Consider the following 72,089-nt stretch of genomic DNA (forward strand, 5'->3'; position numbering starts at 1 on the left):
GGGTCCCCTTTGAAAGAGTGGGTGTGGACATAGTTGGTCCACTAGAACCTCCCACAGCCTCAGGAAATATGTACATCCTAGTAGTAGTGGATCATGCTACTAGGTATCCTGAAGCTATTCCCCTTAGGTCGACTACTGCCCCTGCAGTAGCCAAGGCCCTCATTGGTATCTTTACCAGAATGGGTTTCCCTAAGGAGGTGGTTTCTGACAGAGGTACCAACTTCATGTCAGCTTACCTAAAACACATGTGGAATGAGTGTGGAGTGACTTATAAATTCACTACACCATATCATCCACAAACTAATGGCCTTGTTGAGAGATTCAACAAGACATTAAAGGGCATGATTATGGGGCTCCCAGAAAAACTCAAAAGGAGATGGGATGTCCTCCTGCCATGTCTGCTTTTTGCTTACAGAGAGGAGCCTCAGAAGGGAGTAGGATTCTCACCCTTTGAACTTCTGTTTGGCCACCCTGTAAGGGGACCACTTGCTCTTGTTAAAGAAGGCTGGGAGAGACCTCTTCATGAGCCTAAACAAGACATAGTGGACTATGTACTTGGCCTTCGCTCAAGAATGGCAGAGTACATGGAAAAGGCAAGTAAAAACCTTGAGGCCAGCCAACAACTCCAGAAGTTGTGGTAGAACCAAAAAGGCTGCACTGGTTGAATTTCAACCAGGGCAGAAAGTCTGGGTTCTGGAGCCTGTGGCTCCCAGGGCACTCCAGGACAAATGGAGTGGCCCTTACCCAGTACTAGAAAGGAAGAGTCAGGTCACCTACCTGGTAGACCTGGGCACAAGCAGGAGCCCCAAGAGGGTGATCCATGTAAACCGCTGTTAGAAATGGGGTCTTTGGTTGACAGTCAGGTTACCCCCTGTTCAAGCAAGGACCCTCACTCTAGTTAGGATAAAAGAGAATCACCCTCAGCTAACCCCGGCTTACCCCCTTGGTAGCTTGGCAGAGCAGTAGGCTTAACCTCAGAGTGCTGGGCGTAAAGTATTTGTACCAACACACACAGTAACTTAATGAAAACACTACAAAATGACACAACACCAGTTTAGAAAAATAGGAATTATTTATCTAGACAAAACAAGACCAAAACGACAAAAATCCAACATACACAAGTCAAGTTATGATTTTTTAAAGGTTTAAAATAAAAAGAGTCTTTAGGTAGTTGTAACACCACACTAGCGCTGCTAGCGTGAAAAATGTACCTGGTTTGCGTCAAAAATAACCCCGCACGGGCGGTGTGCGTCGAAAATAACCCTGCACGGTTATATGCGTCGAAAACAACTCGGCACGGCGATGCGCGTCGAAAAAGCCAGCCACGCGACGGTCCGAAAGTCCTGCGGCGCAGGTTGCGATCTCTCAGCCTTCGTCAGCGATGCTGCGCGTCGTTTCTCCTGCTCCGGGCGTCGATTCTCCGGTCGCGTTTCCTGCGGCGTCGTTTCTCAGCTGCGGAGCCGGCGTCGCGTCGTTTTCTCAGCCGCGATCGGATTCGCGTCGATCTTTTCTCCGCACGGTGCTCGGTGCGTGTATTTTTGTCCTTAGGCTGCCAGCCTCTCCTTTCAGGGTCCCAGGAACTGGAAGGGCACCACAGAGCAGAGTAGGGGTCTCTCCAGAGACTCCAGGTGCTGGCAGGAAGAAGTCTTTGCTATCCCTGAGACTTCAACAACAGGAGGCAAGCTCTACATCAAGCCCTTGGAGATTTCTTCTTCAAGATGGAAGGCACACAAAGTCCAGTCTTTGCCCTCTTACTCAGGCAGAAGCAGCACTGCAGGAAAGCTCCACAAAGCACAGTCACAGGCAGGGCAGCACTTGTTCCTCAGCGATCAGCTCTTCTCCAGGCAGAGGTTCCTCTTGATTCCAGAAGTGTTTCTAAAGTTTGTAAGTTTGGGTGCCCTTCTTATACCCATTTTAGTCTTTGAAGTCACCTTTCTTCAAAGGGGACTCACACCTTCTTGTGAAATCCTGCCTTGCCCAGGCAAGGCCTCAGACACACACCAGGGGGCTGGAGACAGCATTGTCAGAGGCAGGCACAGTCCTTTCAGATGAGAGTGACCACTCCACCCCTCCCTCCTAGCAGAGATGGCTAATCAGGAAATGCAGATCACACCCCAGCTCCCTTTGTGTCACTGTCTGGTGTGAGGTGAAAAACAACCCAACTGTCAAACTGACCCAGACAGGGAATCCACAAACAAGGCAAAGTCACAGAATGGTTTAAGCAAGAAAATGCTCACTTTCTAAAAGTGGCATTTCCAAACGCACAATCTCAAAATCAACTTTACTAAAAGATGTATTTTTAAATTGTGAGTTCAGGGATCCCAAACTCCACATGTCCATCTACTCTCTAGGGGAATCTACACTTTAATCATATTTAAAGGTAGCCCCCATATTATCCTATGAGAGAGAGACAGACCTTGCAACAGTGAAAACGAAATTGGCAGTATTTCACTGTCAGGACATATAAACCACATTACTATATGTCCTACCTTATCCATACACTGCACCCTGCCCTTGGGGCTACCTAGGGCCTACCTTAGGGGTGCCTTACATGTAAGGAAGGGGAAGGTTTAGGCCTGGCAAGTGGGTACACTTGCCAAGTCGAATTTACAGTGTAAAAATACACATACAGACACTGCAGTGGCAGGTCTGAGACATGATTACAGAGCTACTTATGTGGGTGGCACAACCAGTGCTGCAGGCCCACTAGTAGCATTTGATTTACAGGCCCTGGCACCTCTAGTGCACCTTACTAGGGACTTACTAGTAAATCAAATATGCCAATCATGGATAAACCACTTACATACAATTTAAACAGGAGAGCATATGCACTTTAGCACTGGTTAGCAGTGGTAAAGTGCTCAGAGTTGAAAAGCCAACAGCGACAGGTCAGAAAAAAATAGGAGGCAGGAGGCAAAAAGACTGGGGATGACCCTGCATAAGCAAAAGTCCAACACGACCCCCTACCAGCCTAAAGCCAGGGGAGAACAATCAATACCTTGATGTACTTCCCTGATTGGGGCGATAGAACAGGGACCCAGGCCCACAACAGCAGGGGCATGTTCCAGTTCTACGCCTTCCTGACTCCAGTTGGATCCCTCTGTCCATACTCTCAGGGCCCACTAAGCTAACCCATGGGGAACCCTTCTCCACATCTACAGACACCATCTGTGCAACACCTAACTTTACTTTGCTCACAGATGTATTGCAATGGGCAGATAGTACCACCAGGGCCAACACAGTGGTGTTGCCCACTCCACCCCCGGGGTGTGACTCTCGTCCCCCCCCCCCCCCCCCAGGGGCAACTCTGTCCACCAGGACAGCAAGCCACAGTGGCCCCAGACAACTGTCAGGGATGAGAGCCCGACCTCAGGCCTCTCTAACCACTGTGACTGTGGAGAGTGGGGGGTGGTAGCCCCAGGTGCCTGGCACCCTCTGACCACTCTCTCTTCCACCAGGTCAGGGATGTTAACCTGACCCTGGTCCTCCCCTCTGGGGCTCTGTACCCTCCCCGCAGAAGCGGCACCCCCAGAGTCAAAAACTGTCAGGGTGCTTGTAGAAGCAGTCCTGCACAATTCTTCCATCAGTGCAGGGATGTTAACCTGCAACTGATCCTCCAACCTGGGGTCTGTACCTTCAGGTTGGACCAGGGCCAGGGGTGAGGCTTCCCTCCCCCTGCCCTCTCTTCTGGGGTCCTGAACCACCCAACTAGGAGCGGCCCCCCCAGAAGACAACATGGTAGGGGCACTGTTAGCAGTAGCCCCTTCCTCCAGGTCAGGGGGGACACCCTTAACCTGGCCTCCCAATCCAGGGCCTGTACCCACAGACTGGATCACTGCCTGGCAAACCAGGACTTCTTGGGGGGCATACCTACCCCCTACCAGGTCAGAGTTTACCCTCTGAACCTGGTCATCCAACCCAGGGTCACCACCCTGCGGTTGAACCACTGCCTGGCACACCAGGACTTCCTTGGGAGCACACTTACCCCCCATCAGGTCAGAGTTTACCCCCTGAACCTGATCATTCAACCCAGAGTCACCACCCTGCGGTTGAACCATTGCCTGGCACACCAGGACTTCCAGGGGGGTACACTTACCCCCCTCAAGGGACACACTGTCCCGAAGGGCCACACAAGAGTCTGGCTGGCGCAGGTCTCCTGACCTCTGCCCATCTGACAGAGTCTGGATTCCCCCCAACCCAGAAATGGTCTCACCAAGGTCATTCATGGGGGGCTCTGCTCTCAGAGCTGACCCCTGACCCTCCAGGTTCTCCACTGGGGTCCGCAACCCCCTCTCAACCCTCTGTCTGGACTTCTGCACCCCCTCACTAGGAGTGGTACTGCCAGACACCAGAACTGGTGGGACGCTGGCTACAGCGGCCCCCCCAAGTTCTCCTGACACTGTGGGGTCTCCCTCAACAGATGGCCCTATGGTACAGGCTAGGCTCCCCTCCTGGTGTTCCCGCAGGGAACCCTCCAGGACCTGGGACCGGATCTCGGGCACCTTGGGCCTCAACCCATCCCCATTCCCTCTCCTCTGAGACTGGACATGGGGTCCCTCACCCATCCCACTACACTGGGACCTACCTGGGACACTACAATCCTTCCCTACCTCACCTGGTTGGGAACTACCTAGACCACTCCTCTCAGGAGCACCCCCAAATGCCTCTTCAGACTCTCTGGTACTCACCCAGAAGTCTGCCTCCATTGTAAGCTCCCTGGGGTCAGAGAACTCACACTCCACCTGGTGTTGGCATAGCTCTGGAAAATAAGGACTAGACATATGCTCTCCAGCAATTACATCACTCAGCCCCTCACATGAATTAACCAAAGTACCCTTCACCCAACCATCCAGTGACTCTGCTTTGAAAAAGCACCCCACATCACCCTCCTGAGACTGGTGAGACAGTACCTGACTGTCCCTGACACTCAACCCACACTCTTCTGGGATGTTTTCACACTCCATAACCAGGACTTCTACCTGGGGGGAACCCCTCTCCCTGTCACTCTCACCTAGAGTCAGTAGAGTGTCCCTCCCACCAGTAGGAATATGACTCCCCATGCCAGTTCCCCAATCCACCTCAGAGACCCTGTGCATCACTGGAGCTACCTCATACCCCTGAACCTCCTGGCGTGTGTTAACTCCCTCCTTCAAGTAGGGCACCACCTCCCTGGGCATGTGCACTTCTTCAGCAGTACTGGATACAAGATTGTTGCTGCCACCATCTGAACTGGACTCAGCCCTCATGGCCTCCAGCTTCAGCTCTTCACAGCTCAGCTCTTGAGCTGCAATCCTTTCTTTTTCCAGGACTAAGGCTCTCTTCTCCTCAGCCCTCTCAAGCTCTGCATCTAGCTCTTCCAGACTCCGGATTCGAGCTAGGAGCCAATCATCTCTTTCTGTTCCCTCCTCAGGGCCACTGCCCTCCTCTTCGGAGTAGTCCTCCTCCTCAGAGTCATTTGGTGGTGTTGCCTGACAACGTTTCAATTCATACTGAAACAGGGCTGACTCAAGATCCTCCCTTCTGGATTTCTTGTTCACAGCCAGTCCCCTTTCCATGCAGAATGCTTTAAGCTGCCACTTTTTATACATAAATAGGTGCCAGAAATTGACTTCCATTCTGCAAAGGCTTCACAACCAAAAACAAAGTCCAAAAATATTAGCAATACTTCCAGGAGGACATCAGAGAACAAAAAGCAGAATCACAAGACAAGTAGTATGTGGTCACGTAGTGGTCTGAGATCACAACAGTAGTGTACACTTAATTACTGTATGTCAAGTACAAATACAAGTCCAATCCCGACCGCTGGTCACCAACGTTAGAAATGGGGTCTTTGGTTGACAGTCAGGTTACCCCCTGTTCAAGCAAGGACCCTCACTCTAGTTAGGATAAAAGAGAATCACCCTCAGCTAACCCCGGCTTACCCCCTTGGTAGCTTGGCAGAGCAGTAGGCTTAACCTCAGAGTGCTGGGCGTAAAGTATTTGTACCAACACACACAGTAACTTAATGAAAACACTACAAAATGACACAACACCAGTTTAGAAAAATAGGAATTATTTATCTAGACAAAACAAGACCAAAACGACAAAAATCCAACATACACAAGTCAAGTTATGATTTTTTAAAGGTTTAAAATAAAAAGAGTCTTTAGGTAGTTGTAACACCACACTAGCGCTGCTAGCGTGAAAAATGTACCTGGTTTGCGTCAAAAATAACCCCGCACGGGCGGTGTGCGTCGAAAATAACCCTGCACGGTTATATGCGTCGAAAACAACTCGGCACGGCGATGCGCGTCGAAAAAGCCAGCCACGCGACGGTCCGAAAGTCCTGCGGCGCAGGTTGCGATCTCTCAGCCTTCGTCAGCGATGCTGCGCGTCGTTTCTCCTGCTCCGGGCGTCGATTCTCCGGTCGCGTTTCCTGCGGCGTCGTTTCTCAGCTGCGGAGCCGGCGTCGCGTCGTTTTCTCAGCCGCGATCGGATTCGCGTCGATCTTTTCTCCGCACGGTGCTCGGTGCGTGTATTTTTGTCCTTAGGCTGCCAGCCTCTCCTTTCAGGGTCCCAGGAACTGGAAGGGCACCACAGAGCAGAGTAGGGGTCTCTCCAGAGACTCCAGGTGCTGGCAGGAAGAAGTCTTTGCTATCCCTGAGACTTCAACAACAGGAGGCAAGCTCTACATCAAGCCCTTGGAGATTTCTTCTTCAAGATGGAAGGCACACAAAGTCCAGTCTTTGCCCTCTTACTCAGGCAGAAGCAGCACTGCAGGAAAGCTCCACAAAGCACAGTCACAGGCAGGGCAGCACTTGTTCCTCAGCGATCAGCTCTTCTCCAGGCAGAGGTTCCTCTTGATTCCAGAAGTGTTTCTAAAGTTTGTAAGTTTGGGTGCCCTTCTTATACCCATTTTAGTCTTTGAAGTCACCTTTCTTCAAAGGGGACTCACACCTTCTTGTGAAATCCTGCCTTGCCCAGGCAAGGCCTCAGACACACACCAGGGGGCTGGAGACAGCATTGTCAGAGGCAGGCACAGTCCTTTCAGATGAGAGTGACCACTCCACCCCTCCCTCCTAGCAGAGATGGCTAATCAGGAAATGCAGATCACACCCCAGCTCCCTTTGTGTCACTGTCTGGTGTGAGGTGAAAAACAACCCAACTGTCAAACTGACCCAGACAGGGAATCCACAAACAAGGCAAAGTCACAGAATGGTTTAAGCAAGAAAATGCTCACTTTCTAAAAGTGGCATTTCCAAACGCACAATCTCAAAATCAACTTTACTAAAAGATGTATTTTTAAATTGTGAGTTCAGGGATCCCAAACTCCACATGTCCATCTACTCTCTAGGGGAATCTACACTTTAATCATATTTAAAGGTAGCCCCCATATTATCCTATGAGAGAGAGACAGACCTTGCAACAGTGAAAACGAAATTGGCAGTATTTCACTGTCAGGACATATAAACCACATTACTATATGTCCTACCTTATCCATACACTGCACCCTGCCCTTGGGGCTACCTAGGGCCTACCTTAGGGGTGCCTCACATGTAAGGAAGGGGAAGGTTTAGGCCTGGCAAGTGGGTACACTTGCCAAGTCGAATTTACAGTGTAAAAATACACATACAGACACTGCAGTGGCAGGTCTGAGACATGATTACAGAGCTACTTATGTGGGTGGCACAACCAGTGCTGCAGGCCCACTAGTAGCATTTGATTTACAGGCCCTGGCACCTCTAGTGCACCTTACTAGGGACTTACTAGTAAATCAAATATGCCAATCATGGATAAACCACTTACATACAATTTAAACAGGAGAGCATATGCACTTTAGCACTGGTTAGCAGTGGTAAAGTGCTCAGAGTTGAAAAGCCAACAGCGACAGGTCAGAAAAAAATAGGAGGCAGGAGGCAAAAAGACTGGGGATGACCCTGCATAAGCAAAAGTCCAACAACCGCCTTAAGCTCTTCCATGACAGAGCTGATGTAAATCTGTTGATGGTAACAGATGAGGACCAGGAAGCTGAGAGTGAGCCTCTCCCTGATCTCCTCTCATCAGACCCTAAAGATGGCTCAGTAGATGGAGTGATCTACTCAGACACCCTCTCTAGCCAACAGCAAGCTGACTGTAGGAAGGTCCTACAACAGTTTGCTGAACTCTTTTCCCTAACCCCTGGTCAGACACACCTGTGTACCCATGATGTGGACACAGGAGACAGCATGCCTGTCAAAAACAAAATATTTAGACAGTCTGATCAAGTTAAGGAAAGCATCAAGGTGGAAGTCCACAAGATGCTGGAATTGGGAGTAATAGAGCACTCTGACAGCCCCTGGGCTAGCCTAGTGGTCTTAGTCCCCAAACCTCACACCAAAGAAGGAAAGAGAGAGATGAGGTTTTGTGTGGACTACAGAGGTCTCAACTCTGTCACCAAGACAGATGCTCATCCCATTCCTAGAGCTGATGAGCTCATAGACAAATTAGGAGCTGCCAAATTCTTAAGTACCTTTGACTTAACAGCAGGGTACTGGCAAATCAAAATGGCCCCTGGAGCAAAAGAAAAGACAGCATTCTCCACACCTGATGGGCATTATCAGTTCACTGTTATGCCCTTTAGTTTAAAGAATGCCCCTGCCACCTTCCAAAGGTTGGTGAATCAAGTCCTTGCTGGGTTGGAATCCTTTAGTGCAGCTTATCTTGATGATATTGCTGTCTTCAGCTCCACCTGGCAGGATCACCTGGTCCACCTGAAGAAGGTTTTGAGGGCTCTGCAATCTGCAGGCCTCTCTATCAAGGCATCCAAATGCCAGATAGGGCAGGGAACTGTGGTTTACTTGGGACACCTTGTAGGTGGAGGCCAAGTTCAGCCACTCCAACCCAAGATCCAGACTATTCTGGACTGGGTAGCTCCAAAAACCCAGACTCAAGTCAGGGCATTCCTTGGCTTGACTGGGTACTATAGGAGGTTTGTGAAGGGATATGGATCCATTGCGACAGCCCTCACAGAACTCACCTCCAAGAAAATGCCCAAGAAAGTAAACTGGACTGTAGAATGCCAACAGGCCTTTGACACCCTGAAGCAAGCTATGTGCACAGCACCAGTTCTAAAAGCTCCAGATTACTCCAAGCAATTCATTGTGCAAACAGATGCCTCTGAACATGGGATAGGGGCAGTTTTGTCCCAAACAAATGATGATGGCCTTGACCAGCCTGTTGCTTTCATTAGCAGGAGGTTACTCCCCAGGGAGCAGCGTTGGAGTGCCATTGAGAGGGAGGCCTTTGCTGTGGTTTGGTCCCTGAAGAAGTTGAGACCATACCTCTTTGGTACTCACTTCCTAGTTCAGACTGACCACAGACCTCTCAGATGGCTGATGCAAATGAAAGGTGAAAATCCAAAACTGTTGAGGTGGTCCATCTCCCTACAGGGAATGGACTTTATAGTGGAACACAGACCTGGGACTGCCCATGCCAATGCAGATGCCCTTTCCAGGTTCTTCCACTTAGAAAATGAAGACTCTCTTGGGAAAGGTTAGTCTCATCCTCTTTCGTTTGGGGGGGGGGGTTGTGTAAGGAAATGCCTCCTTGGCATGGTTACCCCCTGACTTTTTGCTTTGCTGATGCTATGTTTTGAATTGAAAGTGTGCTGAGGTCTGCTAACCAGGCCCCAGCACCAGTGTTCTTTCCCTAACCTGTACTTTTGATTCCACAATTGGCACACCCTGGCATCCAGATAAGTCCCTTGTAACTGGTACCGCTGGTACCAAGGGCCCTGATGCCAGGGAAGGTCTCTAAGGGCTGCAGCATGTATTATGCCACCCTAGAGACCCCTCACTCAGCACAGACACACTGCTTACCAGCTTGTGTGTGCTAGTGAGAACAAAATGAGTAAGTCGACATGGCTCTCCCCTCAGGGTGCCATGCCAGCCTCTCACTGCCTAAGAAGTATAGGTAAGACACCCCTCTAGCAGGCCTTACAGCCCTAAGGCAGGGTGCACTATACCATAGGTGAGGGTACCAGTGCATGAGCACTGTGCCCCTACAGTGTCTAAGCAAAACCTTAGACATTGTAAGTGCAGGGTAGCCATAAGAGTATATGGTCTGGGAGTCTGTTTTACACGAACTCCACAGCACCATAATGGCTACACCGAAAACTGGGAAGTTTGGTATCAAACTTCTCAGCACAATAAATGCACACTGATGCCAGTGTACATTTTATTGTAAAATACACCACAGAGGGCACCTTAGAGGTGCCCCCTGAAACTTAACCGACTATCTGTGTAGGCTGACTGGTTCCAGCAGCCTGCCACACTAGAGACATGTTGCTGGCCCCATGGGGAGAGTGCCTTTGTCACTCTGAGGCCAGTAACAAAGCCTGCACTGGGTGGAGATGCTAACACCTCTCCCAGGCAGGAGCTGTAACACCTGGCGGTGAGCCTCAAAGGCTCACCCCTTCGTCACAGCACCGCAGGACACTTCAGCTTAGTGGAGTTGCCCGCCCCCTCCGGCCACGGCCCCCACTTTTGGCGGCAAGGCTGGAGGAAACAAAGAAAGCAACAAGGAGGAGTCACTGGCCAGTCAGGACAGCCCCTAAGGTGTCCTGAGCTGAAGTGACTCTAACTTTTAGAAATCCTCCATCTTGCAGATGGAGGATTCCCCCAATAGGATTAGGGATGTGACCCCCTCCCCTTGGGAGGAGGCACAAAGAGGGTGTACTCACCCTCAGGGCTAGTAGCCATTGGCTACTAACCCCCCAGACCTAAACACGCCCTTAAATTGAGTATTTAAGGGCTCTCCCTGAACCTAGAAATTAGATTCCTGCAACTACAAGAAGAAGGACTGCCGAGCTGACAAACCCCTGCAGAGGAAGAACAGAAGACACCAACTGCCTTGGCCCCAGACTTACCGGCCTGTCTCCTGCCTTCCAAAGAAACCTGCTCCAGCGACGCTTTCCAAGGGACCAGCGACCTCTGAATCCTCTGAGGACTGCCCTGCTTCGAAAAAGACAAGAAACTCCAGAGGACAGCGGCACTGCTCCAAAAGAACTGCAACTTTGTTACAAGGAGCAGATTTAAAGACCCCTGCAACTCCCCGCAAGAAGCGTGAGACTTGCAACACTGCACCCGGCGACCCCGACTCGACTGGTGGAGAACAACCAACTCAGGGAGGACCCTCCGGCGACTCTCAGACTGTGAGTAACCAAAGTTGTCCCCCCTGAGCCCCCACAGCGACACCTGCAGAGGGAATCCCCAGGCTCCCCCTGACCGCGACTGTCTGAACTCCATTCCCCGACGGCTGGAAAAGACCCTGCACCCGCAGCCCCCAGCCCCTAAAGAAACGGAACTTCTGTGCAGGAGTGACCCCCAGGAGGCCCTCTCCCTTGCCCAGGTGGTGGCTACCCCGAGGAGCCCCCCCCTTGCCTGCCTGCATCGCTGAAGAGACCCCTTGGTCTCCCATTGAAACCTGAAGGAAACCCGACGCGTGTTTGCACACTGCACCCGGCCGCCCCCGCGCTGCTGAGGGTGTACTTTCTGTGCTACTTTGTGTCCCCCCCGGTGCCCTACAAAGCCCCCCTGGTCTGCCCTCCGAAGACGCGGGTACTTACCTGCTGGCAGACTGGAACCGGGGCACCCCCTTCTCTCCATTATAGCCTATGTGTTTTGGGCACCTCTTTGACCTTTGCACCTGACCGGCCCTGAGCTGCTGGTGTGATAACTTTGGGGTTGCTCTGAACCCCCAACAGTGGGCTACCTTGGACCAAAAACTGAAACCTGTAAGTGCCTTACTTACCTGTTGAAACTAACAATAACTTACCTCCCCCAGGAACTGTGAAAATTGCACTGTGTCCACTTTTAAAACAGCTTATTGTGTTTTATGTAAAAAGTATACATGCTAAAGTAATGATTCAAAGTTCCTAGAGTACTTACCTGCAATACCTTTCAAAAGAGCTATTACATGTAAAATTTGAACCTGTGGTTCTTAAAATAAACTAAGAAAATATATTTTTCTATAACAAAACCTATTGGCTGGATTTGTCTCTGAGTGTGTGTACCTCATTTATTGTCTATGTGTATGTACAACAAATGCTTAACACTACTCCTTGGATAAGCCTACTGCTCGACCACACTACCACAAAATAGAGCATTAGTATTATCTCTTTTTACCACTATTTTACCTCTAAGGGGAACCCTTGGACTCTGTGCATGCTATTCCTTACTTTGAAATAGCACATACAGAGCCAACTTCCTACAACCTGCTTGAAATATAAGAAGGAATGTGTGGGACTCAGTTGTTTGTTTTCCTCTTTGACCCACCCCTTTTCCTTAGTGCATGCGCAATACCTGCAAGACAATTGGCATATGTATGTACCAAGATGAGATGCGGTGGAGTTCAGAAGACACAGCACTGGAAGAAGAGTGAAATTCAGAAGAGTCAGGGAAAACTGTACAAGTGACACAAGGATTAGGTTATATAGAGGTATATAGAGGTTAGGAAACAAGTAATACGAGACACATGATATAACACGCAGAGCCACATTGCACTTGTACACATCAAATACTTTTACTATAAATATACCTGCCACTTTCATACTTGTTCTTTTTTTAATTCAACAACGACATCCTGTTTATTCACAGGAAATGCACTGTCTTTGTGGCATCAATGTTTCATTACTAGGTTAGGCCAAGTCAATGTGCCAAAGCAAATGCCAAGTCAAGAAAACATTTTACAAGTGCTGGAAAAGGGTCCTTTCGCATCTCTGTAAATAAGTCTCTCTTGAGTAACATCAAGTTACTTAGCCAATTCACTTACAACTGAAATGAAGGCTTAAGCACATGTTAGAATCCCCTGTAGTTATTGTACCTCGTAATAATCGTCTTTTGTTCTCTTTTACAGGTACTTGAGAGAAACTATGAGGGTAGCTGAGTTGGAGCAGAAGATGGATCCTGGTAAGTATCTGCAAAGCTGTGTCTAGCTGCCTTATAAGTGCGGGTCGGGAAGGAGAATCCAGTTGCCAGTTGTGGGGAATCACTGCTGCTGCTGCAGGGTGCCGACTGGCTTCTGGCGATAGCGGATGGGGCAGGAATCTGTAGGCAAAGCAATGCTGGAGGTTAGGGTGTGGCTTAAATAGGAAAGCCGAGACACTCCCGAAGGCTCCAGGTGCTGTTCAGCCGGGTGTCCTTGCATGCAGTACTCAGGGTGTTTAGCATGGGGCCTGTGCTGAGGTCTGAGTCATTGCGGCTCACAGGATTTCCAGTGAGCAGCTGGTTATCAATATCCGGCTCTCATTCAATTCATATAATATGGGCAAAGTGTGAAAATGTATGACCATACACACGAGAACAATTGTATCACAAAAGCTTCATAAATAAATAAGGATACTTCAAAGGAAACACAACAATGAATCCCAAACATTCTAAATACAAACAGAATACATGAGCTCTGGGGGAGCGATGAGTGTAGGTTATTCTTCTTAATGTCATTGACAGTACTCTATAGGGTATGTTGAGGTGATATAAGGGACAATACTCCATAGGTTACCAAGGTCGAGTGAAGCTGTATCCTGACAGGAGTGCCCATCAGGAACATACTTGATTTACTGAAAGCAATACAATGGCTGAAAGAGATTGCTGTAGTTAAATGTGCTGTTCAAAAGGCTGACAAAGATATTGTCATATTTGGGAATAAATATACAGACCAAGTAGCCAAATACAGTACACTTAAGAATGAGACTGTGATTGAAGGAGCAGATCAAGATACATATAGAGTAGGTTCTGTGGTAAACACAGTAGATGTGAGTTGTTTTCTATTAAATCCAATTCACACGTCATTAAGTGAATTGAGAGACCTCCGGGAGGAAGACCCAGAAGATGCGAGATAAATGTGAGAAATGTTGGGTTACAAAAAGAAATACTTAAACAACTACATAACTCCTGAGTATAAATATATACTGCCTGACATAATCTTGAATTGAATGGCTAGGTATTTCCATAATCATTCCCATGCAGGAAGAAATTCAGTGGTATGCACGTTTGACAAATATTGGTCAAGTACAAAATTTAGGGGTTTTGCAGAAGAGTTGTGTAACCATTGTTGGATTTGTTAGCAAGTAACTAACAAAGTTGCAAAGAATAACAATAGTGTCCCAAATGTGACGGATATCATGTCCATTATATTACAAGTTCCATAGGATATAATGGAACTTGTAATATGGGGGGTGGGATATCCGTCCCATTTGGGACTGAGTAATCCCCTCTGACAAGATCATAATCAGGCCCTTAGTAGAGGGAAACCAGGGTAATGATATGAAATACCCCATCTTTGTTAAATGGTTTACAACTTCACAAATTACAGTACAATTGTAACTTTTCTTATTTTCTTTTTACTATTAAACCCATCATTACTGCATACCAGAGTTTATGCAGAAAATTTATTAGTCTCAATAGACCTATGAGTTTAATATGTGAACTTTTAATTTGAACACGGATGGAACATGTGTGAAAATACTGTTTAACATCTGCAACCAAATTTGGCCACTACAAATACCTTCTGTTATTAATGTTTTGAAAATTCCAGAACATCCAGCAGATTTAGACTTATGAAGCCCATGCATAGTTTTTTGGCTTAACGGAGTTTAGAGCAAATGCAAAGTTTCTTATTGATGCAGTATAGTTATCCTTCTCACGTTTATCGCGACCCAGATGTCTCTATCAATACCTGGTCATTCTGTGTGTGCTCATGTTAGAAATGCTTCTAGTTGGAGCTAGACAATGACTAATTTGAGTGTTAGTTGGTAAATTCAATGCAGGATCACTTACTACTTTCTTTGCAATTTCAGGTCCACTCTGCCGGGATAAGGCATCAATGTTCCCAATGTTTGGACCTAATTTAAAGATAATCACAAAATCACAATAATAAAGAACAATACCCAGCAAAGTTATCTGGAAGTCAATACTCTGATTTAACAAACTGTTAATGTATTTGCGCAGTGTTCACTGTATATTATGTTTGGAGCCTAATAAATAACTCCTGTATTTTTTAATGATATCTTAATTGCCAAAAGGTATTTGTCTCTTAGGACATAATTTTTCTTTTGGATAAAACATGTGGGGGAAAACAGGCCACTGGATACACATGCCTAGTCACCGGATTCCTCTGGGACAAAACCCCTTCCAGTCAGAACATGACATGAAGAATTAATTCCAACAATACATGAATGGTTAACATTTTGGATATTGCAAAACATGGGCACAAGAAAAAAGTTAGTTCATGAATAAAATGTCTGTTCAGTCTTCTTTGTTCATACAAGAGGTGTTTCAGATTCTACGAGGTGACATCGTTGACCGCAGGAACACATTGCACAGGGTTTGAATCAATCTTATATCCATAACTTCAAGTGGTGGTAATACACTTGCTTTCTGTTTATCAAATGTATCATTGTAACTTTCATAACTGGATGGTAAAGTAGTTAAAAAAACAATAAAATTAGCTATCACTATTCCAGCTAAAGCCTTATGCCTTAATGACAGCTCTTGGATGATCCACAAGATCTCAGAGAGCTAATCAATCCTTGTTATAATTATGCATTTTCAACCATGGCACACTCTCAATCACTTTAAACTGAGTTGCATTTATTAAATTAAAACAAATGTTTTAATGTACGTTTTCTAAAAGAGACGAATTATATCATTTGTGTATAAAAACATACTAGGCCAGAAGACAAAATAGAAACATCAACTCATTTGACATCTTTAGGAACAATTTTCTTAATTACTCTTATCTATAATGATTGACCAAATATAGGCCCTCATTACAACCTCAGCGGTCTTTTCAAAAGACCGCTGAGGCTGCGGGAGCCAGAATACCGCCAGTGCTGGTGGTATTTCTGGCTCCTTATTATGACTTTTCTGCTGAGCCGACATCAAAATTTCTGCCGGCTCGTAATAGAGCCGGCGGCAATGCTGATGTGCAGCGGGTGCAGTAGCACATTTCAAATTCGGGCAGTGAAATGCGTGACAGGGCTATGCCTGGGGGCCCCTGCACTGCCCATGCCAAGTGCATGGGCAGTGCAGGGGCCCCCACGGGCACCCCAAGTCCCTCTTACTGCCAGCCTTTCTATGGTGGTGTTTACCGCCGTGGCCAGGCTGGCGGTCGGGGACTCATAATCCCTAGAGCAGCAGTGCTTGCACTGCTGCCCTGGGGATTATGACCGCCAGGCAGAGGCCTGGCGGTATAGTGGAGGGGCCTGCAGTATGGCCTTGGCTACTGCACCATGGTCCTAATAGCTGGCAGAAGACCGCCAGCCTGTTGGCGGTGTTACTGCCAGCTTACCGCCGGCCGCCAGGGTCATAATGAGGCCCATAATGTCCATATAATTTCATGAGACTACTGAATCTAAACATTTTGAAATAATCTACTAGCTATTCTAGGTTTCTACTGACCAGGGGCGGCTCCTCCATAAGGGTGGAGGTGCGTCGCCTCCCCACCACCAGCAGCGGCAGCTGCAAAACCTTTGAAACTATGTTTATTATCCTTTTATGTCAAAGGGCTTGGGGCCACGAGGGTGACATGCTCTGAGGGGGAGTGCACAGCACTCCCCCTCACTGCACATGTATGTTTGGCCGGCCATCATGCGCCAGTCAAACATACATGCGTAGTAGGCTCTCTCAAGCCCGGCAACTAGAGAGCCTGCACAGGGACAGCGCGTGGCGGAGAAGGTACCTTTAAAAAAAAATTATTTAATAAATTGTAATGTATTAATGTTCCCCCCCCTTGTGCGCCCCCCTGCCCGCCCCCAGGAATCCTCGCGAGCTGCTACTGTACTGACTGCAGTTTGTAAAATGATCTGAGCTTTATAGTACATAAACAATTTCTGTGTACTCTTAGTAAAAAAAGGGTTAGTAGTTAGGGAGGATATGAATTCCCTCCAAGTAAGAAGTGCAAAATCTTGTCAGGTCAAACACAAAGTTTCAATAAATAAACCTGGGCTCAACCCTTGCTAGCTTCGCCACAGAGCAAACAAGCTTAACTTATGGAAAATGTGTTAAGTATTTAGCACTACCCGAACAATTTAAAAGTCAAACATAACCTAACACAATTCCCACAACCAAATTTGAAAAATGGCACAAAACATATTAACACGCAATCAGGGGAACCAGAGAAAATAGTTTTAAAGTTTTTTAGGTGAAAAAGCACCAAGAAACAGGATAGCAGGGTGCAGGAGACCGGAACCTTGGCAGAAGTTGAGGCGATTCAACTGAGGAAAGGCTTAGCCTAGAGCGATGAACTGCTCAAAGCATTTACCTTCACACTTTTTTTTTCTTGAAGCTGAAATCATCTAGTGGAGCAAGGTTGAAGGATGCATTTTCACGTTCACATTTTCGCCCGAGCAAGGTGTCTTCTTTGTGACCTAGGATCTGATTTATTCTTTTGGCAGGCAGTCTGCCGTCCATCAGGGTAGAAGAGGTCTTTCCTCCGCCACCCTGGCCAGACTACTACCAACCACTGCCCCCCATATTAGGAGACATCTGATGGCCCTGCAGAGTTCTCTGTAGTAGTTTGTAAAGTAGGCATGTTTTAAACAGTTCATAGGAATGTTATATTTATCCACGTTTGTTTCATTTCCTTTTGTTTTATTTCCTCGTGCGTGCGTCTGTGCACGAGATCATTCCTTTGTATTCTATTTGGAATGCATTGTTTGATTTACGAGTCAGTTGCTTCTCTATGCTTGCTCCTGTCAACCAGCCTCTCCGTTGCTGGGAACTTTACTAAGAATAAACAAAACCTTTTTCCACCTTGCTTTTGGAATCTCATTACAACATTTTGGCGACGAGTGTTCCCAGCAGTGCCTGTCACATCAGAGAAAAATTACGAGTTGATTGAAATCATTTTTTCACTACAACTACGGGACTTTGGCTTCTCTTTGTCAGTCGGTAGGAAATGGATGTTTGTTATCTTCAGCTATCTCCCTGATTTATTGACTTGCTCAGCCTGGGTCAGCAATTAAGCCTGTTCTCCGCTTGTAGCTTTCCTTCTAAGCTACTGTTTACATTTCAAATTCGGAGCCCTGGCAGCACCTATTTAGCAGCCAGTCTTCAGCTGGAACTTAACTTATGTGACCCCATTTTGTTTTCTTTTCATTGTATTCTTCAAATTAGTCACACATAACCTGACTTGAGTTTTGTTTTGCTCAACATGCCAGCAACCTAATTTCATTATTAATCTGTCAAAAACTGAGTACCAGCTCCTATTTTTTTTGTTTTGTTTCTGATTTGATTATTTAAATATATATATATATATATATAGTTATATACATTTATTTGTATTTAACAATGCAACAGTGTTGTAATCCACCTCCGCCACTACAACAAAATCCAGGGGATGTACCCATGAAGTGGAGCAAATGGCATGGTTTATTTAATAATTTTATGATTGCCATTGATGGAAATTTGTTTTCTGCGACTAGAAAAAAAGGGCTTCTATTAAACGTTATTGGCACAGAAGCTCAGGAAATATTTGATCATTTACCTCCACATAAACCACCTGAAGGAACTGATATAAATGATTATGATGTTTTTTCTGAAGCTTTGGACAGATTACAATTACATTTCACAGTTGAACCAAATGTAGTTACAGAACGTTTTAACTTTTATTCACGGCACCAATTTTCCACAGAACCTGTTGAAGGATATGTGGCTGCTCTTCGCATTTTGGCTTCAACTTGTGATTTTGGTGTCATTACTGATCAATATATTCGGGATCAAGTTATTATGCACTGTTATAACAAAAAAATTCAAGAACAACTTCTGAGACACAAAAATCCATCACTCAAAGAAGTAATAGAAGTTGTTAAAGGTATTGAAAGGTCAATACGATCGTGTAAGACATTAAATGATGACAAAGATAATCATCTTGAAGTAGCTGCCATACGCAATGTCAACAAAAATAAGTACAGCAAAGGGTACAACAAAAATAATCTAAACAAATTAAAATGTATGCGATGTGGATCAAATTTGCATACCAACAAATCAACCTGTCCTGCCTTATTTAAAGAGTGTTTCAAATGTGGTAAAACTGGACATTTTTCGACAGTTTGCAGATCTCAAAGGAATGTCAATTCGATTGTTGGAAAACAATTAGAGACTGAACATTGTATCCAAGATGTTGAAAGCGTAGTCTTGATGATTACAGAAGATAAGTCTAAGCAACATAATATTTTTAACACTGATATTGACAACCAGATATATCGTCCTCCAAAGTGCGAAGTTATCATTGATGGATTCTCAACTATAATGCTAGTGGATTCTGGATCACCTTTTTCTATCATATCTGAGGCATTTTTCAACAAAAACTGGTCTGGACGGAAGTTGGAGAGCAATGACATTAAGGCTTATGGTTACAGTCAGACAATAATTAATATTTTAGGTTACTTTGTAGCTTCTATTTCTTGTCATGATCACAATATTTTAGGTAAAATTTATGTAGTTGACAAAGGACAGCATGTTTTGGGATGGAGACATCAAGGTAATCTTGGAATGGTTTTGGATCCATCTGCTGATGTTCCGGTGTATTGCATGACCATACAGCAAGGTATTGAAGTGATTATTTCAGAGTACAAAAAAGTCTTTAGAAAAGAATTGGGTACTGTTAAAGGATTCACACATAACATTAAACTGAAAGTGGGAGCATTACCAGTCAGACACAAGTTGAGAGATGTTCCACTTAGTGTCAGGAAAGAACTTAGTATTTTGCTTGATCAATTACTTAAGGATGGTGTCATTGAACCAGTAGACTCCTCTGAATGGGTTTCTCCCATAGTTTTAGTTAAAAAAAAGAGTGGGTCTTTGAGATTATGTGCAGATTTGAGATCATTAAATAAACAAATTATTGTTGATTGCCATCCTCTACCAAAGATTCAAGAACTTTTTGCACTTTTGGGTGGAGCAAAATTCTTTACATCTCTTGATCTCAAATCAGCATATCATCAGATTACTCTTGATGAGGAATGCAGACATTTAACTACATTTATAACTCCAGAAGGGGCTTTCAGATATACCTGCATGCCGTTTGGGTTGGCATCCGTGGCATCCGTATTCCAAAAGCTTATGCATAGGCTATTTACAAACATGGATGGAGTTATGGCTTTTCAAGACGACATCCTAATTTTTGCTGATACCATTGATTCTCATAATATGAGATTGTCAAAAGTACTGTCAGTTTTACAAGAAAAAGGGATGACACTACAAATGGAAAAATGTACATTTTTAACGCAGGAGGTAGAGTATTTAGGACACACCATATCTTCGAAGGGTATAGCTCCTAAAGCTTGTTTGTTACAAGCTATAAAAGAGATGGGCATACCCTCTGATAAAGATCAATTAAGATCTTACCTGGGCTTGTGTGAATTTTACTCTCGGTTTGTGTTTCATTTTTCCCAAATAGCGTTACCTTTAAGAAATTTACTTAAGAAAGGAGTAAAATTTACATGGTTGAGTGAACATCAGGAGGCGTATGATAAACTTAAAAAAAGCATTATTGAGGCGGCACCATTGTCTCAGTTCAATCAAAATTTATGTTGTGCTGTTTACGTTGATGCCAGCTCTGAAGGGTTAGGGGCAATACTTACTCAGAAAAATCATGTCACAGAAAATACTGTGGCTTTCGCTTCAAGACCTGTTTCAGTTTCTGAATCTAAGTATTCAACTATTGAGAGAGAAGCTTTAGCATGCACATGGGCAGTGGAACATTTTAAAACTTATTTGTGGGGCAGAGAATTTACCATTAAAACAGATCACAAACCCTTATTAGCATTGCTAAACAGTAACAGTACTGGTAGAGCATCTTCTCGTCTAGTCAGGATTTTATCAAAAATATATGAGTATAATTTCAGAGCAGTACATATTCAAGGAATTCTCAATTGTGTGGCTGACTGTCTATCCAGATTACCTGACAATTCTGTTAAATTGTTTCCTGAGACATTAGAAGAATGTGTGGTTGCTACTATAGATGATATTTTACCCCTATGTAAGGATGTGTTTTCCAAGGATGCCTGGTGTAAGAGTTGTAGTGAGGATGAAGAATTACAAAACATTAAAAAAAATTGTAATACAGAATGGCCTCGTGAAAAGGTGTTGTCACCATCTATGCAGATATGTTGGAAGGTCAGAAATTCAATTTCAGTATCAGGGGATTTAATCTTTAAAGATGATTGTGTGATTCCCCCTAAGGCGCTTCGCCCCAATATTATTAAGTTAGCTCACGCAGGACACTTAGGGGAAACCTTAACTAAAAATAAAATAAGAGAAATGTTTTGGTGGCCTTATATGGATAGGCAAATTTCAGGATTTGTCAAACAATGTGTCATTTGCTCTAATTCTGATAAGACTCTTGTCACCAGTAAATGTGTACCTGTTAAATCTGAGTTTCCATCAAGACCATGGAACAAAGTAGCATTGGATATTTTGGGACCATATGATAATCTAGCTAGGTGCAAGATGTATATCATTGTACTTATTGATTACTTTTCTAAATGGGCAGAGGTCAAATGGATTGTCCAACCCACCACTGACAGTGTTATAAGATTTTTAAAAGAATGTTTTTTTAAGGAGGGGTTACCATCTAGCATTGTCACCGACAATGGTAAACAGTTCACATCCTTTAAGTTTCAGGAATTCATGAAAGTCAATAATATTTTGCATTTAAAAACTTCGCTTTATGCTCCAAATATGAATGGCCTTGTGGAAAGATTTAATAGGATTATTGTGGAGGCTGTACAATCGGCCATAATCAATAGGTTTAATGTCAAAGAATTTGTTGAAGAAAAGATTTGGGCATATCATTCGTCCCCCAATTTGACAACTGGGTTTTCACCATTTTCCATGCTCAAAGGGCGTGTTCCACGCACCACTTTATCCCCTTCTTGGTTGAGAAAAGAATTACCCATTATTGACCTTAGAAAAATGTATTTTGAGGCTAAAAGAAAAGTTGAGAAGAAAAATAAGGGAGAATTAGACAAAAATAATATTGATAATACTAAGGTGAAAATTGGGGATTTTGTCAGGATCAAACTTCCTTATCGAGTGAGAAAGGGTGAGTCAAAGTTTTCAAAAGCATTCAAGGTTGTATGTGTGGGAAAAACCTCAGTCAAGTTGAATAATGATTCATGGTGGAGTCTAAGCAGAGTTGCTAAAGTCACTAATAGTACTGAAAAACATGATCCTAATTCATATATGGATTTGTCCTCAGGGGTGATGAAGAACATTTGTATGGATAAATCGCAATACTTTTCTCTTTCAGATTTTGAACGTGACAGTAACACAGAAAGATCTCAGTTGACACCTGGTATTGTGGGTAATGAGGAGACTCCTATTGATTGCAATGAGGACTTTGAGATTATTGATTCCACTTTTGTGCCTATTGTGCCAAATGTCAATCAGCAGGATAATGGACAAGTCAAAGATTATGTCCATGAAAGAGTCAACAATGATAGTGTAGATCTTCCTAAAAATCCTATCTGTACTACCCAAAAAATATGCTGATTTTGTTTTGTGCTAAGTTATTTATTTATTAATTATTTTTATTATAATATTGAAGAGAGGAGATATGTAGTAGTTTGTAAAGTAGGCATGTTTTAAACAGTTCATAGGAATGTTATATTTATCCACGTTTGTTTCATTTCCTTTTGTTTTATTTCCTCGTGCGTGCGTCTGTGCATGAGATCATTCCTTTGTATTCTATTTGGAATGCATTGTTTGATTTACGAGTCAGTTGCTTCTCTATGCTTGCTCCTGTCAACCAGCCTCTCCGTTGCTGGGAACTTTACTAAGAATAAACAAAACCTTTTTCCACCTTGCTTTTGGAATCTCATTACAACAATCTCTGTGCCATCAGAGGAGCCACCATCACGACGGCTCTTCTGAAGATACTGACAGCTTGGTGATTGGTAGCCACATTTCGGGCGGCCACTTAAGAAACTGTATTTGTTTTTCAAGAACAAACTAGGAGTTTATTTTTGAACAATAATAAATACATGACCCTTACACAATGCGAGTTTTCTCCCAGGATGTGGGAGAGATATTTTGCTATTTTTGTCTGTTTAAGAAAAGCAGGGTTTGCCTTGGAGTCTGGGTTCTGACTCCATGTTAGTTGAAGTGTCATCACAGCTGTTACAATTTATAATGGTTGTATATGATTCTTCTATGCATATTCCCATTTTAGATGTCTGGGACCAATTCACAGAGGCATGTAGTGGCACTTAAAAGAGTACACATAAATACTACTTTATGCACTTCAAAATGTCTTTGTGAAAAGGCCCTTCGTATCTTTCTATTCCAACAACTACACAGAGGGCATACTGTAGTGATAATCATGTCAGTTATAATGTTAACTGGAAGGTAGATAGTATGGCTTGTCACTATTTAGGCAATTTATGTCATTTGTGAAGTCATTTGTTACATCATCTGTGAGGAAATTAGCAGTTGTAATTGACTTAAGAGATGAGATTTTCATGGAGCATGTGTGACGTAAGGTTTCCAGAGCTAACCATAACTGGTGAATTTGTATATTCATATATTTATAAAAAGAAATGTATCTATGTACAAAATATAACGAAATAAAGTATGTTTTAGAGGGTGACTACAATGTAATGACTCTTGCAGTGGAATTGTACTACTGCAGCAGAGACTCCTATTTCATCATAATATTGAAAAACATGAATGTTTTTATGATTCTACCTTTACAAAGGGAAACACTTGCTTTCCCAGTCTTCCTGAACCTTGTCCAGGCCACCAAAGCCACGAGTCAAGTTCTGATGTTGGCGGCCTGGCCTGTTAAGGATCATATCAGACTCAAGAAAGGGGGTGGATTGAGAGTGCTTCCCATCTGTGTGTGCAAATGTAATTTCTATTGTCAGCCTTGGGTCTGTGTAGCCGTAGACCTACGGTCGACGGAGAATATAAATCTGTGCAGGTACAGATGCATAGTCTATGCTCTATAATTTGGATTGTAGGGCTATATTGAAAAGTGCATTTTTTATGGTTTAAAGTTGTGGTTGGTCGCTTGCTGGTAGTGTTGGTGGCTAGGGATTTTGTTAAATGACTGTGTTGTCTTATAAATAAAGGTCTCTGCCCTTATTAGCTTAGTGGTTTGCTTTGAATGTGCTGTTTGTTATTTATAATCAATTATGGTAACCCAGGGAAATTCTGCCATCACCAGAGGCTCAAATCTGATACACAAAAAGAACAAAGAAGTTCCACTGTTCTTTCTAATTCTTTCTTGCATGCCACCCACAATGCAGGCATCCACACTTGTCAAAGTCACATTTAGAAATCTGGCCATGACCATGCCCAGCCCATATCGTGACTTGTCATTTAAGCCACTTTCCATTAGTAGTAGCTGTGTACTTGCTCCCTTCTGAAAGCCACCACTAAGTATTAATACCCATAGAATACGTGTCATGTTACAGCGATCTCATTCAAGCCCAAACCTCTTGCTCCTTGCCTGAGCTGAGGTGGTGGTCAACTCCACCAAAATAAGAGTCTAACTCTTCCTGCAGGCGTTTTGTCAAGTGACTAACTGGCCACCCTAATGGGCCAAACTGACTAGAAGTTGCAGGAAAGGATATTTCTTAGTTCATGTGGGAAAAGTAAAACGATTCTGCAACATGCAAAAAGACATGGCCAATAGTAAATCCATAACATAAGTCAACATACAGTAAGCTACATAGCCTAATTCTTTTGATAACCAAATATTTAATGTAACAAAGGTCTATAAATTATAGGGAAATTGTAGATTAATATTCACCCACAAACAAATCAGGTATTATACAGCACACAATTCTCTGTGAGGTGAACATTTTGAAAAGAAAAGTTAATATTACTTATCTTACCATAAACCATTCCCTGCACAGACTTGTGTAAGTACCATTGACTAAAGACCAATCTCATACTACTCCAAAACAACCATCTGTATGTGTCTTATAAAGTGAATCATCCAAGCATTAAAAAGGCATGTTTAGCTAAGCCTATTACGTACATCACGTTAATTAACTTGCATTTGTCACTTGAACCACTACTTAACATTAGTACAAATAGTTCACCTGTTTCAGAGATTTTGTTTATCCCAATAAGAGAAAGATCTATTAAACAAGAAAAGGAAAACATATTGAGGCTTATAGTCAAGGGTAAGTGAGAGGCAGACTGAGGTACAGTTACTGGTGTGCAGTTAACTAATGGTCAATCAAGTACCAATGCTACAGACATCTAAATGCCTCCACCCAGAATTTTCATCCAAACATTAAAAAATATATGTTTACCTAAGACCCTTCGGTGCACCACGATATTAATTTGGCATTCATAAATGATTCCAAGTCACCTCTTTACTGATCAGTGTAGTATCTGGACATCTTTTTCCAAAACGCCAGAGAGGAACTGCAGCACCCTCCGTTGTGAAAACAGTTGAGCGTGGGAATGACATCCATTTCTTTCCGAAAACAACATTGTCCACTGCAGAGGCTGTTGTTCATTGCTAAGTATGTGGTTAAACCTAAGCTTGACTTAGTAATCTTTGTAACCATGCCAAATGACTGCATCTTTGATTATCTATCTGTCCATTTTTCTTCTTTACATCTCTTAACACAACTAAAATAATACAAATGATTTCTGGTTAGTTTAAGTATTTTCTTTTATAGCAGACTTTGCTTTGTTACTTTTTAGTCGAGTTTGTAAAAGTCTCCTACCTGTTCAAGGACTTCCTCTGCAGGATGCCTCATCATTCTTGAGATGTCTGAGAAATCACCGTCATCTACTGAGGTGTCGTCTGCAGCCTGATCATTTCAGGTATACATTTCTTGTTCAGTTTTACCATTCCGTTCCTCTCCACGCTTTGAGGAGACAGACTGTTCCTTTTGATTGTGACAACTGCCTCAGATACACTGAAAACCTGCTCAATGGAAATACGACTTGGTAGATATTTTTATTGCAATCCTTGATGCGTTCTAGGTCACAGTTCCTTTGTCCTTTGCAAGTTGCATACACTCCTCTTCAACTACAGATAGTTTCTCGATAGTCCAACTCTATAATTGAGACAAGCATTTCTAAAAAGGAAATTAAGGTAGACAGGCCATATTGATAGTTATACCCATGCACTCTTTGGAGGATACAATCTCTCATTGCACCCTGTTATTTGTAGCTAGATGAAGGAGAAAACTGTTGGCCTAACAAGCTTCTTCTTCAATTAGCATTGGTAGCTGTGTCTTCTACGTTACGCAAATGGTTCTGCCACGAATGCAACAATGGAATTGCTTAGTTTAAGTATAGCATTTTAATCAGGCTTTCTATTAGCTCCCCATTTATCAACATTCATTTATATAGAGTTGTCAATACTATCTCCTCCCCTTTGTAGAACACAAGCATTTATAGGCTTAAGCTGCTCAATCGTATATTGTTGCATGAATAAGAAGGCTTTCCTATGAGTTACAAATCCTGTATAATGGTCTTTAGCTCTACAGGTTATCAGATCCTCAAGTTCTCTCAGGCTTTAGAGGAATGGCTGTAAAAATGCAAATCCTTTGATGCCAAATATATTGTGGACTACTACTTTGCTTTTAAAGAAGTCCTACATAATTAGGTTGATGCAATAGGGTAAACAAATTACTCTTACATGTTTTCCATTTGCCAAGACTTTGACAATGTTACTGCCATTGCCAGTGGCTAAGAATCAAATCCTGAGGCCCCTGGGTTTTAATCCATTTGTATCTTTCATAATTTTTGTAGCTAGCTGTGCTTTTTCTATGGAGAACATTTCAATAATTTCACACTGATGAGTACTTTGTAAATTATCAGAACTGTTAGCCTTCTGTTAACCTCTATGAAGGACACCAAGGGGCAGATTTATCAATATTTCATGAAATGCCTTGCAGCAAGACACCTTCCTGTGCTGTGCAGCATGAAAGGGCAGGAATGTACCATATCTCTCAAGATATGGTTCATTCTTGCTCTCTGCCTGTACTAGCACCCAAACTACAGCCTAGCGCCAACATAAGCACCCTTCCACCATGGTGCAAATTTCCTGCATTACAGGCAGAATTGTTTTTGAGCAGGAAGGGACACCTTCCTGAACAGAAACAATCTTCTGAGGTATTTTCTTCTTACTAAAGAGGAAAAAACAAGGAGAAATAAAGATATTTCTACTCATTACACCCCCCCTGGTGAGTCGTAGCATTCTGACACATTCCAAGTCTACCAGTATTGGTGAGTCTGGAAATGTCTCAGAATCCATGGATGAATGTGTGGGAACATCCAGGCTCCACCTATGGAATGCCTCCCTGGGGCATAGTAACACAAGGTAACAACTTGCGCTGTCTAGATTTACTCCAAATTTACCAAGCCACGCAGGGCATTGCAAGGTGGCCATGTGTAGCTTGGTAAATCTCACGTAGGATTGGCATGGCACTTGTGTAACCTTGGGTGGCACAAGGGTGATGCAAAATGTTGATAACTCTGCCCTCAGTGTACAGAAATGCACCTTTAGTCTGTTGCTTCACAGTTATTCCACATGACTAATGTGAGATGGATGGACTGCAGAGTGTTTTCATTCATTGTGTCAGCAACCAATCCCGGCACTTTGTAGCGTAGTGGTAGCACAGGTCCAACTATGTTTATCTGGTTGTGCTAGACCAAGACAAAGTCACAAGTTCAGGATGACCATGATGGAGCCTGGCCCATCTACTGTGTCCCATTTATGCCTGCTGAACAAAATACCTCAAATCCTGAGTGTGGAGCATTGTGAGATCCCATGTTGAGGATGCATCTCGCAGTGGCAGTTCTGACGAGCTGTGAATCTGCGATGTGAGGTCCTGCATCATCCTCAAGGATGTCTTCAATGAGGGACATGGGATGCAAAGTCCTGCATCAGAAATGTTTTGTGCAGCAGCTGGTTCGAAAGAAGTTGTGGGGGTTGACATGCGGAGTCCTTTGTCGTCCTCAAGGATGCCATTGATGAGGGGCTCGCAGTGCCAAGACCTTAGCTGAGGATGCATCATGCAGCAACAGTTCAGAGGAGGCCGTGGGCTGTTATGTGAAGTCCAGCATTGATGATGTATCGCACAGCAGTTCTAATGCAGAGCTTTGTGGGGTGATGTGTCATGCTGCATCAGTACTGCTTGGACCACAGCTGGGCTGGCAGAGTACCTTCAGACCCACATCCAAGGGTCCAGGACTGGGGTTCACCACTCTGGAGGGCAGAACTCACAGCTGTCTGAGTCCTGGTGCTAGGTACAAGGCGTTTGGAGCCTGTTCTGTCCCTGAGGCTCTGGTCAGGAGGCTGGATAACTAGCCCTTGGAGTCACTCCAGTGGTCCTGGGTTCAAGACGCAGGGCCAGTCTTTCTCACTCAGACAGGAAGGTGGTAGGGCAGCACAGCAGGTCATCAAAGTGGCAGTCCTTCTTGCAGCAATACAGGACAGCAGTCCTTCTTCTGAGTCTTCCACAGGTCCAGATGTGTACTGAAGAGTTGGATCTGAGGGTCCATATTTATACCTGATGGCCACTTTAAAGTAGGAGAAGTTATGGAGGTTTTCCACTGCTGTCAAGCACCCCCTTTTTCATGTACAGGCCCCAGCTTGTCTGGGGACACAAAAAACTAGGTACAAATCCTTGTTTGTGTGTTCAGCCTGAGCCATTGCAATGGCAAGTGTGGTAGGTGACAGCTCCTCCCCCTCGTTAACACGGAGAGGCCTATCCTGTAGGGTGACCAGACATCCCGGATTTCCCCAGACAGTTCCGCTTTTGAGAGGACTGTCCCGGTGTCCCGACGCTTCTCTTAATTTTATACAAATGTCCCGGTTTTTGGGACAAAGGTGAGATCATTACAGAAATGTCCCGGTTTTTAGGACAAAGGTCAGATTATCTGGGGAAACAAAAGCCTACAGAATATGCAATAATTAAAGTAATTTATATGTTACTGTCAGGCAACACAGTCCCCTGTCTGCTCCCAGAAGAGAGACGAGTGGGGAGCAGAGAGAGGTGGGTGGGAGCGGGTTGGGGGTGCAGGGTGGGAGGGCAAGCCATCGCTAATTTTACATGTGTAGTCTTGTAAATGTGTGTGTGTGTGTGTGTGTGTATATATATATATATATATATATATATATATATATATACATACACATATGGAAACACACGTGTATAGGCACACATTCACAAAGCTATGCAAAAAACGGGACATGCCTGATATAAAAGTGAGTGTAAAGTCTTTAGTCCTTCTTTTATGATGGGCCTTTCCTGGTTTTTGCTCCTCAAAATCTGGTCACCCTACCATCCTGCCAACACCTTTCCTCCATTTCTCTTACTGCCTGGGAGCACACCAGATATGCCATGTGACCTGGGACAGATTGCAAGCTCCTTATGGTTAGGACAAGAAAATGCCAACTTTCTAAAAGTGGCACTTTCAGAACTGTGACTTAAAACTTGACTGTACCAATAAAGACAGCTTTAAATCACCAAACTCAACCGGTCTACCTGCTACCTGTATTACATATTAATCGTAATTTGGAAACCCAATGTTAGATTATTGGAGAGGTAGGCCTTGTAGTATTAAAAACAAATGTAAGAGTTTTTCACTACCAGGTCATGTAAAACGTAAACGTACATGTACAACATGTAAAATACACTACACCCTGCCCTCTATGCTGTTCAGGGCCTACCTCAGGGGTGACCTATATGTATTAAAATGGATGGTTTGGGCCTATCAAAAGGCCCATTTTGCCAGGTTGAAATTGCAGTTTATAACTGCACACACAGGCTGCAATGGCAGGCCTGAGACATGTTTTACATGGCTACTTAAATGGGTTGCACAATCAGTGCTGCAGACCCACTAGTAGCATTTAATTTACAGGCCCTGTGTAGACGTAGGACCGCTGTACTAGGGACTTACAAGTAAATTAAATGTGCACTGGGGCGTAAGCCAATTTGAATGTGTTTAAATTGAGAGTACAGGCACTTAAACACTGGTTAGCAGTGGTAAAGATCGCAGAACTCTAAAAGCCAACAAAAACAGGTTGAGAAAACAGGAGGATGAAAGCAAAAAGTATGAGGATGACCCTGCAGAAATGGCCAAGTCCAACAAGCAGTTTCAGTGGTATGGTGCATCCTAGAGGCAAAAGGCCTTGACAAAGGGTTAATAGGTGTTTATGGGAAATCTGAAGATTGAGGCAGGTGTTTGTGGTTCCGATGTAGGCTGAATAGAGTTGAATGGACACAAACAATGACTAGTTCAACTTCCTCACTGCAGATGTGCCTTCTGGAACGTTCCTTTTGCCTTATATCTCTGCATGTCACGTTTTTTTATGATGCAGCGCTTGTAGAAGATGCAGTAATCTGCCTTCTTTTTCTCAGAAGAGGTGGTGAAGATGTTGTGGATGATGGAAGAGCAGGCAAAACACCCAGCTGTGTAGCAAGCCAATTTTCTGCTCTGCTCCTACCTCAGGAAGATTAGGGTTGCACATACTTATTCCTGACATGATTGTTGGAATACTTGCCTGCGCAATTCAATTTTGCCTCACTGTTCTCAGCCATAAATGCAGTTATCTCAGCAGTGACAGACACCTGCTTTTGTTTTGGTGGTGGTGCCATTGATCCATGGTTAACACCAAAGTCTTCTTGGCAAGAAATATAAGTAGTATAAGAAGTAAGGAAGGAAGAAGGTTTTATGCCTGTGGTTTTACCTGTAGTGACAGGTTTCTCCACCTTGGCCACTTTCTTGGCAGGAACCAGATCTTTGGGTGCCATCTTATTGACTTCTCATTGTTTAGCACTTAACAGAGATCTCTAGCTTCCGACGGTGGCTTATATACAAACTTGACTGTGTCTCAGCCTCATCTATCTGCAGGCAAAAAAAGTAGAACAAAAGCTGCTACGCTAACCATTCGAGTTAATGCAATACAACTTCTCACAACATTTTAATATACTCATACTATCCATGTGTAAGCAGATTGTTAGACTGAGCTGTATGTTGGGCAAAACATTAGGGCTGGAGAGACCTTGTGGAATTTCACTCAGCGGAATCATGTAGAGTTACATAAACACTCTGTGAGATTCTGTGGAGTTCTGCCAATGAGCAGAAAATGCACGTTGTGCTGCTTGCACTCAATTTTAGCACCTGTAGCGTGTTCTGAGCTGAGAGATCAACATGAATGTCACCACACTATTTTTGAGTGGACTTTGTTACTGCTCCAGTAGGAAATCTACAATGGAAGAAGCCGTCGGACCCGGACAGCACACGACTGCCCACTTTTGAAAAATCTCACCGTGAGTCCTCCAAGAAACCGGGAATCATGCTGGGGGGCACCAAATGTCGCTCATGCTCTCCAGCTCGCATTTGAAGCCTAACATTGTTCCTGTTATCATTGCATTGCTTGAACTGGAAAAAAATTCTGCCCCAAGGCAATTGGCAGAATTTGGCAGGATCTCTGCACTAGAAGTGCAACATGGAATCGTCAAAATTTTGTAAGAATTAAAGTCTGCCCAGGTCTACAAAATATTTCAAAAATTGATATCACAGAAATATTTTTGGATATTTCAGGTACAAAAACTGCCTTGATAGTGACAATGAGTAGGACATAACAGTACTACTAGACTTATAGGATACACATGAGAACCCAGGGAAAGTTGATATAGATTAATAAACAAAATAAAATAATCCTTATCTCCAACAAGGCCCAATTGATTTTGAAATTTGTTTTTAAAAACTCAAAAGGATGGGAAGAATGGGAAATATATCTGGTGTACCTCCAGGGTTAATAGGACCTCTAAAAAGGCCAAGGGGAGGGTGCCAAAATAAGTAAATGATATTTAAAAAAAAGTAAAGTAAATTATGTAAAAATAATGACCTTGGCCTACAGAGTCATCAGCCTACAAGCACAGTAGCAGGAAATATATAAAAAAGGAAAATAAGCAAACATATCTGTGGGCTCCTAAAGGGCCTTATGGACAATGTTCCCAACGGATAACTTTTAAATGTGGCAGAAAACCCCTTTAATGCAGCTGATAATCCATTCCCGTTCACCACATCACCTTTCTAGTGTGGATGATGTGAACTGCTCATCTACTACACTTTACCAGAAAATCCTTCTGGTGCAAGCTCCAAAGCATTTAAAAAAAGTTGGAATGCAAGGGAAGAGTTTCCACATGTCCTCATTTTTTCAATTGATCCTTGTCATGCATGGTGTGTGCAGAAAGCTGGTGTCACACTAACTGAAAGTAAAATTAGTCAGTGCCATTATGAGAAAACGGCTTCACTTTGACCAGTGCTTAGGGGCATATCTCAGTCCCAGAACAGTGATCCAGATGAGGGACGGACAGCAGGAAAGGTAACTGCCCCACCCAGGCGTGGCCAAGAGACCCCCCAGTTTTAAAAAAAGGAACAGTTTTTCTTCCATATTGTGGCATTTTATTGTGTACCAACACTAACCCTACTCGAGGGGGCAGAGACCCACACAATACCAGGTAAAAAACAAAAAAAAGGAATTGATGGGTTGGCATCAGGCCATGATCCCACCACAATACAGCCCCCATTGGCTTTCCAGGGGAAGATTAAGGAATTTTCCCACCACTGGGGCACAAAGCTCACTAGACCATCAAGATTTCTATTAATAAAATAGAAGGGGCAGGGGTGGCATGCCAATGCCTTTGGCCATGCCCCAACCCCATGACAGACTTAGCAGTCTTTCTTACTCCAAGGGGGAACACATGGGTGGTTACTTTGAATCTGTTCCTGTCACACCCCACAGACAGAAAACTGTCTAGACAATTGGGGAAATGTAATTTAAAAACATGGCAGGTGTGGTGTGAGTATGCATCAGGCCATGCCCCACCCATAAAGGGCCACTTAGTCTTTTTGGCCACTACATCCCTGCAGTGGGAGAATGGGCAGATCACCCTGAATTTGCTCCTAGCAGGGTAGAAATCCCATTATACCCGGTCATTTTTTTTAAATCAGGCTATCCACCCACCCCGAAAGTTCTAACTGTTTTTCTGCCACTTTGGGGCTTAGGGCATCTCGATCCCTAGGGCAAGAATGAGGAAATTTCAACTCTTGAGAGTAGTTTTGAAATACAGTCCAGCAGAGAGAGGATAAACCTATATTTCATCTCAATAGCCATGGTGCATTTCTGCACTATTCCACTCTGGGTGAGACGGTAAGCAGGGAACACTATGAACACTAGACTTTTCTGAAACATAGACACATGGGTGAATTTCATTTTCTTCACATTTCTATGAGAGAAATTTCTGGAATCTGGGAATCCATAAAAATCCTACCACCCATTGTTCTACCACTCCTCCTGATGACCAACCAAAAAGGTACCCCACTTGTGTGGCTTTGTTTTTTTCCTGACACAAGAACAGTCTTAACCAGGTTCCATGTGAAGACCTTATTGACTTCATATAGTCACAGTTTGCATCTGTGCCTGTTGCAGGTTCTAGGGTCAGCCATGCAAGTGGATCACTGCTGATTCCAGAACCTTCCCTCACAGAAAGATAGGAAAATGCACAATTTCAACCAAGTCTCTCCCAAACCCAAATACAGCAGTTATGCTAACTGCTAAAATATGCCAATTCTTATGGCGAAAACTTGATGTCTCCAGATTGCGTTCATCAAAAGTGTGAGAATGCTCGGTGGTAGGAATTTTGAGTTTCCTTGGGGAGTCAAGATCTTTCTCTCAAAGAAATATGATATAAGGAAAATGCGCAATGTTAGCCTAACTTTGAGAGTTGGAGGGCATTTTGGGAACTAAATTATAGTAGGACCTCTGTAAGTCAAAACACCCTGAACTGCCTGGGCGTCTAGTTTTCTGAAATGTCTGGGATATTTAGTTTCCTTGGGTAGAAGCCACACACATTGCTAAAATGGGTCAATTTTCATGGTGAAACTTGGGCCCGTATTTATACTTTTTTTAGCGCCGCATTTGCGCCGCTTTTTGACGCAAAATGGCGCAAACCTACAAAATACAATGGCATTTTGCAAGTTTGCGCCGTTTGCGCGTAAAAAAACGACGCAATTGCGGCGCAAAAAAAGTATAAATACGGGCCTTGATGTCTTTACATTACGTTAAAGGACGAATCATGTTGCAGGAGCTAGGCCCAGCCACACAAATGAAGTACCGTTTTTATCAGGAGAAGAGTAGGAATGCTGCATGCTAGTAGTTTTGTGGATCCCAGTAAAATCTGGAATTTTCCCTAACAGAAATATGAGTTAATTGTTGATTTAAGTTAAAGAATAAGGTTTGTAAGGCATTCCAAATATGGAAACATAGTGAGATCAAAGCAAAGCAAACAACCATAGACTCCGCTGGGTGATCAGTTTTCAGAAATGTCTGGGTTTAGTAGGTTTTCCTAGGCAACAATGAACCCAGGCCTAAATACCGCGGCTACCTTCATTTAGTTTTCCCTGGTTGAGGCCAAGTGGGATATGATTTTTATTGGCGAAGTTTGGAATACAGAAAAGTGGAACATTTGTATTATCAATTGCATTTCTCTCCATTTTCTGGCTTAAAATATAAATGAGTGTGCAAGAAAGAACACACTTTATAACATTGCCTGTGAATGAAATGAAAGTATGGATAACCCTAAATTTAGAGTTATACAAATAACCATTATTATTCCTAAACGATGTCTTTTGGAAACATTTGAAAAAATGCATGTTTCCTTTGGACACATTGCTGTATTATCAGTACACAGTGAAATGACACTATGTACCTCAGCTACAGATGTAATGGTATATAACTTGTGTGAACTGGCTATTAGTGAAAAAAATACAGATGAAAAAGTTGTCACATGTGTTGGTCCTTTCTGCAGGGTCATCCCCAAACATTTTTTCCTTCACCCTCCTGTTTTCTGAACCCTTTTTTGTTGGCTTCTACAACTCTGCACACTTTACCACTGGTAACCACTGCTAACATGTTTGGGCTCTCTCCTTTACACATTGTAGAAATGGCTTACACCCCTTTGGCATATTTAATTTATTTATAAGTCCCTAGTAAAGTGGTACTACATATGCCAAGGGTTACTAAATCCAACACTACTAGTGGGCTTGTAGCACTGATTGTGCCACCTACTTAAATAGCCCTTTAAACCTGTCTCATGCCTGTCACTGCAGCTTGTCTGTGCAGTTTTAGATTTCCATGTCAACACGGCAAACTAAACATTTTGCCAGACCCAAACCTTCCTTTTTAATATATATAGGTCACCCTTAAGATAGGCCCTGGACAGCCCAGATGGCAGAGTGCATTGTATTTAAAAAGAAGGACATGTTCTTTTAAGTTTTACATGTCTTGGTAATGAAAAACTCTTACATTCGTTTTTCACTACTGCAGGGCCTGCCTCTCCCATTGGATAACATTTGAGTTACCTTATTACATTTAAAAAGCTGCAACTTCTAATTGGGAGCAGGTCAAGTTTGGAGTCTAAAGCATTGTAATTAAAGAGCAGGTCAAGTTTGGAGTCTAAAGCATTGTAATTAAAACCCCTCTTCTATGGTAAAGTCAGATTTGTATTCCTAATTCTGAAAATGTCACCTTTAGAAACAATTTTAGATTTTTTTTTTTAGTATGCTTTAGGGCCTGATTTAGATCTGGGCGGTAATGCTCCAGCTGTTTAGTTTACTACTGAAAACCTATTCACCGCCATGACGGTCCACCCGCTGTATTTAGATGTTGGTGGTTCCATAGACTTTAACTCGCTCAAGTCCCACCAACTCCAACAAGCATTCCCATCTGCTGTGATAGCGCCATAGGAAAGAGTGATTGATGGTGAAACACCAGCTATGCTTACCACCAAGCAGAATTGGATGTGCCCTACTGTAAAGGAAAAAGTGACGTGCCACCTCCACTTCTGTCTTGGTGGATTGAGGGGTGAAAATTCACCTTTTCTCCTAATTCAACTTCAGTTTATATCTGGACACTACTGGACAGGGCCCTCTGTTGCTGCTGTCATGGAACCATGGGAAAAACATGACCCCCCCAGTCGCTATACACAAACCCGCTATAACCCGCATAGGCTGTGTATGTTGGGGGGTCACTGCACATGGGCATGGGACCACTACAGACATATCCATGTCAGTCATTTTTTTTTAATTACTGTGACTTGTATATGTCGGAGACACAAATGAGTTAGACACGGATGGGGACACCCTGGTGCACAGCATATATAGAATAAATACACATCTGTCATTATGGTGCCAATATTCATTGCCAAATGAATGCTGGCACCACAATCATGGTACAATCACACTTGTCAGCTGTCTCCATGTGTGCACATTGCAGGGGGATCTGTACCTGTCATGTTGTGCTTTGAGTTGTGGGTATAAATCAGACATGTATGTGTGTGTGCAATGCGACTGGCTGGAGAGGTGGAGGGAAATGTTGTGGGTGATGTGGTTGTTTCAGTATGTGTGCCACTTGCATATGGGGTGGATGTTATTGTGTATGATGTGTTGTGTGTTATGTTGCTGCGTCCAACAGTCAGGTGCATGTGATTGTGTGTTGGTCCTTGTCGGGATGTGTGTAGTTGTGCTTGTGTATGTGTGTGCTTGAGTAGATGAGTGTGTAGTTGTGTTTGTGTTGTGTGTAGGTGTAGTGTTGATGGAATGTGTCTATTTTGTCATGATGTATGTCATTGTCTGTTTGCGGCATGTACATGTTGTGCTGTGGTGGACTGGAAATGGAAAATATGTGAGTGTGGTGTGTTGTGTGTATGTGGTGTGTTGTGTTGTGTGATGCAGAGACAGAAATATGTCAAGAGTAGAGTGTGTATATGACTTACCTGTATTCCGCGGCCAATGCCATTGTCTGAGGTCCATTGGGTCCAGCAATGTCCTCCCTCCATCAGCAAACCCCTGGCAGTACACCGCCTGTACAACTGTAACACCTATAAATGGGTGGCGGTAAGGGCACTTCATCGTGGTGGTGCACAGCTCAGCCGCAATGCATCTAAATATAGCAGATAGGATGCCGTCAACTTGACGGTCTTTTCCGGCCCGCTGCCATGGTGGTTTGATGGTTACACTACCAAGATTTAAATCAGGCCCTTAATTTTATTTTTTGAAAATTCCAAAACTTTTTTCAACAGTCCAAAATCCTTTTTTCTGGTGAACTCGACATTGCTTTGAATAAGAAACTGACTGTGCTGCCTGTACTACAACTTCCATCATTCCCATTCAATTTTGTAACTATGCAAACTAGCTGTTTATTTCTGGCTAACTGAAGAGATGCCACAGACGCCACGTATGAGAGACTATAACAGTAACTTGGAGAATGGCCTTTCAGAACAATCTCCAAATTAATTTCTAGGGTCAGAGTATCGCCGAAATTCTGTACCCTTGTCGGTTACCTTATATGACGGTGACCTGACAAGTCCATATATGTGATTTCTTTTGATTTAGAATACTGCATACTACAACCCCTGCCAACCTCATTAAAACATAAGCATTCTCGACATGCTTCTTGGTGAGTAATCAAAGCATTGTTTGGGCATTTGGATTAACATTAAGGTACTATGATCTTGAGCGAAGTGCAACATAACGTATAAACTGAGCTCAGCAACTATTAAGATTGTGCAATACTGCACTTATAATTTCTACTGTTAGATAAAAAACATTTTTTACTACAATGGTAATCAAATGTAATCATCAGTTTTGCATGATTCACTGGGGTGGAAAATGTTTTCACACCTTTTTTTTTACAACTTTTAGACCTTTTTCATAACCCTTACCATATAATTTCTATGTTCTGTTACCGAACATTTTTTCCAGTTCTAAGTCCTGAGAAGACCCCAACTCCAAGTGGGCCAGAACGCGTCAACAAATGGGACTACGGTACTGAACAAGAGATTTTGAGAGGTGCAGATTCATGAAAAATCGGGCTTCTCACAAACAAAGAAATTGTGACAGACCCTGGTTTGATACAAAAGGATATAGTACAGTCTTCGAGTTATAAGACTATGGACATTTTACTGTATTATATTTCTGTAATAAATAGAACTGGACTCAGTGGTCTTTCATGTTATTAAGAATTGTTTTTTCTAACTAAACATTTCTCACACACAGTTGTGTTGGGATAGCACAATTGAGTATGTTGTTTGTGCTCACTAAGCTTAAGCAGATGTATGGGCTGCTTTGAATAATATTACTAATGGATACTCATATGTACAAACGTTGAGTTTCTTTCTATGGAATACTTTCTAATGGACTCAATAAAACAAAAATCACCTGTGTGCTCATGAAATTTAGTATCTTGACCTGTATATAAAGTTACGTTTGCAAGTGGATTAGGTGGGGTGCTTTCTTTCTTTTTTACTCTTCAGAAGTGGTCTAATCTTGCATGTCCTTAAGGATTCAACCCTTTAGTTTAACTTTTTTAGAAATGTGCCATTTTCAAGTCCTAAACATTTGGTGTCTGTAGCTTGTTCTGGGTCACTTGAGTAGGAGTAACTGGCTGTTGGTCCTTGCCTATTGTTCCCAGTCAGTGTGGCAAAGAAAACGTTGGTGTTGGCAGGATGAGTTAACGAGGGGAGGAACTGTCACCTACCACACTTTCACATCATAAAGTCTCTGCCTGAAGACTCTCACAAAGGGTTTGTCACTAGCCTTTTTGTGACCCCAGGCAAGCTGGAGCCAGGATAGGGAGGAAGAGGATGCCTGACACCTCAGTGGGTGAAAACCTCTAGAAGCTTCTTCCACTTCAAGGTGGGCACTGTAGGAAAGTATCATCTTGCCTGGCATGTTACCCCCATATTTCACTGTATATATGTTGTTTTAGTTGTATGTGTCACTGGGACCCTGCCAGCCAGGGCCCCAGTGCTCATAAGTGTGCCCTGTATGTGTTACCTGTGTTATGACTAACTGTCTCACTGAGGCTCTGCTATCCAGAACCTCAGTGGTTATGCTCTCCCATTTCTTTCCAAATTGTCACTAACAGGCTAGTGACCAATTTCACCAATTTACATTGGCATACTGGAACACCCTTATAATTCCCTAGTATATGGTACTGAGGTACCCAGGGTATTGGGGTTCCAGGAGATCCCTATGGGCTGCAGCATTTCTTGTGCCACCCATAGGGAGATCTGACAATTCTTACACAGGCCTGCCAGTGCTGCCTGAGTGAAATAACGTCCACGTTATTTCACAGCCATTTACCACTGCACTTAAGTAACTTATAAGTCACCTATATGTCTAACCTTTACCTGGTAAAGGTTGGGTGCTAAGTTACTTAGTGTGTGGGCACCCTGGCACTAGCCAAGGTGCTCCCACATTGTTCAGGGCAAATTCCCCGTACTTTGTGAGTGCGGGGACACCATTACACGCGTGCACTATACATGTGTCACGACATATGTATAGCGTCACAATGGTAACTCCGAACATGGCCTTGTAACATGTCTAAGATCATGGAATTGTCACCCCAATGCCATTTGGGCATTGGGGAGACAATTCCATGATCCCCCGAGGGTCTAGCTCAGACCCGGGTACTGCCAAACTGCCTTACCCGGGGTTTCACTGCAGCTGCTGCTGCTGCCAACCCCTCAGGCAGGTTTCTGCCCTCCTGGGGTCCAGCCAGGCTTGGCCCAGGAAGGCAGAACAAAGGACTTCCTCAGAGAGAGGGTGTTACACCCTCTCCCTTTGGAAAAAGGTGTTAGGGCTAGGGAGGAGTAACCTCCCCCAGCCTCTGGAAATGCTTTGATGGGCACAGATGGTGCCCATCTCTGCATAAGCCAGTCTGCACCGGTTCAGGGATCCCTCAGCCCTGCTCTGGCGCGAAACTGGACAAAGGAAAGGGGAGTGACCACTCCCCTGACCTGCACCTCCCCTGAGAGGTGCCCAGAGCTCCTCCAGTGTGCTCCAGACCTCTGCCATCTTGGAAACAGAGGTGCTGCTGGCACACTGGACTGCTCTGAGTGGCCAGTGCCAGCAGGTGACGTCAGAGACTCCTTCTGATAGGCTCCTTCAGGTGTTGCTAGCCTATCCTCTCTCCTAAGTAGCCAAACCTCCTTTTCTGGCTATTTAGGGTCTCTGCTTTGGGGAATTCCTTAGATAACGAATGCAAGAGCTCATCAGAGTTCCTCTGCATCTCTCTCTTCACCTTCTGCCAAGGAATCGACTGCTGACCGCGCTGGAAGCCTGCAAAACTGCAACAAAGTAGCAAAGACGACTACTGCGACCTTGTAATGCTGATCCTGCCGCCTTCTCGACTGTTTTCCTAGTGGTGCATGCTGTGGGGGTAGTCTGCCTCCTCTCTGCACTAGAAGCTCCGAAGAAATCTCCCGTGGGTCGACGGAATCTTCCCCCTGCAACGGCAGGCACCAAAGAACTGCATCACCGGTCCTCTGGGTCTCCTCTCAGCACAACGAGCGAGGTCCCTTGAACTCAGCAACTCTGTCCAAGTGACTCCCACAGTCCAGTGACTCTTCAGTCCAAGTTTGGTGGAGGTAAGTCCTTGCCTCCCCACGCTAGACTGCATCGCTGGGAACCGCATGTTTTGCAGCTACTCCGGCTCCTGTGCACTCTTCCAGGATTTCCTTTGTGCACAGCCAAGCCTGGGTCCCCGGCACTCTAACCTGCAGTGCACGACCTCCTGAGTTGTCCTCCGACGTCGTGGGACCCTCCTTTGTAACTTCGGGTGAGCTCCGGTTCACTCCACTTTGTAGTACCTGTTCCGGCACTTCTGCGGGTGCTGCTTGCTTCTGAGTGGGCTCTTCGTCTTGCTGGACGCCCCCTCTGTCTCCTCACGCAATTGGCGATATTCTGGTCCCTCCTGGGCCACAGCAGCATCCAAAAACCCTAACCGCAACCCTTGCAGTTAGCAAGGCTTGTTTGCGGTCTTTCTGCACGGAAATACCTCTGTACAACTCTTCACGGCGTGGGACATCCATCCTCCAAAGGGGAAGTTTCTAGCCCTTGTCGTTCTTGCAGAATCCACAGCTTCTACCATCTAGTGGCAGCTTCTTTGCACCCACAGCTGGCATTTCCTCCTGGGCATCTGCCCACTCCCAACTTGATTGTGACTCTTGGATTTGGTCCCCTTGTTCCACAGGTACTCTCGTCAGGAAATCCATTGTTGTTGCATTGCTGGTGTTGGTCTTCCTTGCAGAATTCCCCAATCACTACTTCTGTGCTCTTTGGGGAACTTAGGTGCACTTTGCGTTCCACTTTTCAGGGTCTTGGGGTGGGCGATTTTTCTAACCCTCACTGTTTTCTTACAGTCCCAGCGACCCTCTACAAGGTCACATAGGTTTGGGGTCCATTCATGGTTCGCATTCCACTTCTAGAGTATATGGTTTGTGTTGCCCCTATCCCTATGTGCCCCCATTGCATTCTATTGTGACTATACATTGTTTGCACTGTTTTCTATTGCTATTACTGCATATTTTGGTATTGTGTACATATATCTTGTGTATATTTGCTATCCTCATACTGAGGGTACTCACTGAGATACTTTGGTATATTGTCATAAAAATAAAGTACCTTTATTTTTAGTATATCTGTGTATTGTGTTTTCTTATGATATTGTGCAAGTGACACTAGTGGTACTGTAGGAGCTTCACTCGTCTCCTAGTTCAGCCTAAGCTGCTCTGCTAAGCTACCTTTTCTATCAGCCTAAGCTGCTAGACACCCCTCTACACTAATAAGGGATACCTGGGCTTGGTGCAAGGTGTAAGTACCCCTTGGTACTCACTACAAGCCAGTCCAGCCTCCTACAGGCACCAGGTATAAATGTTGGACTTCAGACACCAACACTTCAGTACCCTTCCGGACCTGTGAACTCTGACAGGAAGAAGGACTGCTGTGTTGCTGAAAGGATTGCCGCTCTGCTGGACTACTACCTTGAAGGACTGCTGCCATTAGGTGCTGACCTGCTGCTCTGCTACCTGGGTGAGAAGGACTGAACAAGCATCTCCAAACCTGAGACTTAGAATCTTAGAATGACTCCATGGACTAGTTAGCTGGCATCCTGATCAGAAGCATTAGGGACAGATCAGGCTTCGAACAACCTCGAAACCAGCATCTGGAGTCTGCCATCCGTGAGAACTGAAGTCCCTCCCCACTCCCCCCCCCCCCCCCCCAGCGCCTTTAGACCCTACCGGGTAAGTAGTGCACTTAAGAAATTTGTTTGATTGATTCATTGATTGATTGAAGTCCCAAATGTTGCCACCTGATCCTAGAATCCTTGGAAGTGGGTCTGAAGGTGCTCTGCCAGCCTATCTGTGAATTTAGCAGAACCATTGCATCTCCTCCACAGTGCATTAGAATAGCTGCATCGCCATTGTTACTCAACACTTTGACTTTGGAACTGACGCATCACCTTTGCTGTGTGAAATTCCCTGACACAAGGACTTTGCATCATCCATCACAGCCCATCGCAACCACTGCTGTGTGAACAATTTCCATACATCCAGACATAGCCTCATCAAACGCAGCCCATCAAACCGCTGCTGCATGATGCATCTCCATGTAAGAACATTGCATCATACATCACAGCTTCCCGGAACCACTTCTGTGCGATTCAATTCTTCACCTGGACCTTGCATCGCCTCTGCTGCACAATGCATCCTCAACACAGGACTCTGCATTTCTTTGCAACCAGGATTAAGGTACTGTGTTCAGCAGGCCTAAGTGAGTCCCTTTAGCCAGCCCACAGTCAAGCACAGTAGGCCTGAACTTGTGCCTTTGTCCCTGTGTCTGGCACAACGAGATAGCCACAGTTGGCACCTTGTGCTTTTTGGCGCTATTTTCACTGACATTTTTTAACTTGAATATCTATGGTTCTACTGATTGGATTTTTTTTGTTTTGGTCATATAATATTTATTAACCCTTGTTAGAAATGGGGTCTTTGGTTGACAGTCAGGTTTCCCCTGTCCAAGCAAGGACCCTCACTCTAGTCAGGGTAAGTCACACATAATCCAAATTATCCTGTGCCCACCCTCTGGTAGCTTGGCACTGAGCAGTCAGGCTTAGCTTAGAAGGCAATATGTAACGTATTTGTGCAATAAATCATACCATAACACCTTATAGCACCACAAAAATACACCACACAGTGTTTAGAAAAATATATAATATTTATCTGGAAAAATGCAGCTCAAAACGATTAAAGATGCAATAAGTAAATGTTGAGATATCACTGAAAAGTGATATAAATTGTCTTAAGTCTTTTAGAAGCAAACAAAGTCTCTTTCAAGCACAAAGTACCTGGTTCGCATGAAAAGTCTCCGCAAAGAATCACATAGAAGGAGATGCGTGGAAATAAAGGGGTGTGCTTCGATTTCTAGGGCCACACAAAGCAATGCGTCGTTTAGTTTTCACACAGGAATGGCTGTGCGTCGATTTCCGGCGCTCGGTCGTGGATTCTCTTCGGGTTGCAAGGTTTTCAGATGCCCCGGTGACGATGCGTGGATTTCCTTCACTGGCAGGATGAAGTCACAGGAGCTGCGTCGATTTGGTAGGCCTTCCATTGAATTTTCTACCGTACGGCAGGTGCTGCGTCGATTCCTCTCTGGAAGTCTGGCTGAGTTGTTCCGGTTCGGCGGTGCATCGTTCCGGTGGGCCGTACGTTGAATTTCTGGTTGGTACGCTGGTGCTGCGTCGATCTTCTCATTGCGAAGTCGGGCTGCATCGTTCCGGATTGGTGTGCAGTGAAATTTTCACCAAGGGGCAGGCTGTGCGTCGTTTCTGGCAGGCTGCGTATCGAATTTCGCTGCACGAGGAGTCCTTCTTGTAGAGATAAAGGGGGTCATTACAACATTGGCGGTAAAAGGCGCTTATCGCTGTGCAGAAGACCGCCAATACACCGCCGACGCGGCGGCATTCCGCCACAGCTATTATGACACACATCTTGGAATCTGCTGAAATTCAGACACCCACACAAGACCGCCACACCAAAGGTCAGTGATAAACTGGCTGGAACAAATCCTCCACCTCCACGCCAACAGAAACACGCCCATGCTATTACGACACACGAATCCACGCGGCGGTCTTTCAACCGCGGTATTCCATTGGCGGTACACACCGCCGCGCTCAAAATACACACACATCTCCAAAACACCGCCACATTGGACAATTCCAAATACACACACCTGACACACATACAAACAACACACCCACTCACCCAATACAATATAAAACACACACCCACATCACCCACAAACCCCTACGACCAAAAATTAGAGACGAAGGCGACAGAGAGAGAGCACAGAATAGACAACCCCACTACACAGAGGCACACAACACCATCACCCACACAACATCCACACACAAAACACCACACACCACTACACTCACCACAACCATCACCACATACACCACCCCACACATCACCCACAACTCCCCATGTCACGCCAAAGACACCCCCGCTTTTCCGAGGAGGAGGACAGGGTCATGGTGGAGGAAATCGTCCGGGTAGAGCCACAGCTATTTGGCTCACAGGTACAGCACACATCAATAGCCAGGAAGATGGAGTTATGGCGCAGAATAGTGGACAGGGTGAACGCCGTGGGACAACACCCAAGAAATAGGGAGGATATCAGGAAGAGGTGGAACGACCTACGGGGGAAGGTGCGTTCAACGGTCTCCAGGCACAACATCGCGGTACAGCGGATTGGCGGAGTACCCCCACCTCTTCCCCCACAACTAACAACATGGGAGGAGCAAGTCTTGACCATCTTGCTTCCTGAGGGCCTCGCAGGAGTCGGTGGAGGATGGGACACTGGTAAGTTAATTCTTAACTATCATATCCCCACCCTACCTGCATGCTATCACACACCCCTCCCTCACCCCCTCCCCTATCACTACAACTCCTCACTAATGTACTAATATCACAAACCACCCATCCCAACACCAAGCCCTGCATGACAAAACTAAGCATGGACACCCCTCACTAAAACATGCCCACTGCACATACCCAGTACACCCCCCAACCATCACAACACAACCCCACACACAGGAATGCTGGCACTGGGGTACACAAACACTCACCCATTGCACACCATTACACACACACATGCAATAATCTAGCTCTTATGCCCCTGCAGGAACCCGAAAGACCGTCACCACACCAGAGGGTCCAGACCACACCACTCCACCCCCAGAAGAGGCCCACAGTGACTAGAGCAGCTCTGCCCTACTGGATCCTGATGACCAGGCCGGACCATCGTGGGCCTCGGGACAGTCGGTTCCCCTTGCACAGGCACAGCCCAACACCAACCTTCCACCCTCTGGTAACACCACCACAGCACCCACCCAGCGGGCCCAAACCTCCCTACCCACGACAGGTCAATCAGCGGTGTGTCCACCACTACAGGGAACCCAGGATAACCCACCACCCCAACAACAACAGGGACCTGGGGGCAGTGGTAGTGGGCACACGGTCCAGGGGACGGAGGCACAGGAACACAGGGTAACTCGGAGGGCTGCTGTGCGACAGGGGGCAGACAGGCCAAGGGAACCCACGCTCCACGAGGCCCTCTCCTCCATCATGGGAGCATACCACCACTCCCAGGAGACGATGGCGACAGTCCTGGACAAGTTGCAGGAGACCCTGCGCCTGCAGGACGAACTGTATTTGGGGTTCAGGGAGGAACTCAGGACCATCAGCTCCGCCCTGGGCACCATCGTAGGGGTGCTGAAGGACATACAGCAGACCTTGAGTGACACCGTGGCACTCCAAGGGGCCCCTGACACTAGCCAGGACGATGAACTGCCCACCACCTCCGCCGGCGCTAGTGGACAGGACGCCCCGCCACAGGACCAACACACCAGCACCCCACCCCCTGCAGACGGGCAACCACCACGCAAGCGGTCCCTGAGATCCAGGAACAGGACAGAACAAGATGGCAAGACCCCCGCCAGGAAATGACACCACCCTGTTTGTCCTCCCACTGTCCCACTTTATTACCCTGTCCATACTTAAACTGCCCCAACTCCACTTCCTATGCCCAGATGGGCAGTGCACCTGTGAGACTAATAGACTGGACTCTGCCATGGACATTCCTCCGCCATCACCCATCCTCATTTTAAAACCCCCTCCCATTTCTGAGCACTTCAATAAACACCCTTGAAACACAAAACAATCTGGAGTCAGTCTGTGATTTAGTAAAAATGTATTATCAATGACAGAGTCATAATGGGTTTAACATTGTAAAGCTAACATACCTATGTCAACCATCACAAGCCCTTGAAGGATGCAAGCAGTTGACACGTAGGTAACCACACCTGTGAAACCGTAATGGAAGGGTACAACTCAGTTACCAAATAGTGATTTAAATTGAGAAACAGGATAGAGGTAGACGTGTGAAAGTTAATGTAATGCTAAAAATGAAAATGTTCTCACCTGTGTCTCACTGCAAATATTGCTGTATGACTGACTCCCTGTTGTCGTTGTCTTCTTCCTCAGCTTCATCCTTATCACTGTCCACATGCTTCACAGACTCGACAGCTGCTAAAACACCGTCATCTGGATCATCCTCCTGCAGAAAAGGCACCTGGCGTGGCAAAGCCAAATTATGGAGCATGGAGCAGGCGATGATGATGTCGCACACCTTCTTCGGTGAGTAGAATAGGGATCCACCTGTCATATGGAGGCACCTGAACCTCGCCTTCAGGAGGCCGAAGGTGCGTTTGATCACCCTCCTAGTCCGCCCATGGCCCTCATTGTACCGTTCCTCTGCCCTGGGATTCGTCACTGGGGTCAATAGCCAGGACAGGTTGGGGTAACCAGAGTCCCCCAATAGCCATACACAGTGCCTCTGGAGTTGACCCATCATATCAGGGATGCTGCTATTCCGCAGGATGTAGGCGTCATGCACTGAGCCAGGGAACATAGCATTTACCTGGGAGATGTACTGGTCTGTCAAACAGACCATCTGTACATTCATGGAATGATAACTCTTCCAGTTCCTGTACACCTGTTCACTCCTGTTGGGGGGAACCAGAGCTACATGGGTCCCATCAATAGCACCTATGACGTTGGGGATATGTCCAAGGGCATAGAAGTCACCTCTCACTGTAGGCAAATCCTCCACCTCAGGGAAAATGATGTATCTCCTTACGTGTTTCAGCAGGGCAGACAACACTCTGGACAACACGTTGGAAAACATAGGCTGGGACATCCCTGATGCCATGGCCACTGTTGTCTGAAAAGAGCCCCTTGCAAGGAAATGGAGCACTGACAGCACCTGCACGTCAGGGGGGATTCCAGTCGGATGGCGGATTGGTGACATCAGGTCTGGCTCCAACTGGGTACATAGTTCCTGGATTGTGGCACGGTCAAACCGGTAGGTTACGATGACATGTCTCTCTTCCATTGTCAACAGGTCCACCAGCGGTCGGTACACCAGAGGATTCCGCCATCTTCTCATATGTCCCAGCTGACGGTGCCTACGAAGGACAACAGCGAAGAACCAGTCATTATTCCTCCAGGTATGTACCCACAGTTACACACAAGACTACACCACTCACAAAACCCTTCCTGTATGTGTGTTGAGTGTAGGCCTAGCTATGTATGACACAGTAGTAAATGAAGCCATGTGGGCCCCTGAAATGGCGGCTGCCTGACCTCTAAAGTGGGACAATGGGATTGTGGGGTAACTGCGCTGGCGATGCACACCGTGGCAGTAGGCGGTCGTAGACCGCGGCGCAATGCTGCATTGGTTAACATTGGACCCTATGGGGCCCAGGAGCCAATGAACAGATGCGCTAGCGGTGATGATGCGCACCGCCGCGGACGTCACCGCCATTTTCTATCTGTTCAATCACTAGATACTTGACCTTCGACAGGAGAGGACCTACACTGCAAGTGCTGCTGTGACCTCGGTCTGGAAGCGACTATGGCTGCTGCGTCTGGGGAAAGGGCCCCTGTCTTCACTGCACAGGAGTTGGAGAAACTGGTAGACGGGTCCTCCCCCAGTACACGCTACTCTACAGTCCTCCAGACCAACAGGTTAGTACACAGGGAGCACGTTGTATGGGCTAGGCCTGGGTGGAGAGGGCTGGTTGGAAGAGGGAAAGGGGAAGAGTTCATAGAATATTAATGCATGTGAATGAATGGGCCAAATGGCCAGAGTAGGGAGGGGGCCACTCACAACGACGGTGCAGTTGGTAATGACTGTTCCTCTTCCCTTGTGCATGTCATGTAGGTCAGCGCCCACCAGAAGAAAGATATTTGGCGTGCCATCGCCAAGGAGGTCCGGACCCTGGGGGCCCACCAGAGACGGGGCACCCACTGCCGTAAGAGATGGGAGGACATTCGCAGCTGCAGCAAGAAGACGGCAGAGGCTCAGCTGGGGATGGCCTCCCAACGTGGGAGGGGTGCCCATCGCACCATGACCCCCCTGATGTTCCGGATGCTGGTGGTGGCCTACCCGGAGATGGATGGGCGCTTGAGGGCATCACAGCAGACACAAGGGGGTGAGTACACTCTCATTCTGCGGACTTTGTGTGCAGTGGAGGTGTCTGGGTGGGGCAGGTGGGCTGTGGGCGTCCCTAGGCCAGGGCGAGTTAGGTAGGCAAGGCCCCTCCGTAATGTAGGCCATGTGGCACTCTACCCCACCTCAGCAGAGTGCCAAGTGGAGGTATAGTTGCCCCTGTGGCATCCATGTGCGCAGATGTCCACCATTGCCATATAGGCCATATCCCAGAAATTGCATGTGCAGAGGGCAGGAGCACGGCGTAATGCAGGGGGCTGCTGTGTTTTTCTTGTCTGCCAACGGTAGCGGTATGCCATGCACTAAAACTCTCTTTCTTCTGTCTCCCCCCCTTTTTTGGCTCTCCCTGTCCTTTTGTACATCAGCATCAACAGGTGGAGGTACAGTGGCATCGGAGCACGAGGGAGCTGCATCCCACATGGCCATGGAGGGCCACACCACGGACTCTGAATGCACCAGTGGGACGGAGGGAGAGGGGAGCTTCACGTCGGCCACCGGATCACCAAGCAGCGACACGGACTCGTTCAACGATGTGGGCTCCCTTGTGGTGGCGGCACCATCTGTGCCCCCCACCTCTACAGGTACAGCCGCCACCTCCCCTACCAGCCCCGCCCTCCCAGCAGCCCCTCAGCGTTCGCCCGTGCCACTCACCCAGGAGGGTGGGCATCACCTTCGCCCCAGGCACCTCAGGCCCTGCCCCAGTCACCCCTGCTGCCCTCAGTGAGGAGGCCATTGACCTCCTCAGGTCACTCACTGTTGGGCAGTCTACCATTGTGAATGCCATCCAGGGTGTAAAACGAGAGTTGCAACACGGTAAGGCATTCCTGGAGGGCATTTATTCTGGTCAGGCTGTCCTTCAGCGAACCCTGCAATCTCTGGCCTCAGCACTGATGGCAGCCATTGTCCCTGTGTCTAGCCTCCCCCCTCCAACTTCCTGCACCCAGACCCAATCTCCTGTACCCCAGCCCATCCCAAGCACACCTACAGACCAGCATGCACACAAGTCAACACACACAAGTAGCTCAAGCAAACATAGGCACCACACACACCACAGGCACTCACGTAAGCCTCACCCACATACAGACACAGCAACATCCACTGCCTCCACTGTGTCCCCCTCCTCCTCTTCTCCCTCCTCCCTCCCAGTCTCGTCTACACACACACCTGCATGCACCACATCTACAGGTACCATGAATCGCACCAGGACACCCAGCACCACAAGCCGCTCACCTGCACTCACCACCTCCACTGCCATTTACACGTCCCCTGTGTCCTCTCCCAGTGTGTCTGTGACGCCCCCTCCCAAAGTACACAAACGCCGGCAATCACTCACCCAACATCCATCCACCTCACGACAGCCTCCAGTACCTGCACCCAAAACACCTAAAGTGACACCTCCGACAACCACCTCCTCTTCCTCCACTCCCAGACCCCTTCCAGCTACCCATCCCAGTGTTCGTCAGAAACTGTCCCTCTGTAAAGTTGACCTTTTTGCCCCCACCCCCCCTCCAATTCATCAGTCCCGTCGTAGCGCCTCAGCCAAAAAGCCTCCAATACCAGTGGTGCCTGTTCAAGGTTTGTGGAGTGCACCGGCCACCAGGGCAGGCAGTAGGACCCGGAGCCAAGGCACTGGCAGCCCACCCCCTGTAAATGCTCTCAAATTGGAGAGTGGATGACGGGACCGTGTTAAGACTCCTGGTGGTAAAACAACTGACATGGGTTCCAAGGGGATTGGAGAGTCAGCTGTGACTCCACCAAAGATGGGGAAGGGCCAAAGGAAGTCTGCCCAGCCTGTTGTGAGTGTCACAGCGGAGAAGTGCGCCATCATTTCTGGCGGTCGACACACAACCGCCAGCATCATCGTCACTGGTCCAGAGACCACCGCCAGAGTCACAGCCCAGGAGGGCCCAAGTATCGTCACTGGTCAGGAGACCACCTCCACCGCCGGAGTCATTGCCCAGGAGGGCACAAGTATCGTCACTGGTCCAGAGACCACCGCCAGAGTCACAGCCCAGGAGGGCCCAAGTATCGTCACTGGTCGGGAGACCACCGCCACCGCCGGAGTCATTGCCCAGGAGGGCACAAGTATCGTCACTGGTCCAGAGACCACCGCCAGAGTCACAGCCCAGGAGGGCCCAAGTATCGTCACTGGTCAGGAGACCACCGCCGGAGTCAGTGCCCAGGAGGGCACAAGTATCGTCACTGGTCAGGAGACCACCGCCACCGCCGGAGTCATTGCCCAGGAGGGCACAAGTATTGTCACTGGTCCAGAGACCACCGCCAGAGTCACAGCCCAGGAGGGCCCAAGTATCGTCACTGGTCAGGTGACCACCGCCGGAGTCAGTGCCCAGGAGGGCACAAGTATCATCACTGGTCAGGAGACCACCGCCACCGCCGGAGTCAGTGCCCTGGAGGGCCCCTGGCTGCCACAGCCCCGCTGGGCAATGATGAAACGTCATGCCACACACCAATGTCCAGTGTAGAGAACGACATGCAACACACCAATGTCCAGTGTAGAAGACGTCATGCCACACACCAATGTCCAGTGTAGAAGACGTCATGCCACACACCAATGTCCAGTGTAGAGAACGTCATGCCACACACCATTGTCCAGTGTAGAAGATGTCATGCCACACACCAATGTCCAGTGTAGAGAACGTCATGCCATACACCAATGTCCTTATCAGAACCGCCATGGCAAAGCACCGCTGACCACTCCTGAACCGCCATGTAAAAGCACTGCTGAACAGGGCAAAGACCGCCATGGCAAAGCACCGCTGAACAGTCCTGAACCGCCATGTCAAAGCACCGCTGAGCAGGGCAAAGACCGCCATGGCAAAGCACCGCTGAACAGTCCTGAACCGCCATGTCAAAGCACCGCTGAACAGGGCAAAGACCGCCATGACAAAGCACCTCTGAACAGTCCTGAACCGCCATGTCAAAGCACCGCTGAACAGGGCAAAGACCCCCATGGCAAAGCACCGCTGAACAGTCCTGAACCGCCATGTCAAAGCACCGCTGAACAGGGCAAAGACCGCCATGGCAAAGCTCCACTGAACAGTCCTGAACCGCCATGTCAAAGCACCGCTGAACAGGGCAAAGACGGCCATGGCAAAGCACCGCTGAACAGTCCTGAACCGCTATATCAAAGCACCGCTGAACAGGGCAAAGACCGCCATGGCAAAGCACCGCTGAACAGTCCTGAACCGCCATGTCAAAGCACCGCTGAACAGGGCAAAGACCGCCATGGCAAATCACCGCTGAACAGGGCAAGCACCAGGTAGGAATGAATGGACCACCACATCAGGCATCCTTATCCCATGTGCAGCTGGGACAGTGACAGGGCACGACCTTTCACGGGGAGACTCATCCAGTCTTGGCACCAGTCCCCCCCAGTACCAGTAGAGACCTGCATCAACTTAAGAGACTGTGGCTTTGCACTCCCCAGGATGGCACAGTGGGCAAACCACCCACTGTATAGACTTGAGAGACTGTGGCTTTGCACTCCCCAGGATGGCACAGTGGGTAAACCACCCACAGTAGCGACTTGAGAGACTGGCTTTGCACTCCCCAGGATGGCACAGTGGGCAAACCACCCACAGTAGCGACTTGAGAGACTGTGGCTTTGCACTCCCCAGGATGGCACAGTGGGCAAACCACCCACTGTATAGACTTGAGAGACTGTGGCTTTGCACTCCCCAGGATGGCACAGTGGGCAAACCACCTACTGTAGCGACTTGAGAGACTGTGGCTTTGCACTCCCCAGGATGGCATAAATGGGCATGGAGCCCCGTCGTGGATCTGGCTTTGCACTCCTCCGGCTGAGGTGCCCCCCCTTCCCTTCCCCCTGATGTGCCTGTAGTATTTCTATCTGATGCCCCGGCAGTGTTCTCTTCGATTGTGGTCAGGTATCGTTTGTGGGCCTCGCCCATGCATTTTTGGACTGATGGTGCACGGACATTGTTATGTACATATCTGCACTACTTCTCGTATTGTATATAAATATGACTGATTTTCAAATATATATCTCTATATTTTTGTATGACATGTATATTGGCACATTACATTGTTTGACCGATTTTCGCTTTGTGTTTTCATTCTTCCGGCTGATCGTGGGTTGTTAGTGTGATTTTTTGTGAATGCATTGGTGTGTATGTTGTAATATGCGAGGGTGGGGGTGTTTGGTGGGTGTCCCCCTAACTTTTGCCTCCCCCCTCCACTGTGTCGTAGGTGCAGTACTCACCGTTGTCTTCGGCGCCTACGTAGCTGTTGGTCATAGAGGAGCAGAAACACAAGGGCAGGGAGTATTTGGAGTTCCGGCTCCATGGAGTCCTCGTTCCTCGTGGGATATGTTCAGGTGAGCGTTTTTCCATAACAAAAGCTGTTTCCGCTGTGTTTTTATCCATGGTGAATCCGCCCCGGAAAAGGTGGAGGATTGGCGTGTTGTAATACTGTGGGCGGTACATTGTCTCCCGCCTGTCTGTTGGCGGTGACCGCCGCGCTGCTTGTCTGTACCGCTGTGGCGGGCGGTGTGTTAAAGTGGCTGTCTTTGTTGGCGGTTTCCGCCAGGGTCATAATTCTCTTTTATTTCCCGCCGGCCTGTTTGCGGTATTTCCGCAGCTTTAACACCGTCCGCCAGGGTTGTAATGACCACCAAAGTCTTTTTGGCCCTGACACATCAGGGAACAGGAGGCAAGCTCTATTCAAGCCCTTGGAGAGCACTTCTTCACCACAGACAGAGAGCAGCAGGGTAACAGCAAGGCAGCAGTCTTTCACAGAAAGCAGACAGGTGAGTCCTTTGGGCAGCCAGGCAGTTCTTCTTGGCAGGATGCAGATTCTGGTTCCAGTTTCTTCTCTAGGAAGTGTCTGAATTGGTACGGTCAGAGGCCCTGTTTAAATACCCAAATGTGCCTTTGAAGTGGGGGAGACTTCGAAGAGTGGCTTAGAAGTGCACAAGGTCCCCTTTCAATTCAATCCTGTCTTCCAGGGTCCCAGTGTGGCAGTCCTTTCTGTGAGGGCAGGCTACTGTTCTTTGACATGGAAGTGTCAGGCCCTCCACCCTCCCAGCCCAGGAAGACCCATTGAAAATGCAGATGTATGCAAATGAGTCTGAGTATACTGTGTTTGGGGTGTGTCTGAGTGAATGCACAAGGAGCTGTCAACTAAACCCACCCAGACGTGGATTGTAAGGCACAGAAAGATTTAAGTGAAGAGATATTAAATCCAACTTCACCAGTCATCAGGGTTTTGTATCACCATTCTGGCCATACTAAATATGACCTTCCTACTCCTTTCAGATCAGCAGCTACCACTCAGACATGTATGAGGGCAGCCCCAATGTTAGCCTATGAAGGGAGCAGGCCTCACAGCAATGTAAAAACGAATTTAGGAGTTTTACACTACCAGGACATGTAAACTACACAGGTACATGTTCTGCCTTTTGCCTACACAGCGCCCTGCCCTATGGGTTACCTAGGGCATACCTTAGGGGTGTCTTATGTGTAGAAAAAGGGGAGTTTTAGGCATGGCAAGTACTTTTAAATGCCAAATCGAAGTGACAGTGAAACTGCACACACAGGCCCTGCAGTGGCAGGCCTGAGACAGGGTTAAGGGGCTACTTAAGTGGGTGGCACAATCAGTGCTGCAGGCCCAATAACAGCATTTAATCTACAGGCCCTGGGCACATATAGTGCACTCTACTAGGGACTTATAAGTAAATTTAATAATCCAATTGGGTGTGATCCAGTGTTACCATGTTTAAAGGGAAAGAGCATATGCACTTTAGCACTGGTTAACAGTGGTAAAGTGTGAAGAGTCTTAAAAAAAGCAAAAACAGTATCTAAAAAGTGGAGGGAGGCAGGCAAAAAGTTAAGGGTGACCACCCTAAGGCTGTCAGGTCTAACAACTCTTACTCTATTCCTCCAAATTGGTGTGGGATTTCTTTTTTGTATTTTCACTGTATTCCTGTTTAAAGTTTCACAAATACTTTACACATTGGTTCTAAGTTAACTACAACTGCTCTGTGCTAAGCTACGAAACAGGTACATTTTGAGTTTGCTTATGACTTCACCCTGACAAAGATTGTGGTTCATGCTTTAGTAGGGTTTCATTCCCTTAAACCCTTAATCAGTAACCTAATTTCTTACAACCTTTTTCTATTTTTCCCTACATTTTTTACAATGTTCTTGAATGCAGTGATTTGTTTCTATGGAAAAAAAACATGAACAATCTACAAAAACTATGCACCTTTCATAAATATATAGCTTTCTAGGTTCACCAATAAGTTTAATATATATCTCCATCACTTACTGCACATAGGTAGAAATCACAAAGATTGAAACAAATCAATTACACCTATGTAATATGCAAAACCTGTGGTGCGAAAATGCATACTCTTTCTTGCACCTAATTTTGCTACAACTTGGCTACTTTCTCTGTTGACTCTAGTGGAATCCATAATCCCTAAAGGTCTTTAGAATCCCCAATATAATAGTAAAAAAAGAATGCACATTTGGCATGGATACCTTTTGTGAAAATAAAGTTATGGGGCTTAAGCTTGATCTGCCCCAAAAGTAAAAAAATGGCTCAGCACAGCAGTGGAAAAGCCTCTGTAACTAAGTGGTTAAAGACCTCACACCAACAACCACACTACTCATATTGCTTCATCCACACCAAATATAATCACCAACACAATTTATCTAAAACACTGATTCATACCTCAATCCAAAACAATGACACACATAATGTAAATTGTCAGTAAGAAACTGAAAATCAAGGAAAGATGATAAAGCATGATTGCTGGTTCCCTGATTGTGACTCCCCCGCCCCATAGCCATTGACACCCAATTCAAACCTTAAGAATAGTAGAGGGACAGGGAGATTTCAAAATGGTCCAGTGCACATTCTCCCAGAGTTAGGTAAAAACAAATAAGGTACACTGTTGCAGAGGGAAAACCATAGGTTGAAAGGGCACTCTCAAAAGTAAAAGTCAGGGCCCTCACACTCCCCATGGATGTGATGCTTCATCATAGAGCCTGCTCCTCGTCGGGCTGGCGCTACAATGTCTGACGGGCCTCTCGAGTGGGCTCTTTGCCAGAGATATTTTAGCTGACATCCACAATACAGACCCCTTATGGTGGGCAGATGGTAGGAGTGACCCACCGTTAGTCGCGGGGATGAGGATAGGGAACTCAATAGACAGCACATTGGCCTAAGAGAGCAAACTCCAAAGAATAAAAAAAACATGTTTCAAAATACGGGAGGTACTGTAGGAATGGACCACCACAGGCAGATCATGAATACGGAGCTCACTAGGGGCGTGGCCACGACTAGCATGGAGTAGGCAGTGGACTACGGGAGCTCCGGGGCCTGCGGCCGCTTCTCCTCCTCAATTACCCATCCTGAACCAATTTTAAAGCAGGGGATACATTGCTGATCCCCCCGATACCCTGGAATTCAGGTGGGAGCCACTGAGGTTATATTTACAACTTCAAATTAACTTTTTTCCTCGGCTCTCGGGGCATTCAAAACGGCAGCCGCCATTGTGCGGCGAGAGCCGTCGAGGACACTGCGAGATGGCGTGCCCTGAGGGCGGCGGAGGCCTCCGGACACAGCTGCCAGAAGGAAGCAAAGTTTGTGGGCCCCTGGTGAGGTGGACACGAGAACCGGGGCCAATAACCGGCCCACCCGAAGGTTGCACGCCTGGAAAGGCACAGGCGATCGAGTGCGACCACAGCTGAGAGCGGTGGAAGTGCTAGGAGCAGAGCAGCGACCAGCACAGATTGGGAGTCGATGTCCGGGGGGGCAGGAGCCCGGGCAGTCGCACATGCCTGGGGAGATTGGAGAGGTGCCGCCTCAGCTTGAGCGTCTGGTTCCTGGCACACAGTGGGAGATCATCGGAGGCCCCCGGACGACTTTGCCAATAAGAAAGTGATGTGCCAGTGGGGTTAGGGGCTGTCCGTGCTAATACGAATTTGTACAGAACGGGGAAGGCATTGACCCCTGGGAGTTCAATGGGACAATTGGCAACTGGGATTCAACTTCAAAGTTCCTCAACATGGATGGCCAATGATCCCAATAAGAGGCGGAAGGATTTGGGAACTATGAGGTGAATATAGTTGGGACCATTGCTGTGGCCTTGGTTATTGGCCCCCGAGACCGGCAGTTGAACTTCAATAAACAGCGCATAAGGCGCCGCTGCGGACCATCTGACTTCCAAAAGCACAGCATTGTGAACTCCCACTGTAAACTGCTCATCCATTTTGCTATGAAAGTGCATCACTATGTCACTGTATAGCCCAGACTCATGACAGGTGAGCGAATATTGAGAAATCCAGCCTTGGCACACAAATGGGGAAGACCCTAAAAAAAAGGGACTGCGACATGGGCGGCAGACTGCGCACCAGGGGGTAGGACTTCATCACACATAATATACCGGAGGCAGAATCCACGGACCTTACTCTCCAGGATGCGCTTCAAGCCATAGCAGCATCCCGAACAGCACTGGAAGTTAAGATTGATATGTTAAGCATAGATCTGGGGCTCTTGCGGGACAATCATAGGAGACTGACAGAAAGAGTTTCCACAACGGAACAGGACGCTGGCGAATACCAGGGTGAACACCATAGATAACCGCCTCCAAGTGCTAGAGAGTAGGGCGGAGGATGCTGAGAACAGGGCAAGACGTAATAACATCAGAATCATAGGGATTCCGGAAAAGAGTGAGGCCATGACATGGTGGAATTCTTGGAGAACTGGTTGCAGACGATTGTTGCCCCGGAGGGCCTGTTCACCTTCTTTGCCCTGGAGAGGGCTCACAGAGTGCCTAGCAGAGCGCCGCCTCCGGGGGCTCCTCTGAGGCCTGTGATAGCGAGACTCCTCCATTTTCATGATAGAGACCATATATTGCACCAAGCCGCCAACATGGCAAGATGACAATAGCAAACACTAAAGTTTCCATCTTTCCAGATTTCTCCCAAGAAGTGCCACGACGACGAGTGGGCTATAACTCAGTGAAGCGCAAACAACCTGACCTGGAGATTCCTTATTCAATGCTATTCCTGGCCAGACTCCGAGTAGTTGCCCCGACTGGAACAGAATTCTTCTGTACACCAGAGGAGACCTGGGCCTGGCTGGAGTCTCGCTCGGCCCCAGATCCGAATGCCAACTCGCAACACAGCAAGAAACGACGGCGCCCTAGATTGAGGAAACGACAGACAACAAACAACAAATAGAGCTGGCCCTCCCACCCCAAATGAAGTACAGGAAGAAAGACAATGAGTGATGGAAGCAGTGGCACTGCTTGGCGGAGGACCTGGGAGCTTGGATGTAATGTCACCTCCAAGCTCACTGAGGGGTGATGGGCATTCGGACACCGACAACGAGACTGCGACCTCTACTCAATCGAGCGTAATCCTACCTATGATTACTCCTGGAACAGCTGATTAAATAATTTAATTGGGGAACGCTGGACGAGTCTACACTACCACTAATCTGATTCATCTAGTAGACAACTCCAAGATAAGATGGCATGACGGATGGAGTACAGTTCGCCCACATCATTAATGCTGACAGATTACCTGTGGAAACATTACTTGGTTCTACCTGCTACATTTACAAAAGTGAGGGGGGGCTGGACCGGTGGTGTCCCAGAGCTCCCAGCTGTCAGATACTGAGAATACCACCCCCACAATTGCTGTGTGTTGCACAGTAGAGACTATGGCCCTCATTTCGACCTCAGCAGTCTTTTTTAAAGACCGCCGAGGTACCGGCGTGCTGAAGACCACCAGTGCAGTGCTGAAGACCGCCAGTGCAGGTGGTTTTCCACGCAGCGTATTATGACTGCTGGCAGCCCTCTGTCATTTTTCGGACAGAGAGCCACCAGCAGCCATACTGGTGGTCGGTGGGGAAGTAAAGGCTGCTCCACCTCCACTGCCCCGTCATCAGAACACCCCCACTGAATCACGTCCCATGATTCGGTGTGGCGGTGTTCTGGTGATGGGGAGCTGGTGGCGGAGCAGCCCCCATGGATCCCGTCCCCCCCTCTTGGTGGATCAATGGACAAGGTAAGTTGATCGTCCGTTAGGGGAGGGGGGTGGGGGGTGTTGTGTGTTGTGTGCGTGCATGGGGGTGTGCGTGTGTGTCTGTAGAGGAGGTGTGTTAGTGGGTGTATACATGCGGGGGTGTTGTGTGTATGGGAAATGTGTGCAGGTCTGTCTGTATGCATGTCGGTTTGTTTGTGTGCGGGTATGTGTTGTAGTGTATGTGTGCGTGTAGGGGGTGTGTATGTGAATGTTGGGGGTGGGGAGGGTGTGTGTGTATGTGCATGTTGGGGTGGGGAGGGGGGTCCTGCCACTTTTGGGGGGTGGCAGGGGGTTGGGGGTGTGGGGGAACACTCAGGGGGGGAGAATTCCCTGGCACTGATAGTGCCTTCTACCATGGATTTCGTGGCGTTTCCAAACCACCCAAAATCCATGGCAGTATGCAGGGTCCTAATATCGCCGGCGGTCTGGTGACAGCCGCCGGGCTGGAGACCGAAGTCTCCAGCCCAGCGGTCACCACCTCCCTGGCGATCGGAGTGGAGAAGTGGCGGATGACCATGGTGGAAACCGCCATGGTCATAATTCTATTTTTTTTCTGCTGGCCTGTTGGCCACTTCTCCCCGTCTGCCAGGGTCGTAATGAGGGCCTAGGTTCACTGTTACATTACTGTTGTTGTTTAATAGTTTGGGTGAAGACACTATGGCCCTTATTACAACCCTGGCAGTAAATCCTGCTTACTGCTGTGCTGATGGCCGTCAACACACCGTGGCCGCGGCGGAAATCCGCTACAGGTATTATGACCCACATCTTGTAATTTGACACAATACAGACACCCACACAAGTCTGCCACACCAAAGGTCAGTGATAAACTGGCGATAGCACAACCTACACCGTCACACCAACAAGAATACGTCCACACTATCACGACCCACGAATCAACGCAGAGGTCATTCAACCGCGGTAATTCATTGGCGGTAAACACTGCTGTGCTCAAAATACACACACATTTACAAAACACAACCACATTGGACAATTCCAAATACACACACCTGATACTCATACACACTCCACATCCACACACTCACACCACAATAAAACACACAACCCCTTACACCGACATATTTGGAAGAAGCAGATAGAGAGAGAATAGCAAACACAACACCAGCATCCACAGGCACACAACACCATCACTCATACAACATCCACGCACCTCAAAGAACACACACCAACACAACACATCACACAGCACAACAAACATCACCTCACACATCACCCACAACACATTATGGCACCTCAAAAACACCCCAGGTTTTCTGAGGAGGAGCTCAGGGTCATGTTGGAGAAAATCATCCGGGTAGAGCCACAGCTATTCGGATCACAGGTGTAGCAGACATCCATTGCAAGGAAGATGGAGCTATGGCGAAGAATTGTCGACAGGGTCAACGCAGTGGGACAGCATCCAAGAATACGGGATGACATCAGGAAGAGTTGGAACGACCTATGGGGGAAGGTACGTTCCGTGGTATCCAGACACCAGGTAGCTGGACAGAGGACTGGCAGTGGACCCCCACCTCCTCCCCACAACTAACAACATGGGAGGAGCAAGACTTGGCGATCATGCATTCTGAGGGCCTCGCAGGAGTAGCAGGAGGACTGGACTCTGGTAAGTCAAATATTTACTACTTTATCCCCCCACCCTACCTGCATGCCGTCACTAACCCACACCCTTACCCCCATCACTCCACCACCTCACATATACCCCACTATCACAACCTACACATTCCAATACCAAGCCCTGCATGCAACACCAATGCATGGACACCCATCACCAAAGCATGTCCAGTAGAGAGACTCACCCAGGCCCCAAAATCACCAATCACACAAGGGCCAAGCCAATAATGCAAGCACAGGAGTAGAGGGTAACTCACCCATTGCACAAGATGGCACACACAGATACAATAACTATGCATTTACACCCCAACAGGATCCCTACCCAACGTCACCGGACAGGAGGTGCCAGCCATATCCAGTCCCCCCACAGAAGAGGCCCACAGTGATGACAGCAGCTCTGCACGCCTGGATCAAGATGACCAGCCCGGCCCATCAGAGACCTCTGGACAGTCGGTTCCCCTGCCACAGTCACAAACCACCACTGAACCTCCCCCCTCAGGAAACACCACCACAGCACCCACCCAGCGGGCCCATCCCTCTGTTTCCAGGAAACGTCAATAAGCAGTGTGTCCACCACTACAGGGACCCTAGGCAACCCCACTAACCCAAGACAATCAGAGACCTGGAGTCAGTGGCAGTGGGCACACGGTTCAGGGGACAGAGGTACAGAACAACAGGGAAGCTGGGAGGACTGCTGTGCGACAGGGGGAGGGCAGGCCCAGGGACCCCAATCTCCACGAGGCACTCTTCAACATCATTGGAGCATACCACCATTCCCAGGAGACAATGGGCACGGTACTGGCCAAGTTTCAGGAGACCCAGCTGCTGCAGGAGTAACAGTACCTGGGGATCAGGGAGGACTTGAAGTCCATTAACACCACCCTGGTCACCATTGCAGGGGTTCTGGCAGATATGGCCAACAGCATGAGGGACACAGTGGCACACCAATGGGCCCCTGACACTAGCCTGAATGATGAACAGCCTCCATATCCACCGGCGCTAGTGGACTGGAACAACAGGCCACCAGCACCCTACCTCCTGCAGAAGGAGAACCACCCCGCAAACAGTCCCTGAGATCCAGGCACAAGACAGAGAACATTGCCAAGACCCCGCCGGGAAATAAGACTCTCCTGATTGTCACCCTTCTGTCCACTATGTCCCCCTGACAAACCTTGAACTGCCATGACTCCACCTCCTATGCCCCCTTGGACAATGCACCTGTGATACCAATAGACTGGACTCCGCCATGGACATTCCTCCACCATCCCCCCAGCCCTTGCACATACCCCTCCACTGAATAGCACTTAATCTGAATAGCACTTAAATAAAAACCCTTGAATCACAAAATGATCTGGAGTCAGTCTGTACTTTCACAAGTGTGTTATTACAACCTCTCTGACAAATAGCAATGTCAATGTTCATTTTCACATACCAATGTTCAACAGTTGTTGGGCAGCAGAAAACATAGCAGAAGGCAGAAAGTGGTACCCAGATCTGTGAAATGGAAAGCCAAAGTGAACTGTCAGGGTCCAAACACAGAGGTAAAAAGGCAGAATCCTGCAATGTCCTACAGTAGTATGATATGAAAGGAGCAGTGCCAGTCTCTTACCTGTGTCTCACTGGAAGTATTGCATGATGAAGTTGTTTCGGTTGTCTATATCTTCTTCTTCTGCCTCCTCTTCCTCACTGTCCACAGGCTCCACAGCTGCCACAAGACCAACATCAGGCCCATTCTCCTGCAGAAAAGGCACCTGGGGTCACAAAGCCACGTTGTGCAACATACAGCATGCCACGATTATCTGGCACACCTTCTTCAGTGAGTAGTAAAGGGAGCCACCTGTCAGATGGAAGCACAGGAACCTGGCCTTCAGGAGGCAGAACGTCCGCTCTATTATCCTCCTAGTTCGCCCATGTGCCTCACTGTAGCGTTCCTCTGTCCTTGTCCTGGGATTCCTCACTGGGGTCAGTAGTCATGACAGGTTCGGGTAACCAGAGCAACACACACCAACCCTTAGGGACTCTCCCATGCCCAGACGCCTATTCAAACTGTGTGGGGACCTTGGGCTCAACTATTAGCCACACACGGTGCCTCTGGAGTTGCCCCATCACATAAGAGATGCTGCTATTCCTCAAAATGTAAGCGTCATGCACTGAGCCAGGATACTTGGCATTCACTTGAGAGATGTACTGGTCTGCCAAACACACCTTCTGCACATTCATGGAATCGTAGCTTTTGTGGTTTCTGTACACCTGTTCATTCCTGCGGGGTGGGACAAATGCCACATGAGTACCATCAATGGCACCAATGATGTTGGGAATATGTCCCAGGGCATAGAAGTCACCTTTCACAGTGGGCAAACAATGTAGCTGCGCATGTGTTTCAGCAGGGCAGACAACACTCTGGGCAACATGTTAGAGAACATTGGCTGGGACATCCCTGATGCCAGGGCCACTGTTGTTTGAAAGGACCCACTGGCCAGGAAATGGAGTACTGAGAGGAGGGATTCCTGTGGGATGGCGGATAGCTGACATCAGGTCTGGCTCCAACTGGGCACACAGTTTATGGATTGTGGCACGATCAAGTCTATAGGTGATAATGATGTGTCTGTCTTCCATTGTCGACAGGTCCACCAGGGGTCTGTATACCGGAAGATGATGCCATCTCATCACCTGCCCCAGCGGAAGTGCCCTATGGAGGAGAAGGGTGAGCAGAGGGTCATACACCACATAGCTTGCACAAGGGTGTTTTGAACAATTGTGATGTAATCGGTGTGTGGCGCTGTCTGTCCGTATTCCTGCCCAAAAGTGCTGTGACGCAGTTAGTTGCCCTGCCATGTGGCCCCCTGAAATGGTGGCTGCCTGACCTGTAAAGAGGGACAAGGGGAAATGAGGTAACTGCGCTGGCGTTGTGCAGCATCACGGTAGGCGGACGAAGACCGCGGCGCAATTCAGCATTGATTATCATTGGGCCCTATGGGTTCCAGGAGCCAATGACACGGTACGCCGGCGGTAACGGTACGCGCTGCCACGGACGTAACCGACATATTCTATCTGTTCACTTACTTGATACCTGACCTTCAACAGGAGAGGAATTACACTGCAAGTGCTGCTGTGACCTGAGTCTGGAAGCGACAATGGCTACAGTGTCTGGGGAAAGGGCCTCTGCCTTCACCGCAGAGGAATTGGACAACCTGGTGGCTGGGGTCCTCCCCCAGTACACGCTATTCTACGGTCCTCCAGACAAACAGGTGAGTACACTGTGAGCATGATGGATGGGAAATGAATATATGGAGTGGGGTGGATGGAAGATACAGGGGGTGGGCTGAGGCCAGCATGTGAGGATGGTCAGTGTATATGTTTCTGGGCCAGGGTGCGAAGTTGTGGCCAATGAGTAAGAAGAACCAGACAGGGGAGTAAAATCAATTCTTACTTCACTTTTCCTCTAGGTCAGCGCCTACCAGAAGAAGGGTAATTGGCGTGCCATCGCCAATGAAGTGCGGACCCTGGGGGTCTACCATAGACAGAGCACCCACTGCCACAAAAGATGGGAGGACCTGTGCCGCTGGAGCAAGAAGAAGGCAGAGGCCTAGCTGGGGATTGCCTCCCAACGTGGAAGGGGTGACCCCCCTGATGTACCAGATCCTGGCAGTGGCATATCCGGAGTTGGATGGACGCTTGAGGGCATCACAGCAGCCACAAGGGGGTGAGTACAGTCTCATTCAGCTGACTCTGTGCACTGTATGAGGTGTCTGGGTGGGGGAAGTGGCCTGTGGGTTCCCCTAGGCCAGGGCAAACTTGCTAGGGTAGGTCCATTGTTAGGCAGGCTCTATGGCACTCCAACCCCAAAAGTGGTAGTGGCCATCTACACCTAGTCAGGCTCCTGTGGGTTCCAGGTGTGCATCAAATGGGCTTAGGCACAGTTCCCCATGGGCAGGTGAATTTCCCAAGGACAGTTAGTGCATGGCCTAGTGCATAGGGCTGCTCCCTGTGTGTTGTGTCCGCCAACGGTGGTGTTGTTGCTGGCTTTGACCATGTGTCTCCTCTGTCTGTCCCCCCTTTTTGTTTTGTCACCCTGTACTTTTGTGCATTAGCATCATCTGGCGGAGGAGCATTGGCACCAGAGCAGGAGGAAGCTGCAACCCACATGGCCCAGGAGGGTGAATGTATGCAGTCTGAAGGCACCAGTGGGACGGAGGGCAAGGGGAGCTCCACGACGGGGACAGGAGGAGACGCAAGCAACAGCGACTCCTCCTCTGATGGGAGCTCCCTTGCGGTGGCGGGCACATCTGTGCCCACCGCAACAACAGGTTCAGCCGCCACTCCCCACCAGCACCGTCCTCCCAGCAGCCCCTCTGCGTGTTTCCTGTGCCCGCTCACCCAGGAGGGTGGGCATCTCCTTCGCCCCAGGCACCTCAGGCCCTGCCCCAGTCAGCCCTGCTGCCCTCAGTGAGGAGGCTATTGACCTCCTGAGATCCCTCACTGTTGGGCAGTCAATCATTTTAAATGCCATCCAGGGTGTTGCGAGGCATTTGCAACAAACAAATGCATACCTGGAGGGCATTCATTCTGGCGTGGCAGCCCAAAAGAGAGCATTTCAGGCTCTAGCCTCAGCACTGATGGCAGCCATTGTCCCTGTGTCCAGCCTCCCCCTTCAACTTCCACTACCCAGACCCAATCCCGTCTACCTCAACCTATCCCAAGCACACCATCAGACCAGCATGCACACTCATCAACATACAAAAGTGGCTCAGGCAAACATAAGCACCACACATCCCACAGGCACCCACACGAGCAACATACCCATGCAAACACACCAACATCCACTACCTCCACTGTGTCCCCCTTCTCCACGTCCTCCACCTCCCTCCCAGTCTCTCTCCACTCACACCTGCATGCACTTCATCCTCAGCCACTACCTCCATCACCAGCACGCACGTCACCACACACCACTCACGTGCAATCACCACCCCCACTACCATTCACACGTCCCCTGTGTCCTCTCCCAATGTGTCTGTGAGCCCTCCTCCCAAAGTACACAAACGCAGGCACACACCCACTCTACAGCCATCCACCTCACAACAGCCTCCAGCCCCTACACCCTCACCCAATCTCAGCAGACATACACCTCCTACAACTACTACCTCGTCCTCCACTCCCTAACCCCCTCCATCTTCCCGTCCCAGTGTGTCTAAAAATGTTTTCCAAGTTTCCTAGCTTCCATTGACCTCTTCCCTGCACCTCCCCCCGTCCTTCCCCTAGGGCCAGGATGTCCAGATACCAGCCCAGCACCTCAGCCACAAACTCTTCGAGCACTGTGGTCCCTGCAAGTCCAGTAACATTGTGGCAGACACCCATCAGGGCTGCCAGTGTGCCACCTAGTGAGGCCAAGGATCACCCTATTCCGCCCCCTGCCAAGGTGAAGAAGGGGCCCACATGCCATAGGGAAAAGCCGCACCACCACCCAGCAAGGCCTCCTCCAAGACAAAAGAGGACAGTACCAAGGTCCTAGCAGCGACTTCCAAGGTGGGGAAGGGACACAAGGCCAAAGGGAAGTTAGCTCTGGGAACGGAGCCTCCAGGTGAGGGACTGGTGTCACCCCTTCCACAAGACAGAGCAGCAACCTGTACTGCGGTGGCCACCGCCGCAACCACTGCCACCTGCACCGCCACATGCACCGCTACCTGCACGTCTGCTGCCAATACTACAGTCCCCAGCATCATCCCCAGTGGGCAGCCATCCGAGGCTGCAAGAGATGTCCTGCTGTCTCCCTCCACAGGTGCTGACACCTGCACCACTGGCAGCATCTCCGCCACAGACACCACTGCAGCCACTGCCACCTGCCCCATGACGTGCCCAGCCAGTGCCACCACAGCTGACATCAGCATCATCCCCAGTGGGCAGTCGTCCGAGGCTGCAGGAGAAGTCCTGGACCCTGCACACTCTACATGAGGCACCACAACCAGCACTGGCAGTACCAGCAGTTGGCAGCCTAAGTTGCCGCAATGTGGAGTGTGTCTCTTCCCCAATAGAGTATCATGCTACCTGTTCCCAGAGAATCTCGTGGCTCAGACACCCAGGTGAGGGAATGGGAACTGCCACACCCCATGTGCAGCACTCTGGGCACCAAGCCCTCTCCAGAACCAGTGAAGAACAGCATCCACTACCCCAGTCCTTGGCAGGATGAAGCACTCTTTGCAGGATGATGCACTCTGGGCACCAGGCCCCCTCCAGAACCAGTGGAGAACAGCTTCCACTACCCCAGCCCTTGGCAGGATGAAGCACACTGGGTACTAGGCCCCCTCCAGAACCAGTGAACAGCATCCACTACCCCAGTCCTTGGCAGGATGAAGCACTCTGGGCACCAGCCCCCCTCCAGAACCAGTGGAGAACAGCATCCACTACCCCAGTCCTTGGCAGGATGAAGCACTCTGGGCACCAAACCCCCTCCAGAACCAGTGGAGAACACATCCACTGGAGAGACTGTGGCCTTGCACTCCCCAGGACCAATCAGTGGGCAGTGCACCCACTTGAGAGACTTGAGAGACTGTGGCTTTGCACTCCCCAGGACCAAGTAGTGGGCAGTGCACCCACTTGAGAGATTTGAGAGACAGTGGCTTTGCCCTCCCCAGGACCAATCCGTGGGCAAACCACCCACTTGAGAGACTTGAGAGACTGTGGCTTTGCACTCCCCAGGACCAAGCAGTGGGAAATGCACCCACTGAGAGACTTGAGAGACTGCGGCTTTGCACTCCCCAGGATCAATCAGTGGGCAAACCACCCACTTGAGAGACTTGAGAGACTGTGGCTTTGCACTCCCCAGAACCAAGCAGTGGGCAGTGCACCCACTTGAGAGACTTGGGAGACTGTGGCTTTGTACTCCCCAGGACCAAGCAGTTGGCAGTGTACCCAATTGTGAGACTTGAGAGACTGTGGCTTTGCACTTCCCAGGACCAAGCAGTGGGCTTGGAGCCCCCTTGTGGAACAGTGGTGTCGTCCCATCATCCGGCTGAGGTGCCCCCATGCCCCTTCACCCTGGGGTGCCTGTTTTTTTTCGACCTGATGCCCCAGCGGTGTTCTCTCCGTTTTGAGGTAGGTGTCATGTGTGGGCTTTGCCCATGCTTTTTGGGACCACTGGTCCACGGACATTGAATGGAACAGTATCCGGACTTGTGTACTTGCTGTAAATATTTGTATATACTGATCTTTTAAAGTTATGTTGGCCTATTTGGATTTTCGATGATTAAACTCGTTAAGCCCATTTCATATGGTCCTTGCGTTCTTCCAGGGGGTTACAGGGAGTAAATGTAATGTTGCTGCATGTGTTTATGTGTGTGTTGTTGGGGGTGGGGGTGTTGCGTGTGTGTATGTCACTCTCTTTTTCCTCCCACCTCCCCTGTGTGCTAGGTGCAGTACTCACCGTGGTCGTCGCCGCCGTCTTTGATGTTCCTGGTAGAAGAGGAGGTAAACCAACATTGGTAACACCTGTAACTCGGGCGCCATGGCGTCCTGGTTCCTCGTTGGGTGTCGAGAGGTGAATGGTTTCCATTCCAAGTACTGTTTCCGCCGTGCTTTTGATGGCATTGGTTCCGCCCCGGAAAAGCTGGCGGATTGGTGCCTTGTAATGATGTGGGCGGTACATTGTCTTCCGCCTGTCTGTTGGCGGTCACCGCCGCGGTGTTTGTTGCTACCGCCGTGGCGGTCGGAATGTTAAAGTGGCTGTCTGTGTTGGCGGTTTCCGTCATGGTCGTGATTCAATTTTTTTTTTCCGCCGGCCTGTTGGCGGTATTACCACCACTTTATCACCGACCGCCATGGTTGTAATGAGGGCCTATGTCCTTTGCTCTGGGGATGGGGAGTTGTGATTTCAGTTGTTTAGCTATATCCCAAAATACACCGTACTGCCTGGGCAAATTGCATGTTTTTAGATTAGGGGGAGATCACTACATGACTGATGGGTAGTCCATTGAGCTTAAATTTCTTACGTGGAATGTTAGAGGTATGAGCTCTATGGCCAAACGTCACAAGGTATTCTACTTTCTCACTCGAGGGGGAATCCACATAGCGATGCTCCAGGAGACACATATAGATACTACCAAGAGTCATGCTCTCCAGAAGCACTGGAGAGGTCGGGCCTTCTGTACCACCCACGAGGCCTTTGCTAGAGGGACACTGATTTGGATAAGAGCGGGTGTACCCTACCAACACATGACGACCATTACTGACCCGCTGGGTCACTACACTGTAATTTCAGGAAAACTGGACGGTAGAGAGATAAGGTTGGGTAGTATATATGGCACTAGCTCGTATCAGGGAGTTTTTTTGGCCTTCTTGTCATCAAAACTGGCAGCGTCCCTGGCAGGACCAGTAATCTTGGGGGGAGACTTTAACTGTATAACAGATATAACGTTGGATAGATCACACCCCCCTACCTACATCCCCAACCACCCGAACGTCCCAATCATACCGGACATGGCAACACAACTGGGGACTGGTAGATACCTGGCGTGTCCAGCACGCAATGGACCGAGACTATTAATTTTACTCACCCATGCACGATTTACATGTCAGACTAGACACCTTCCTCTCCTCACCAGAGATACACGGGCTAGCCCGCGCGAGCGAATACCTTGCGCACATGATCTCAGACCATAACCCACTGCTTCTTAGTCTAAATTGGTCCCGGGCATGGACACCAATTCCCACATGGCGACTCAAGCCCTCTCTGCTGGAGGATGAGGCATTTAAACACACCATTGGGTTGGCAATAGACACTTATTTTGAAACTAACGAGGGATCGACCACTTCCAAATTGTTAGAATGGGATGTGTTTAAGGTGGTAATCAGGGGGAATTGTCTCTCTGCGGTAGCCGGTGAAAGACGGGCGCTGCTGCACGATATAGAGGAGGCCGAACGGAAACAGAGAGAGGTGGAGTGACAGTGCCCCAAGACCCCAGACCTGCGAGCATCACTCTCATCTGCGCGGGGAACCACCAGAGCAGCAATAGATCGACTGTGCTGTTATGACCATAGGGCATTTTTGACATGAACACACGCAGAGGAGGAATTAGCGAGTTCTTTGTTGGCATGGCCAGCGAATCCGGCAAAAAGAGGTTCAGTAATAGTAGAACTCACACAACCAGGAGGTAATAGTATTGGTTCCCAGTAGGCTATTAATGATGAATTCCAGAAATACTATGCAGATCTCTACACCAGCAAGGTACATCCTTCAGTTGAGGAAATACGGGCCTTACTATGCCAGTTACCACTCCCCACGTTGTCGGCCCAGGAAGCAACGGTGCTGGGTTCACCAATTACAGTGACAGAAATAAAAGAGGCTAAAACTTCTATGGCACGCAACAAAACACCTGGCCCAGACGGACTCCCAATAGAATTTTATTTGACTTACTTATCCAGACTGGGGCCCAGGCTGGCAGAGGTCTATGAGGCGGCAGTAGAGAGTCGGATCCTCCTGGTATCTGCCCGGGAAGCCCTGATCATACCACTACTGAAACCGGGGAAGGCTCTGACAGACGTGGCTTCGTACCACCCACTATCGATGCTAGCAGTAGATTATAAAATACTGAGCAAAATATTAGCGCTTTGCCTCATGCATCACATGCCTCATTTGATACATACAGACCAGGCCGGATTTTTTCCGGGACGCCACAAATGGCACAAAATATACACCATCTCTTAGCCTTAATACATGGTGATGGGTATGATAAATGTGAGGCTGCAATCTTTACCATTGATTTCGAAAAAGCATTTGACAGCTTGGAATGGCCCTACCTGCATGAAGTCCTTCACAATTTTGGGGTAGGACATCGCTTTATAGCCTGGACAAAACTGTTGTACAGTAAGTCAACGGCTAGCGTTCGAACAGGTGCTACTACCTCTGACAGTTACGAGGTGGCATGGGGAACTAGGCAGGGTTGCCCTCTCTCCCCTCTGCTATTCGCGTTAGCAATAGAGCCATTGGCCTGTATGGCCAGAGAGGGTGGAGCTTACAGAGGTATCACGCTGGCAGGCCAGACCCATCATATAGCATTGTATGCCAATGACCTCCTACTATTTCTAAGAGATAGGGGAAATGATCTACAGGGTGCTCAGATATTACTGAAAGATTTTAGTGACCTGTCTGGGCTGAGAGTGAACTGGCAGAAATCCAGCCTATTCCCAACTATGGAAGGAAGAAACCCCCCCTGGATATAGGGGAATTACAATGGGAACCCAGATGTCTAGCATATTTGGGGGTCCATGTCTACCATGATATTCAGAACTTGTTTGAGGGCAATATACAGAGAGCGCTAAGGGGCGTTAGGGGATCTATGGGGTTCTGGACTACCCTCCCAAGCTCAGTCGCGAGCAGAGTGGCACTCCTGAAGATGATAACTCTCCCCAGACTACTATATCATGACCATACCAGTGTGGATCTCGGGGAGTGTTTTCAAAGACCTGAACTCTATGATTACGGGATTCATATGGGAAGCGGGCAGACGAAGACTAGCGCTCATGGTGCTACAAAGATCTCCTGAGGAGGAAGGGCTGGCTGTTCCAGATTTCGAGGCCTATTACTTAGCAGGCCAACTACCGAGTGACGCCCGGACATGAAGTATTACCCTTTACTACCGAACAGCCCTTGTTGACCAGGGTCATCTTGGGTCTTGACCTTCCAGCGCCCCCTAGACCTCAGGCGCTGGAGGTAATCCAAAAATATTGGAGCTGCCACCTATGCAAGATAAGATGCCCCAGACCTTATGCTCCAGAGACACCAATGCTATGCCTGCTAATGCTACCACACAAGGGAAATTGGGGGGGAATAAGGAACTGGGAGAGGGTTGGGGCTGCCACTCTGGGAAACTTATATGAGGCAGACTCTCTGCTGCCTTTCGAGAACTTTTGAACCCGCTATCAGATTCCAGCAGGGGATTTCCTACTTCACAGAGCGATCACAGACATGATGGGCAGACATGGCATCCCTGGAGTGTGGAACCCCCTACCTCAGAAGTGACCCAGTATCTTGTCAGCGCCACAGGGACACATGAAGCGGTGACCTACCTTTATAGAAAAACACGAACAACAATGACCCACCCACTGACAGGCCTCAAACACAAATGGGAAATGGATTTGGGGACCCCTATAGAGGACAGAGATTGGGAGGAAATACTGACTTGGATCCCAAGAGCCTCTAAGAACGCTTGATTTGAATTGATCAACACATATGTTTTACATATAGCATATCTGACCCCAGATAGAATCAAGCGACACTTTGGGGCCACTGGGGTGGGCTGTCCCAGATGCCACGAGGAGGGTGCTAAATTTATCCACATGTTCTGGGCCTGCCCAACATTACGGGAATACTGGCACGAGATAACGCAGCTCCTCACTGACATTGTTGGTCATGAAGTACCTGATGACCCCAGACACTGCTTGCTGGGAGGATATTGCCATCAGCCCAAACATAAATATACTAACCAATTTCAAAATTTGGCCTTCATCTTGACTAGAAGAGAAATTGCAATGACATGGAAAACAGCGGCAGGCCACGACTACACGCTATAGTGGTGCCATAACTTTCAGTGATAGCGATTGCTGCATCTTGGTTGAGCCAGATGCTTGTATATTCATCAAACGATTCACACTGCATAGAGGATAGTCTAGTGGGCAAGGTAGCGTGGCTGGTGTCAGTAGAAAAATTGTAGATTTATTCCAATTGATTGTAATCCTAGATAAGACTTTGAATAATTCAAACTAATGGACAAATGGTCCTAGATTGTTTGCTGGGTCCCTTCGGTAAAGTGTTATATCATATGTGTTGGATGATATATTAACATTACAGGGAGAAAAGGCCAGCCCTGTACCATGTAACAGACAAACTGCACAGGTCAATGGTTCTGTTGCCATGACGTACAGTATTGGAGACAAGAGGCATGCCTTGTCCCATGGC

The 72,089-nt window shown here is 47.4% G+C and overlaps 1 protein-coding gene across 1 annotated transcript; it reads left to right on the plus strand.

The window, feature by feature from the left end:
- Positions 1–18,365: 18,365 nt before the first annotated feature.
- LOC138287184 (uncharacterized) lies at positions 18,366–57,664 on the plus strand. The gene is made up of 3 exons (XM_069227544.1): positions 18,366–19,566; positions 22,273–22,491; positions 57,399–57,664. Exons 1-3 carry the CDS (start codon positions 18,366–18,368, stop codon positions 57,662–57,664), a joined length of 1,686 nt encoding a protein of 561 aa, XP_069083645.1.
- The last annotated feature ends 14,425 nt before the right edge of the window (positions 57,665–72,089 follow it).

This window comes from Pleurodeles waltl, chromosome 4_1 (assembly GCF_031143425.1).
Source record: "Pleurodeles waltl isolate 20211129_DDA chromosome 4_1, aPleWal1.hap1.20221129, whole genome shotgun sequence".
Lineage (NCBI taxonomy): Eukaryota > Metazoa > Chordata > Amphibia > Caudata > Salamandridae > Pleurodeles > Pleurodeles waltl.

Coding starts and splice junctions, on each gene's coding strand:
- LOC138287184 (XM_069227544.1), top strand. CDS start 18,366: ATGAAGTGGAGCAAATGGCATGGTTTATTTAATAATTTTATGATTGCC. Junction 19,567..22,272: donor TTGCATGACCATACAGCAAG/GTATTGAAGTGA, acceptor TTTCTCTTTCAG/ATTTTGAACGTGACAGTAAC. Junction 22,492..57,398: donor TCTTCCTAAAAATCCTATCT/GTACTACCCAAA, acceptor CCATCTTTCCAG/ATTTCTCCCAAGAAGTGCCA.